Consider the following 72089-nt stretch of genomic DNA (forward strand, 5'->3'; position numbering starts at 1 on the left):
GGCTGGCAAGGTGGTAGTGGGAGGAGTCCCTGCCTGAAGCTCTCAGAGTAACATTATGTTATGTGATCTCATTAGGACCAAGAAGCAGAGGGACCTCGAGGGATTCGTTTTTGTTTTTGTTTTTTATTTTCAGGCAACTTTTTCAGTCTCACATACTCTGTAGGTCTCACATTGAGATATGTACAGTTGGCTCGTGATATTTACTCCAAATAATAGTTCTACCTTCTGCAATGACTAAGGTTGCCATTGCATGGAATAGATCCACTGAATTTTCTGAGTAATGTTAAGCCTAGACTAAGATGAACAGCCAAATGGAAAAAATCAGACTCTTGAGTGATTTGGGATACCGGTCACACAGCCAAGTACATTTGTTTTATGCCCTCATCTCCGATGCTCATTTCATTTCTTGCCCTTTGATCTAGGTCTTCAGCCATCTGATTCTTGAGGGGATCGACAACGTGTCTTATCAGACTGACTCCTTGTCAGCAGAATGGCCATGTAGTGTCTCTGTGATGTCTTCCTCATTGCCCGGAATGCGTGTTTACTCTCCATTTCTGGCCATGTCGGACAATCACGTTCCTATATGTCTTGGACAGAATGTGAGGTGACCAATGCCCACAGTAAGCCAAGGGTTATCACATTTTGCAAGTCTTTTATTACCCATACTAACTGGAAGAAATGGAGAGGTTATTAGAATAGCTGCTTCATGGTCCCCAACTGAACAAGCTCGTGTACACTGGGAGATTTTTAGGTTCTCTTAGGGCCAGAGGGAGGTTGTCATGGCTTGAATTATGCACCTCCCCAAATGTATGTGTTGAAATCCTAACCCCCAGGACTTTAGAATGTGACCTTATTTTTTTTAAACAATTTTATTTACTTATTAATGAGAGAGAGAGAGAGAGAGAGAGAGAGAGGGAGGCAGAGACATAGGCAGAGGGAGAAGCAGTCTCCATGCAGGGAGCCTGACGTGCGACTTGATCCCGAGGTCTCCAGGATCAGGCCCTGGGCTGAAGGTGGTGCTAAACTGCTTAAGCCACCGGGGCTGCCCAGAATGTAACCTTATTTTCAATATTACACCTACACCTACCTGTAGGTGTAATGAGTTTGGTGAAGATAATGTCATAGTGAACTAGGGTGGGTCCCTAACCCAATATGACTGGTATCTTCATAAGAAGGGTGCATAAAAAGACAGATCATTTGTTAGCACCTTTAGCAAGACCATGGCCCCGCCAACACCTTGATTTCAGGTTTCTGGCCCTCAGAACTGTGAAACAATAAATTTCTGTTGTTCTAAGTTACTCAACTTGTGATATTTCTTAGGACAGTCCTAGGCAACTAATACAGAGGTGTTTTGAGTTTCCCTCCATTTGATTCTGTATTAGGTGAGAGGCATAGTTTGGGGACTGGAAAACCATGAAGAGAAATAAAACATGATTGCTTCCTTCAATAACTTTGCTGGGGAGCATAAATAATAAGACAAATAGAAATAAAGGTTATGTGAAAATAGAAGTAACTTGTGTCAGTGAGCAAAACAAAACATGATATCTCAGGTTTCCAGAACCATTCCCTTCCTTTTCAGTGCACCTCTCTCTTCACCCCATACAGGGTCTTCATGCAGTCATGCTTCTGCCCACCCCCAGCAAAGAATGTCCTACTAGCCCTGAGTTCCAGCCCCGGATTGGACAAAGCAAAGACTAACCCTGGGTCTTGATTTCTTTTATTTGAAGAAAATGAGAATAATGCCCCTTCTCCATTCTGTCTCATAACATCAGAGTGTGGATAAAATTAGGGAGAATAACTGAAGGGATTTTGAAAACCTCTAATCTATCATAAAATATTCATAGTTATTAATGGTCTAATATGTTTACATCCAGGTAAATATGTCCCTCTTACTGGGAGCTATTTGCAGAGCTGCTACCTTCCACTCAAACGGAGAAACTCGAAATCACTGCCTTTGGTTAGCCCCTTCTAGAGATTTATGCAGTTCACCAATCAAATCATCTGACTTAATTTTTATCACAATTTAGTGAGTTATGCATTTTATGCCGATTTTGAAAATGAGCATACTCAACTCAGAGAAATGAAATGGTTTGCCCATAAATAGTTGGAAATATATGAGGCCAACTCCAACATTGCATTTGGCAACTTCTAGTAAGGGGGATATTTTGGATCGCCCATCCTTTTCTGTGCTTTTAAAAATCAACCCTTAATGTAAGCAACTATAATGTCCACCATTACTGATGAAGAAGTGCGATTTTGATTTTGAAAGCCCTCTGGTGATACTTTAAGATTTTATTTGTATTTCCAGACATATCATAAAGAATGAAGTTCTAGCAAGAAAAAAAGATTTGTTAAAGAAATACAGTTTTTAAAAAGCACAGAAAAGGATAGAGTATGGTCAAAACTTAACTTGAGTCTACCATTTGAATGAGCCTATTGTTCTCTGAGTTGAGTGCATCAATTTCCTAGAGAAAAGAAACAATTTGAGGTTACTTCTGGAACAAATATGCTCCGAGATATGAGAGAGAAAACAAAGCCACAATTGAGACACTTTGTCTTGTCCTTGTGAAGAACCTTGAGTCTCAGATAGGATTTTGAGAGAGAAAGAGAAGTATTATCTCATAAATAATTGTGCCTGATTCGTTCTGTCTAGAGTTGTGAAAGCCAGGGACAAGTGGATCACTCTGCCTTGGACTCCTTCTGCAAGGTGCAGAAAGCATGAGTAATGTATTTGTCAATATATTTTGATTACTCACATCCTGCTCTTGGGTTTGAGTTGTGAGTAGGTGGACATGAAACAATGGAAAAGCCAAGCTTTTATCTTAACATCTAGAAAGATACTGAGATTCCCAGAGTACATCACCTTCCCCCACACCGTGTCTTCCTTGGCCCTCGTGTACAGAGCCTGCTTCCCGCCTCTCCCCAGTCCTGTGCCACATCCTCTATGATGGAAATGCTCACTCAGGCTTCACGAAAAATTCCTTCAAATACAACAACATCTGAAAAGTGTAATCTTCCATCTGAGGCCCCGCGTGGCCAGCCTAGTCACCCCATCCTGCCTCCTGCCTGCTCCTGAGCACACTCGATAGTTCATCTGCACCACCTTCTCCCTCCTCCAAACACAGCATGGTGGCCACACCTCCATGATCTGCCACTGATGTGGCCTCTGCCTCTGTGCCTTTCCGCCCCTTATAAGGTGGGCAAACATCCATTCCACTTTCAAAGTATAGTTCAGTGTCTTCTCTCTGTCACTGACTTCCCTTCTGACGAGAATTAATTTCATGAGGAGGGTAATGTCATTCTGTTTGCACATCATCCATGATCATGCAGTCTGCCATCGATTATTTGAAGGATTCCTAATCTATATCAGGCCTGGGGTGTATGGTGGAGAGCAAATGATATGCCTCCTAGGACTTACAGCTTAGTGGGGAAAATGAGTTAATATTAGAGTCACCAACAAACATCTATGCCTAACTGCCAGTGGTGATAAACCATATGTAAAAAGTGAAACTGTGCAGTGGTGACTCATGCCAGGAATGACTGTGAATGTCTGTTGATATGTAGAATTTGCTGCCCACATGAGAGGTTCTATGTACATGAAGTTCTTTCCTTCTTTTTTTCTTTTTGCTCTGATGATGTTCTTTCTATAGCTATTTCTATTTCTATTTGTCTTCCCTTCTAAACCTCGCTCTTCTCAAGAGCAGAGACTATGCCTCATTCATTTCTGTATCACCATAGTACAGCAAAAGGCTGGCATATAGCTCAATAAATGTTAAATGAAGTAATGAATGGGCAAGTATTGTAACTTCTGAAAAAAAAGTTTTAGTATGCTAGACGTAAGCTTAGCCGATTGGCATTTCTACATATTAAATAAATCTCACTTATTCTGTGTGCATATTCACTAACATTTAGGTAGTGCTAAAATACTAAAATTGATTACCAAGCTCTTTCCACCTTAGAGTCTTGGCACACACCATTTTACCTTTTTGAAACATTTTTATCATGCTCTGTCAGCCTAACCCATACTCACCTGCGAGGGCTCACATTTTTTTTTTTTTTAATTGGTGTTCAATTTACTAACATACAGAATAACACCCAGTGCCCGTCACCCATTCACTCCCACCCCCCGCCCTCCTCCCCTTCCACCACCCCTAGTTCGTTTCCCAGAGTTAGCAGTCTTTACGTTCTGTCTCCCTTTCTGATATTTCCCACACATTTCTTCCCCCTTCCCCTATATTCCCTTTCACTATTATTTATATTCCCCAAATGAATGAGAACATATAATGTTTGTCCTTCTCCGACTGACTTACTTCACTCAGCATAATACCCTCCAGTTCCATCCACGTTGAAGCAAATGGTGGGTATTTGTCATTTCTAATAGCTGAGTAATATTCCATTGTATACATAAACCACATCTTCTTTATCCACATTTTATGTAAAACCCCTGAGGAAATTTTCTTCCGCCCATAGAAATGGTCAAGTCCCCCATTTGAACTTTTCAAAGTACGGGTACATCTCTTTCATGGCATCTGTCAACAACCATAAGTGATTTTTCTGTTCATTTCTTTATCATCAGTCACCTCCATGTATTAAGAGCTCCAATGAAGGCAGGATCCATTTAGCTATTTTCCCCACCATACTTCTAGTACCTGACACATTGCATGTTCTTCATTTTTTTAATATTTATTTACTTATTTGACAGAGAAAGAGGGTGAGCACAAGCAGGGGGAGCAACAGGCAGAAGGAGAGGGAGAAACAGGCTCCCCACTGAGCAGGGAGCCCGACTCTGTGCTGGATTCCAGGACCCTGAGACCATGACCCGAACAGGAGGCAGATGTTTAACTGACTGAGCCACTCAGGTGCCCCCATGTAATACATTCTCAATATATAGGTACTTGACAAACTGCTTAACTTACTGAATGAAAGAGTGGTTCTTCATTACCTCAAAAGCTCTGCTGTGAATCCCAAGAGGTAGGTTAACATTACCCTTCTGCTACTGACTAGCCGGGGAGAATTTGACCAGTCACTTCATGTTTCTCACTGAGCCTCCTCATCTATAAAATTAAAGGGTTTCGAGCATGTGTTTTCTTCCTTCCCAGTGCCAGGAATATAATATGTCCCATTAAACCGATAAAAGTTGAGTGACCTGTTTTTAGAACGTAGACTTGTGTTTTTCACACAAGCATGTCGACTCTCTGCAGGACATTTACTGAAAAATGGGTTTTGGGTTCCCACAAAATTCCCAAATCCAAAGTTTTGTAAGGATATGTAAGGTGTTCCTTAAAAGAATCAGAAAGAAAGCAGCGCCACAGAAAGAAGCCCCTCCCCGCCCCGGATGAAGTGAACCTCCAACAACCGTCAAGATTTTAAAAATGTTAATAGGAATGTAGGCAGAAAGTCAAAATTTAGGGGCACCTGGGTGGCTGGGTCAGTTGGGTGCCTTCCTTTGGCTAGAGTCATGATCCCAGGGTCCTGGGATCCAGCACAAGGTTGGGCTCCCTGCTCAGTAGGGGAAGCTGCTTCTTCCTCCCCCCCTTGTCCCCCCACCCCCACTTCTCATGCTCACTCTTTCTGCTCTCTCTCTCTCAAATAAACAAAATCAAAAAATAAAAAAGAAAGTAAAAATTCAGTCTTACATTTAACGGAATTCTGAGAACAACTTTACTTCTTCAAGTGGACTTGAGGAACTCAGCTATTTGTCAGTAGGAATAAAGACAAAAAACTTCAGGGCTTCAGAGTCAGGAGGATCTTTAGAAACCATCAAGACTAACAAGTTCCTTTATTTTCCAGACTGGGAAGCTGCAGCCCACAAAACTGAGAGGACTTGCCTCGGATTATGTAAAGAGGCAGTAGTAGATTTAGGGATTCAACCCACATAATTCTGATTTTTCTACGATCTCATTGCAACTGGAATGGAGGATTAATATGCCTTTAGAGTAATGGTGATATACTAATTTCCACCCTGCATTCAAGGAGATAGGTATCTTCCTCAAACCCCTTTTTTAATCTTTGAGAAGCAGTCCAAGAAACTGATGAGATCTGTCAGGAAGAAGGCTTTTCATCTGTGACATTTATTCTCATGCACACTTTTGTTGGCTTTGTGCCCAAGAACTTCATTTGGATTCATAAACCTGTTCATAAATGTGTATAATTCTACCTTTATCTTGGCTTTATAAAATAAAAACATTTCTCCCAAAGCTGTTGCATTAAATGCTACGGCTTTTAAAAACTGTCAAATGCTCTGGAAGATCATGACAATATCTTCATTGGCAGCCCAAAGATAAAAAAAAAAAAAAAAAAAAAAAGCAACCCTGAAGAAAAATAAAAGACTTGTATTCTCTAGGGAAAATATCTTACCTGGTTTGTTTGTTTTATATTTCACAATACAGAAAATTGTTTGAAAAATTAATAAAAGGCCATATATAAATCCCAGAATAAATAGATATTGGTATTTTATCATATTTGCTTCAGATCATGTTTCGAATTTAAAAATGACAAGTTTGAAGTTTCTTTTATGCTTTTCCCAAATCTATTCTCTTTCTTCCTTTCCAACTACAACTCCTACAAATACTTTTGTGTGTTTTCTTCCCATCCATGTCTTTACCCTCTTCCTACACAATATACCATCTAATAAATATATATTTAACACAAATAGCATCTTACGGTGCCAGTTATTCTGCATTTGTTTTCTGTCACATAAAGTTGATAAGCTATACATAGAAAAATAATTTAGATAATCACTGTGATTTAATTCACTTTTAATTTTAGTAAAAATAAACTTATCTGCCGATAGTTTTCCAAATGACCTGCTGTGATGAATCTGACATGGAGTTCGTACTTGAAGAGTCAATACCTTGTATTTCTATAGCATGATGGACAACAGTGCAAGCAAAATGACCCTTGCTAAACACTAATGTGCAAGTTTCTGTGCTGCTAAGCACTTTATCTGCTATTTTATTTATTCACAATCCCAGCTACAAATTAAGAATTAGAGTACCACATTACTGGTAAAAAAAACCTGAGCTTCAGAGAAATTAAATTCCTTCCCAAAGTGACACAGCTATTTAGAGGCAGTGAACTGTAGGGATGATGAGTACAGGATCTAGAGCCGGATGGCTTGCACTCACATTCAAACTTTACTCCATAAATTGTAGGATCTTCAGCAAGTTACTTACTTCTCTGTGCCTACTTCCCGTGACTTACAAAATGGAGTTAACAATAGTATCTATACCAAGGGTAATTTTGAAGATTTTTTTAAAAGATTTTATTTATTTATTTATTTATTTATTTATTTATTTATTTATTTATTTATTAGAGAGAGAGAGAACTCACACATGAGCAGGGGAAGGGGCAGAGAGAGAGGGAGAGAGAGAGAATCTCAAGCAGACTCCATGCTACACGGGCCTTGACCTCAGGATAATGAGCTGAAATCAAGAATTGGTCACTCAACCGACTGAGCCACTCAGTTGCCCCACAAGGGTTATTTTGAAGGTTAAATGAGTTACAGATTTATATGCGAAACCTGGAGAACCCTTGAATTTCATATTTCTATTAGCATCATTATCATTATCAGATCCCTCACTCATGTCCTCCTTTAAAATAAAATCAAAGGTAGTAACACCTAAACAAACAAACAGTGAGAACCGGAAACTAAATGAAAATGAGGGAGATAAAAACAGCAAAGGAACCAAACAGCGCGTCTCTAAGCTTCTCAAGGAGACAAAGAAGGAGACCTGAAAACCCCACGTCTTGTCATTTCTAATTGCCGATGGTGCACTAATGAATCAGGAAAAGCATTCCTCAAACTCTCAGAAATGCAGGGATCTGTATCTAATGCATATTAAGCAAAGTAATAAAACACGTCCTTAAATGCGATTTAACAAAACTGAAGAGGTTTCTTCAGTTGGTTTGCTCTTGCTGAAATCTGACGGTATCAATCAATAAAAGCTGCTGAATTTGGGCAAAGCACAGGGTAACAGATCCGGATCCTGGAGCTTTTAGGTGCCTGGCTGCATTCGTGAGAAAGCTCAGAGAAGCCTGAGCATTTTAAGGGACTGTGTAGCACAAAGCAACCTTCACAAATGAAGGGTTTCTGACAACAGCTGAATAAAAAATAAATAAATAAATAAAAATCAGGTTTGAGGTCTTGTATGAAGATGGAGAAAAAAGAATTAGAAAAAAAAAAAAAAACTCTGCTCATTATATCACCCTGCTAAGAATTAAATCTCAATAGCCACTACATGTTGTTAAGACTGACAAGGCAGTGTGTACAAGAAGGAAAAAAAAAAAAAAGGAAAGATAAAATGTACAGTTCATTCGAAACCCAGGGGAGGAACAGAAACAGAAAGAACTGTGAAGACCTGGGAACTGAGCTGAGAGGTTCAGCTCATCCGTCTCCCCTCCTGTGGACACTCAGGCCCTGGGGGGAGCAGACGCTGATCCTGCTGCCACCTGGCCTCCCTGCAGCGTGGGGATCTCTAAGGCTGAGAAAAGTTTCTTACCTAAAACTTAAAAAAAAAAAAAATTGACATGGGGAGCACCTTGAAGGCAGACCACGTTTGGGAGTTTGGAGGATTAAGACAAACCTTTGCTCGAGGAGGGGCTGGTGTTAACGCCTCTTCCCTTCAGTCATCTCTGAGTGGCCTGTCCGGGCAGCTGGGGGTTCTGCAAACACCTCTGGGAGGAGATCGACTTCAGGATTTAAAAGAGCAGGGGCTGTTTTCTCACCACACTATCGACGATGACTTGCACAGAGTCGGAGCTTAATAAACATTTATTGAGTGAATATGTAAATTAGCAAATGAACCCCAGAAAAGCCCATTGCCAGCAGCACTCTTGGTAGACAAACACAGGAATGAGAAGCTAGGGACAGGAACTTAAATATCCATCATGATTATAGAAATTAAAAGTGCGTATATGTGACTTTGCATTTCCCAAAATCAGCCACGAAAGCAGAAAGTTAAAGGGGAAAAGGTGCAAAGATAGAATTTTCGTAATCAAGGTACTGGATACATAGATTAAATACAGCTCATGCAATAGAGTGTTAGACTCTGGAACTCTATTGTTCAAATAGAAAAATACACATGCTGTATTGTTAAACAACAAAAAAAATAGTTTGCAACAGTAGATGAGGTATGACTTCAAATTTGGAAATTGCTAAATATTTTCTGTGTATTTTTCTTATGAAAGATGCCAGAAATGTTAAACAGTGCTTATCTCTGGATAGTGAGATTATCATTGCCCTCATATTTGGTTTTTTTTTAAGATTTTATTTATTTATTCATGAGAGACACAGAGAGTGAGAGGGAGGCAGAGACACAGGCAGAGGGAGAAGCAGGCTCCACGCAGGGAGCCCGACGTGGGATGGATCCTGGGACCCCCAGGGTCACACCCTGGACTGAAGGTGGCGCAAAACTGCTGAGCCACCCGGGCTGCCCCTATTCATTGTTCTTAATACTGTCTTTAGCTAATGAAGCTCCCCTCCCTCGAACTACCTTTATAATCGGGAGAGTAATACAGTGATTTAAAGATAAAAATAAATCACTCTTGCTGCAGCCAAATGGTCTGTATCTTATTCTAATCCTGCCTAGGGAACCTTTAGGAAGTTAATTACACTCTCTCACCCCCACTTCCCTTCCTTGGAAAATACAGCTACTAATATTGATATGTGGCCTTTCAATTTTATAAGGCAGCTGCGTGGATGCAGTGGGGGTAATGCATTAGAGAGCATTTTGCAAATTGCAGACTACCTCAAACATAAAACATGGCAGATGGGGCTAGGCATCGGGATGAGGAGGGAAAAGGGTGAGTGTGCAGAGAAAGGGAAAGGGTGCCTGGGCGGCTCAGTCAGCTCAGCTTTGGACTCCTGATTCCAGCTCAGATCAGGATCTTAAGGTCTCAAGATCGAGTCCCATCTAGGGCTGTGTGCTGAGTGCAGAGCCTGCCTGAGAGTCTCTCTCTCTCCCTCTTCCCCTCTCCCTGCTCCTGCACTTTCTCCCAAAGAAAGAAGAAGAAAGAAGAAAAAAGAAGAAGGAGAAGGAGAAGGAGAAGAAGAAGAAGAAGAAAGAAGAAGAAGAAGAAGAAGAAGAAGAAGAAGAAGAAGAAGAAGAAGAAGAAGAAGAAGAAGAAGAAGAAGAAGAAGAAGAAGAAGAAGGAGGAGGAGGAGGAGGAGGAGGAGGAGAGGAAGGAGAGGAAGGAGAGGAAGGAGAGGAAGAAGAAGAAAGGAAGATGGAACAAAAGAGAACAGCTAGTGGTAATATCCGGAGACATTATTAGAAGATTCCTTAACAGGAACTGTAAATTTTTGCATTATCGAATTGGGGACATTATAAAGTATTAGTTCCAAGATGCTTTCATTCCTGCCAAAGTTATGCACGAATGGCATGTGGGGCCCCAAAAGAATTAGGCTGAGTCTCTGGCTGTTGTTGCTTTGTGCAGAGAATTGCAGGGAGAGAAAATACATTCCCTCACCTCCCACCCCCCTCCGCACACACTCTGAGCTTATGTGACTTGTGGATATGGGGTAGTGATTGAACTGATAAATAATCTTCAGTTAACTTCTCAAATTAAGCCCTGACTAAAAAAAGAAAACAGAAATAAAAGCAAAGTCCAGCTTATCCTAACAACTTCTTCCCAAATCCGTAACGTGCTCTGTGTCCTCTGGATCCAGTTAGTTTCTCCTGTTGCGGCTCGGTGTCCTCGTTAGTTATGTAGGGAGTGTCAGCTAAATCATCCCAAATGCTTTTTTGAGCAGCGAAATCTGGAATCTCAGATTCCAGTGCTATATAATTATGGTCTTCCCTTTCTGCACATCTGTAAAGTCGGGAATCAGAGGGAAATGATCACTTTTCCAGTGACACAGACATTCCATTGGCTGCTACGTTGATAAATCCTGCTCCCTGCTTGCTGGTTTGGCCGACACATTATAATATGATGATGTTACTCTATTTGACCTTGGGAAAGTTATTTAACCTTTATGAGCTTCAGTTTCTTCCTTTGCAATCTGGGAATAAAGGGAATACCTACTTAGGGTCGTTGTGGAGTCATATGAGACGCTCTACATAGAATGGTTAGGGCAGCGTCCCCCACAACCTACACAGAGTCTCAATTAGATGGTGTCCTTGACCTGATAACTTTTTAATTTTTTCCTATTTCTTTAAACTGAGCACACAAATCATGAGAAGACTCCCATCGAAAGATAGAGTTTGACTCAGAGACCTATTTCTTGATGTAAAACTCTGTCCATGGACCCATACAATCTAAAGGGTGCCAATGTTCTTCCGGTAAATCTCAAGTAGCTAAAAAGGTTATTATCCTTGAACCTAGATTTGGCTTCACAGGAGCACACAAAAGCTACATTTACATTCAAGCTGCAAACTAAATAAAATAAACCCAAGTTAAGGTATTATATTTTTACAAAAGGATAAATAGAGCATTTTATTAACACTTTTTCTTTTTGCAGCAACAAAATGGTAGTCCACATCTTCTCATTCAACACAACAAAAGCTATGATCACATTATATCACTCTGAGACGCAAAGCAAAGGATGTTTTTATTTTCTTAAGGTCAGGGATGGTTTGCATCTTTAAAACAAATGTCATGTTTTCTATTTGCAGTAGCAGGGCTTCCAGTCACTAGCACAATACAATGAACAGATCAAATATCCAGAATAGACAAATACACCAATGATATTTTGCATTGAATTGGGAAATGCATTATTATCATTTAGAACATTATAAAGAGGTCTGATGTTAACTTTTCAAAAGAAAAAAAAATCATTCCAACCACCCAGACAGCTACCACAAGCAAAATGAAGATAATATACAGACAGGAAATTGTATGCATTGCACTTATTGCTTGGAACACAAATGTTGCAATTCCTGTTGAGATATATTAAGAAATGACAAGCAAAATGCCTCTGCCCCATCTAAAATTCTAGACTCTATGAAAGTAGAAATTGCAGTCCCCTAACCCAACATTAGGTGTATGCTATTTTTGGTTTTTTTGTGAAGATTGTTTATTATGTTTTTGTGTATGGATATGTATAAGATATACAGATATATATAGATATAATTTTAATATAATTTATTGTCCTATATATTTAAGACAAATATCTTTTAAATGGGACTTTAAATAATAAAATTGTCTACTTACAATATCTCTATTAAGTTTATCTTTTCATATTATATATAGCTCTGTGGCACAAGTTCCATATAGTATTTAGGAAGAAGAATATCTAAACCATATTCTATTTCTTTTGTTGTTAATATTGCATTTTAAGGGCTATATCTCCATAGTAAATTTATTAGATTCTTTATGGTGTATGCATCTTTTTTTTTCTAATGCAAGTTACAACCAGTACAAAGTTGTAATAAAAAATACATTAAAGTCTATTTACTTTTTAAATATTTTTTTGCAAAAAAGTTATATGATATGCTACATGAAAAGTCAGGTTTTTGTTGAAATGTGAAGTGTTTTATACTGTTAGGTAAATGAATGGAAGAACATGAAGCATACCCCTCACTTTACAAGTTCTCTTTCACAGATATAAGTATATGTGCACGAGCATTTCATATAAAACACTGCAAGATATTTCTTTTCAGAACCAACAAAATATTCCACATTATGTAATAACAATAATTATTTAGTACGCCTTGCTAGTTGCTAGCCCACAATAGTCTTCTCTAATTGAGAGATATATCAACTCTGTTATTTAAATTCAATAAATGTTGCACACACCTGATGCAGCCAACATGACATCTTCAGGTTTCTTAACAGGATTTCTGCATGATATCTTGCAATACAGTGTAACAAATATATAAGTGCATTTTGCATGATCAAGTAGCTTTGGCTTCCTAACCTTTGTAGGATGGGATGTGCCAACTGTTTTAGTTGTGCTTTATTAAATGGTGATGAGTTTTAGCTCATATGAATCCAATGAGTAACTACTCGCTTCTACAATTTTGACCAGTCAACCTTTAAATCACAAACGCAAAAATGGATGACCTGAATGGAAATGGTGGCATTTCACAACTTCTACAGATTGCACTTGATGGTAACTTCATGAGTTTGTTTTGATTCATTTTTACAGCAAGACTTGCCTGGTTGATATGTTTATGTGTTTACACCACTTTTTTTTTTTTAATTTTTGTGCAATCACAATTAATTTAATCACAAACACTAAAAATAAATCCAGCAATTAGCTTTGTTATGAATAATCATTTCGGTCCTTATAGGTGTATGAGTCTTGTACTTCTTCTTGTACAAATTCCTCTTTCTTTTCCCAACCATTGGGCCAACCTCCATTGGCCTGTGTTGTGGCCCCGTAAGACTTGGTAGTACCATAATTTATATAATTCTGAGTAATGTCTCCTGTTTCTTCATCAAGCTCATCTTCATGGATAAATCCACACTTTTCTTCACTTGTTTCCTCAGGGTCTGCCCAGGGTTGCTTCTCTCCTGAGGCAAATATTGCATAAAATATAACTCCGCCGTAGTGGACCAAAGCAGCGATCAGGAAAACATACTGCCACTCTTCACGTGACTGCAGTGACAAAAAGTGGCACTGTGAAAACCAACTCCCCTTGTTTGACAAGCATAACCTCTTCTTTGAATGCTCCACCATCACACTTTTCATACAATGTTATCTTTAGGGGAAAACCCTGTTCTGAGTATATAAAGCAAATACTGTCCTAAAAACCTTCCATAATCCTACAACTTTCATTAATTAAATTTCTTTAAATCTCAGGTTCTGAAATAAAACCCCAAGTAAAACTCTGTGGTCGGCTCATTTTTAAAATGCCCATAATCTCTCTTTTAATTTCCATTGATTGATATATATTTTTTCCTCCTACTTCTTTTGTTTATTTACTTTAGGTGAACACAAATTGTGAAGCTCTACCTATAAGGACAAATAGCTAATAATACTATCCTTCCATTGATAACTGCAGAGTCTGAATTAACATTTCCAAATTAGCTCCAAACACTTCTACTTGGGTGTTCTAATAAGCTAAGAGAAAAAAGTCTTGCTGTTACTGTTTTACCACACACCAGAACTACAAGAAATATTAAAAGGTGTTGAAAAGTGCAGTGCTTATTGGTTGGGAAAGAAGACTTCCTTGGAGTTCTTAGAGATTTTCTTGTGAGTCTCAATTATCTTCCTTACTCAGAGATTTGGTGGCTGGAACTCAGAGATGGCCCAAACAGAACAGAGTAACTCTTCTCTACCATGAGACAGTTCAGAAAACTGAGCATTTCTTTTGCTTCATCTTACCTTATTCTTTGTCATTGCACCAACAATTATAGGACAAACCATTCCTGACAACGTGCCAACACCATTTGAAATGCCCATTAAGATACTGGCATATCTCGGAGCAATATCCAAGTGGTTAACATTGAAACCTGAAATAGACACAACAGCTTTAAGTCAGAGAATCCTAAACCCCTTACAAGTGGGTGACTGTGGAATATTCTCTACCACATTCACCACTCTCCTCAGAAGGTACCAGATATGCAGCATGTGCTCGGTAAGTATTTTTTGATAATTTAGCTCAGGGACACGATTAGAGCAGAATGCAGTATTGTTTCTTATCCAGTACCTAATATGCGATGCTCAAATCACAGAGAAATGTTTTCTTAAAAAAAAATAAAGAAGAAGAGTAAGCAGGAGGAAAATGAGTAGCAATAAATCCAAATATCCAGTAAAAATAAGGACATTGCATGTATAAATTTTAAAACACGTATCTTACCAGAAATAGCAAATCCACTGAATCCCACTGCAAGTACCAAGAACGAGATAGCTACCCCTCTGGTATGAGAATAGCCAACCACCAGAAGCAGTGTTGCTTCCATGCCAAAACCTTCAGGAACAAACACATGGAAACACTTAGAAATTTGTGGGCATTTTTCCAGTGAGCCAAAACTGCTGAGACTGCTTATGCTCATCTGACCTAGCAAACCTCTTCCAGGAGTATATCTTAAAAGCAATAATAACAGGGGCATCTGGGGGGCTCAGTCGGTTAAGCTTCCAACTCTTGATTTCAGCTCAGGTCATGATCTCTAGGTGGTGAGATCAAGCCCTGCATGGCCTTGCACTCTATGCTCAGCAGGAAGTCTGCTTGAGGTTCTCTCTCCCCCTTTCCCTTTGCCTCTCCCATCCTTCTAAAATAAATAAATAAGATCTTTAAATACTAATAATAACAATCATAATCTACACATAGAGATTACCAAATCCTTCCATTTTAATAAAATCATTGAAAACAACCTTAAGTTTCCATGGTGAGCAGGGACGAGTTAGTTATAAAGTTATTTAACACCAGGAGTTATGAAAATTGGAAGATAGAGAAATGATTCTAAATGAACAATGAAGACACAAGTTTAGCTGCATCTCTGGCATGCACAGTAGAAGTTACTCACTCACATAGGTCAGCACTTTGTGAGCCAAAATCATGTCCTTCACGTCATGTACTTACCACCACAATTCATGATCTTTCTCACTGTAGTAGTTGAAAGAATTTGCTTGCTTCTTAGAAAATCTGCAATCTGCCCTCCAATGGGCACAATAATTGTCATTACTAAGTGTGGCACAGCAGATAGCATGCCAACCTGAATAAAAAGAAAAAGAAGAAAAAGAAAAAAAAAAAGGTCTTGGTTTTTTGAATCCATCCTAAATTCTTTATGGAAAAAGAGAGAAAAAAGTACTATCTCCAAATGACCACTTACTCACTTACTTATTCCTAGAATAAGCAACAATATCCACAGAAATAAATGAGAAAAGTTAAGTATGTTTACTTTTTATTTCAGAAGAGAATATTTTTTCTGTGTAATAAGTCAGTAAATTTTGAGTTTATGAATAAACTGTTCTGAATCTTAACACAGAATGATTCACATTTATCCCATTTTATATTCTTAAATATGTTTGCAAAAATTCATCATTAGTGAGTGAGAGACAGAGACTGAGTCAGAGGGACAAGAAATCTATTTGACAAGCCTTGAAGAGGCTGTAATTTTTCTTTTTATTTTTTTTAATTTTTAAGCAGGCTAAAAACCTTAACTGGATCTTAAATATGTATCTCTTATAAGTTTTATATTTAGTTTCTAAGTTAAAGTAACCCAGAAAATGCAGATCAGTTCTTCAATTTTAGGTATTTTCTCTGTCAAATATCAGTATTTGGTTACATTGTTACACAGTGGTATAAAGTCTCTGTATTAATTTCATACGAAAAAGCTCAACTTAACATCTAACTTACCAGCATCAATTCAACACACACTTTTTGGGCAATAATTATGTGTAAGACACTCCTCTAGGCATCATGAAGGTAGGAAATATGAATAAAATGCATTTTTAACTGTGTAAATAGACTTAGATTTTGAACATAGACATCTAAGGAAGTTTTTATTCCTAAGCGTAATTAGAAGTACACTTCCTGGCAAATTAGAAGTACTGGGAAAACGTATTATTTGTATATAAAAATGTCTTCCAAGTGAGATTATTGAAGGGTTGAGACAGATTGCTTGATTTTACAGTGGCATACAGCATGGTGCCATGCCCCTGGAGCTGAGCTTTTACCACAATTAATTAAGTAAGTGAATGACTCCTAAGTAGTTTACACGTCTGAGTTATGTAATTCTCTCCCTTTTATCCTGATGAAGGTTTATTATATTATTACTCTCTTGTATTGATGAATAAAGTCTAATTTAAAAATGATTTCCAGGACCAAATATTGAGCCATTTTTACCTGAGTCCAAAAACAGGGCTTTTGACCACTATGCTTAGCTCTACCACCATGTGAGAAAGAAAAATCAAATAAAACCAGATAATGCATGTGAATGTTCTTGATTTAGTTCAAAACCTGGTATTTAGTATAGGCTCACCAAATGTGAGCTAAGTAAAAGTATGAGGTAAACTGACATTATTGCTTTTCAGAATAGCGTCTTGAAAGAGCAGAGTGGTTCTTCATTCTTAACTATAGAAGATCTCTTTAAAGCAATCAATCTGTAGAAAGAAACCATCAGACAAGAAAATATCCTGAAATATACCGTGTTAGGATTTGTGTAGAATTGCATATCGTGCATTTGATAGTTAGAGGCAAAGAAAGCCTGAGAATGACCTGCATTTCCTAAGTCCACATAACTGGCCTGCATCTTGACTCAGTGTTTGAGATATCTGAAAAGTTCGTAAATCAAACATACTTTGCTATTTACTGTCTACTCACATAGACATTTTAATTCCTTTGGGTAAATAAAGAATAAAACTATGATTATTAGTTATCACTTCCAACGAAACACAATGGGAACTGCAAGGAGCTAACAATCTGGAAGTTAAAGAGACAGACGTTGGGAATATTCTAGCCCACTGACTTAATACTTGCAGGTACTGAATCTCCCAGGTCCCTAGGCAATATGTGGACATATTCGAATGTGATCTCATCAGGGTCAAGTTGCAGAACTTTATGAAAGTTATTCAACTATCTTCTTAGCTTTTGGTGACTTACCATATTCACTTGGGATCACATGTGATCAGAATGCTCAAGACTTTTGGGGAGAATCATCATCTATGATAATCACACAGTACTTTGCTCATTATCTTAAGGTTTTACAAGAGTTAGGCTAAGTGTGTGGAGTCTATAACTGATGGACTCTTCATAGAAACTCTAGGTCATTAGATTTTGTGCACCCTCCTCTTTGCTTCTCTGGGTCACACTCTGCATTTCCTCTTTCCCCACCCGTGTCACATTCTGTTTAGAAATTGGCAGGCTGTTATGCAACAAAGAGAAGCCTCTCAATATTTCTCTTCTGCCCCTAAATGTAAAGCTCAGAAGAATTGAATGCCTTCTCTCATTTGGTTGTCTCTTGTAACCTCTCAAAGTGCCAGTTTATCCAAGGTCATTTGATAGGTCATTTTTAAAAACCTAAAAATGTTTCTTTATAAGCATTATACATATAGATATTATATTAATATATTTATTATAATTTATATAATTTTTAAGTTATACAAAATATTAAAATATAATTTCTATGCTATATATAGAGATAGATAGACACACACATCCCTCTGTTATATTTCTGCTTTAACTGGGTCTGTCTACCTGAAATGAAGATTGTGGTTTAGTCTGCAGGATACTCAATTTAAGGTTGGAGAGAACCATCCCCCATTTAAATATTTTAGTTTGCTTACACTTTGCCGCAGTTCTGAAAGAGGGCATTAATACCATTATTTATAGAAAAGAAAATCAAAGCTGGCAATCATTCAATACTACATAGCCCCAGGCTACATATCAATAGTCTATTATAGAGCTTGGATTCGGAGCCATGCCAGCCTGGATCCAAAGCCCCTGCTCTATTTCCTTTACTACTTCCTTTACACGTTTTTCAAGTAAGTCAGTGATTTTTTTTTTTAACCAGTATAATCAAAATCTTCAAGCCAATCTGCGTGTGCAGAATGTATCTACAATTTTAGTTAAAAATATAACAAGTGAATCAAAACAACCCATCTGGTTATTATATTTGGTTTTTGTGAAATATCATTGCTTTTACTCAAGCATTTTCAATTAAGTGGAGCTACAGGGTCAGAATGGCCACACAGTTTCATTAACATCGGTTGGCTCCTTCACTTCCCCCCCATGAGACCTGACTTTATTAATAGCCTCTCAGTGTCATATTTGTCCTAGATTATGAAAATGGACTCACACCTCCAGCAGCCTTTGTTGAGAAGTATAACACCTCTCAGAGCTCCCAAAGGCTACCCCGCAATGTTTGATCAGCTCTAGAGAGAAGAGCCCTATGGAAAGCAGCCATTCTTCTCAGGAATGGAGGAAACAGTTTCCTTAGAAACAGGGACTACAAAAGAGCTCTTAGAATAGCTTCTCCTAAACTCAGGTTTTCTTCAATTCCAGGCCTCAGATAGTCTTTCAAGTAGAGACATAATATGAATAGGGAGCCCAGCTGGATGTATGTAATGACATGAAGAGAAATGGCAAGTCCATCGCTAGCACAGACAAGTGTATTCAGTACTCAGCAAAGGGCTTGGCAGAGATGGTATTCAACAAATACTTGCTAAGTGCTTAAATGAATATAGGATCTACCTGAATTTGAATAACATAGTAAAGGGAATTGAATCATAAATTAAAGAATCGGGGCTTAACCTGCTTCTGGCATATATTACCAGCTTGGCCCTTAGGCAATTTAAATACCTTCCCTAGCCTGTTTCTCCATCAACGGAAATGATGAGAGTTATCCAGCTGGTCAACCAAACAAGGTTGTTCATGCATATGAAAGGACCCTGTGAATTTCAAACTGTTCTATAAATATAAAATAGTATTTTTATGTTCATCTTATCCTTATAGAAAACCTCAAAATGATTACATCTTCACAACTATGAACAAATGTCTATAGCGTTTTGCATACTGTGCTGTAACTGGCAACTAATTGCTTTCGTCTATGCCACCAGGCTGTGAACTCCTGAAGACAGGAACCACATTTTTATTTCTGAATCCAACACAAAGCTTCATATATCCTATTCAATAAATGCTTGTTAAGTGAATAAATTGAATAAATTAAACCCAAGAATGTTTTCAATTTTTTTTGCTTTCTCAAATCTTTTAGCAAAGACCATTTTTTTAGATTTATAGAAAATAATTTTTTTTACTTTATTATAGTTAGTATACAATGTTACACTAATTTCAGGTGCAGGACAGAGTGACTTGACAAGTTCATATGCTAAACGGTTGCTCAGGACATGTATAGCTACCATCTGTCACCATGCAACACTATTACAATATCATTAACTATATTCCCTATACTGTGCCTTTTAGTCCCATGACTTCTTATTGCATAACTGGAACCCTGCATCTCCCGTTCCCTTTCACGCATCTTGCCCACTCCTCATTTCCCACCCTTCTGGTAACCACCAATTTGTTCCCTGCATTGACAGATCTGATTCTGCTTTTCATGTGTTTATTCATTTGGGTTTCTTTTCTTTTTTTTTTTTTTTACATTCCACCTATGAGTGAAATCACATGGTATTTGTCTTTCTCAAAGTCTGACTTATTTAATCTAATAGAATATTCTCTAGGTCCATTTATGTTGTTGCAAATGACACAATCTTATCCTTTTTATGGCTGAGTAATGTTCCAGCATGTGTACGTGTGTGTATGTGTGTGTCTGTGTGCCCTTGTGTATTACATCTTCCTTATCCATTTGTCTATCAGTCAGGACTACATCAAAATATAAAGCTTTCACACAGACAAGATAGCCAGACGGATTTTTGAAAGCATTGAAGAAGAGATTGGTAATTAGATAAACACAATTCCATTTCAATAAAATATTTTTTTGTTCACCGTTGCATTGTCTCTGACCTGACACTTAAAGGAAGCTATGTTTCTTTACAGGAAAAAGACTACAGTCCTGTCCACCCTAATTGAGATATAAACTCCATGAGGGCAGAAGCGAGGTTGATTTTGTCTGTATTTCCATCAAAAACATGCAGTTTCTAGCATTGCTAGAAATGCAATGCAATTCAGGCAGCTGAATGCAGTAGACACTCAAACACCTTACTTAGTCTCTGTTTCCCAGAAGTTATTTGTTAAGTGGCTAAACAAATAAATGAGTAGCAAAAAATTTAGAGCATAAAATATTGGCAAAGGAACTTAATATGCCATTGAACACAAAAATAATGCACTAGTTAAACAAGGATAATTTTTACATACCTTGCTGATTTCAAATCCAAAGACTTCCTCAAAATATGCTGGCTGGCTAATAAGCAGTAAGTAGAAAGTCCAGCTTCTGCAGAAGTTTGCAACAATTATTGCATAGACAGGCATAGATGTAAAAAATTTCCTCCATGGAGTCTTGAATTTCTGAAATCCCCAAAAAAAGAGCCATTCTGACCATTTTAAACATTTTCTAACTTAAATAGAAATAATAGGTTCTTTGCATTTTCAGGATGCACATGTTGAGGCATGAGTAGGAGGTAATGAATAGTTAATTGCAACAGTCTGGTTAACCTTAGTTGCATAAATTATTCTTGGAAGAAAAAAAAAAGATATTAGTATCTTTTTCTGATTAAATTGGTCCCAATTTAAGATATAAGATATAAGATCCTATGTTAATAGAATCAATTCCAAAAGCACAGATCCTAGTTTCTAAGAATTTTTTTTTGGGGGGGGCAGTGACAGATGATGCCTCAGCTAATGATCATTGCCGTATCAGTGACCTTGTTGGTATCCAAAATATTTTATCTAAAAATATTGAAAATTCAATATAGTCAGGAGGAGAAAAATAAGAAAAATTAAGAGTGCAATACTCTAGACCCTATCTAAAGTTAATAATACCACTGTCTATAAATTCTCTTGATAGACAATGGATAGCAATATAAATTCTGTGATGCTGAATTGCCAGGTTCTGTAAAACTTACATGGTATATGGCTGGGTTGAAGTATTTAGCTATTCAACACACCATGGGCACATCATAATTAGTTATTTACGATAGTCACCACCTTCTGAATCAACCACTTAAATGTGATTGGCTTATGGTATCCATTTAAGAAATATATCTAGTGTCCTTAGAGATCCTGCATACGCCTAAATATAAAGCAAGTATCTTTCTCCAAGACTAAGATTTTTAGACCTGAAAATGTCTCTTATACTCTCTCTCTTTTTTTTAAAGAAAAAAGATTTTATTTATTTATTTGAGAGAGCAAGAGCAAGAGAGAGCACTAGAGGTGCAAGCGGAGAGAGAGGTAGCTGGAGAGGGAGAAGCAGACTCCTCACCGAGCAGGGATCCCGACGCGGGGCTCAGTCCTTGGACCCCTGGATCATGACCTGGATCATGAGCCGAAGGCAGGTGCTTAACCAACTGAGCCACCCAGGGGCCTGTCTCTCACATTCTCATTTTCTTAAGGACTTTGTTTTGAATGGCAAAATACTGTTTGGTGAATACTGTTTGGTGAAGAAACAATAGCTTGGAATAATTGTTTAATGCTAGCTTGTGATCCCTAACCTAACTAAATTAGTAAAAGGGGAAGCAAACATTTTTCAGAGATTTGGTAATTATTCCTGGATGGAGAGCCTCATAATTACTAGTATTGATTGTGACTCTAATTAAGCCTTCCAAGAACACTTTAAAAGTAATGTAGCAGGGATCCCTGGATGGCTCAGCGGTTGAGTGTCTGCCTTTGGCCCAAGGCCTGGTCCTGGAGACCCAGGATCGAGTCCCACATCCGGTCTCCCTGCAGGAAGCCTGCTTCTCTCTCCGCCTGTGTCTCTGCCTCTCTCTTTGTGTCTCTCATGAATAAATAAATAAAATCTTTTAAAAAAAATAAAAAAAAATAAAAGTAATGTAGTAAGAAGTTATACCATTGGGATCAAAAATATGTATAAGACAAAAGGAAAAACAAAAAAGCATGTCCGAGTAACATGTAATAAGTACTGTGGTTAAAAATAATAATAATAAGTACTGTGGCTTTGAATGGCTTTGAATAAAAATATCCAGTGACAACATCACAGATGGATTCAAAAAGTGCATTTTTAAAATCCTAAATACTCTGGGAAAATAATGTCAGATAAATATGCTGATTTCATAGATAATAAAAATTGTTGAATACCGGGATGTCAGCATTGTAGTATTATGTTTGTATAAGAAATAGCTTCAGAATATTATTGAAAGTAAATATCTTTGTCCTGCTGGGAAAATATTTCCATTTTTCATGAGGGGATCATCTCTACTAAGAACTTTATTCTTCTGGTTGTAAAATACTTCCTCAAATGTAAGATGTTAATGTTTAATTTTATATCTTAAAAAATTGTTCGGGGTCCTGGGAGGGCTTATAGTCCATCTATTCACTGACCTGGTTGTTCGCTTCACAGGTGTGAACAAAAATTAGGCAAGTTGTTCACTTATGATTTGTGCATTTTTCTGTATATTAAATTTTTTTCAGAAAAAAAGATTTAAAAGGCATCACAGTCAGCTGCAATGTGTGATCCTTAACTGGATACAGACTCCAAAGAAATAGCTACAAAGGACATAATGAATATAGACTAGGTATTCAAATTAGGACTGGGCACTAGGAGTCTGAATATGATCTAGATATTGGATAATGTCAAGGAATTATTCTTAATTGTTTTAGATATAATAACAGTACTTAGTTTGTGAAAGAGTATTTTTATTTTTCTAGAGAGGCATATGAAGTATTTGTGGGTAGAGTGTTAGGGTATCTCCTCTACTTTGAAATCATTCAGCAATAAGAAAAGTGAAGTAAATAAGGCAAAGGGTTGACAACTGCTGCATCTATGCAGTGGACACATGGATGTTCCCGTTACTATGCTTTCTGCTTTGTTGTATATTAAATTTGTTCATAGTAAAAATTGAAAATAACATATAAGCATTATAACTAAAATATGATATCATTTTAATTTGGTTTCAAATTACAGGCAAGTATAAAACATCAGTAAGAAGTAAAATATTATGTTTAGAAAAGTGGTAAGGTAAGGAAATGGGGAGTTTGAGATTATCTATGCTCTTTAATAAGCCACCAGCTATTCTTCCCAAGGTCATTTCCAGAAACTGGTTTTCACTTAAACTAAGTTTCTGATTGTTTAAAAAATTCATGCTTGATTTAGACACACAACCTTTCAAGAACTCGTAAATAAAAGAAATATATTTAACTAATGAAAGTATAGTTTGATTGGATTCCTTTGGGTTAGAAATTGAGGCTAAATGCTGAACATAGATCAGCCTATATTTAGTTTCTGCTCACAGTAACCACGGCTGGTGGGAACCAGAGCACGCTGCCAACACCCGCCCCATCCCCACATAACCACTTATTTCCTCAGTAGCCACTGTTGGAAAGAAACTATCAGTCCATGAACAGAAGGAAACAAGAAGGGGGACGTTCTAATCCCAGGCCATAGTGTAAGAATTTTTTTTTTTAAGTAATGAAGTTTCACTTCTGAATGATATCTAATGTGAGATTTTTCTTATTCATTAATGGCCTCAACAACAGCAGGTGATAGACATTTTTACCTAGGATGAGATGTCAAAGACAGACCTTTTCTAACAAACGAAGTAGAGAATCAGAGCTGGAATGAGATATAATTAGAAAGAAGGGAGGAACCTTCAAAAGAAAGAGAAGCATAATATATAAGAGACACTGGTTCTTCAGCCGTGCATGGTACCTTCCAGCTCTCAGCACAAGGAAACTGAGTTACTATTAGGTGCTGAATTGCTGAACCTGCCTTAGTATATTAGTTTTGCTTCCCATTTTTAATGGTATCAAATGGCTATTTGTTAATTAATATGTATGATATGTTAATGTCACACAGACTAAAATATTTGCATTGACACAGTTTCTCTGTGTCAAATATTGCAGTTTCTCTTTCTATAGAGCCCGTGCAAGAAATCAAATTAGAATCAGAAAAGGGGTCCATGTTATATTTTTATGATACTTTATCTTCATAATAAGAATCCTGAAAATGATAAGATTTTATCAGTAACAAGATTATATTATATTAAGAATATTTTTATGTCAGCTATCTATTACTAACATTCTAATGATTTCATATTTCTTTAACCACATCTAGCATAAATACACATGTATAACACGTATATTTAGACAATTCAATACACAAAAAAGAGTCTTTTTCATGATTGTATTAGGTGATCTGGCATTTCCTATAGTCTGAAATTAACAACAAATATTCATTGAATTTGTTTAATTATGGACCATATTGAGCTGTTTATAAAAGCTTATTTAGTTTTATAGTCATAGCTATAGTCCGCAGCAAGTTTGAAGATTATTAGGAAAAGATAAAGAAAAAAAAAAGAAACTATAGATGGGGGAAGTAGCAATCATTCCTAAGTTAGAAAGTATGAATGGAGGAAAGAAAACAATCATGATTGACACCAAATTGGTTTTGTCGAATAAGGACTCAGATAGTAGTTTGATTGGTCAAAGAGAGGTGAGATGAGGAATAAGAACAGGAATATACACCATAATAAAGTTCTTACTTCCATTGCACCTAAAAGATTTGCACTCTCTCCAATGCTTTCTTCAATGTACCTACGTTCTTCATCTGTAATAGTAGGATGCTTTGCAGGACTCTCATAAGACACCAAAAGCCAAAACATGTACCAAATCATTCCAAAGCTCCCTGCAAGGAAGAGTTCAAAAGGAGAAAGTCAAAAATCTATAAGTGCCCCCATTTAACTGTCATTTGCTGGAATAAAAATTACAGGAATCTTATGACAAACACATTCTACAGAATGCAAATTGCAGTTTATGCTTCTCCATGGACTTCAGCCTGTTGTTGTGCTATGCTACTAAACTTCAAGCTTCAATAAATAAATAAATAAATAAATAAATAAATAAATAAATAAACTTCAAGCTTCCTGAAGGCTAGTCCTGGAGTTTTATCTCTTTGTCTCCAATAACGCGGACACACAGCCCTGGATAATTATTGAATGGTATGGTTTGAAACATGTTCATACGACCGACAAACATTTGCTGAGCATTTACTATTCCAGCCACTCTGCTAAGTGAGAGAAATATGGTGAACAAGACAAAACTCCTGTCTTCAAGGAATTTTACAAAGGGTGAGTCATTTTCTTATTTGCCTTCCTTGAATATATGAGAGTGGCCTATACTTCCACAAAAAGAAATACTCTCTTTCCTGTTAGCGCTTCCAGATTTAAAAGTAAACAGACTATTAAATAAAATCTAGATTATTTTAACCTGGGTGGTTATCATTCCTTAAAAAATGGGGAGGGGGCTTCAGTAATTCATGTAGTAAGATCTAACACTTTATGTGACTATATGTCATTATTATTTTCAGTATATAATATTATCTATTGATCGTTCTTTGGGCAAGTGAAAGCTATAAATTCTAACACAATAGACCATTTGCAAGTTCTTTTGCATTCCTTTTTTATTTAGCACTCTCGCTATTTAAACATGCCCTTATTGGATAATGTAAATCTAAAGTATTAATAAAAAAAAGAATTTCAAGTGATTTATTCTTGTTTCCCATTTTTGGCCTCTACTCTTCTTTATCCCTGGGGTAACAGTCTAAATGCTTTTGATCTCTATAATACTTTTTTCTTGCTTGTTCGATCTCTAAGAATTATTTCTTAATACCACAGATTTTGATGTGTCATCCTCCTTTTCACTACCAAACAGGAGAGCAAACATAAATAGGGGTTAGATAGTACGTGAAAATTTGGGATAGTGTAGTGGTTATGGAGTACAGCTCTCCCAGATTAAATTCCTGGCTGTGTCACTCATTAGCTACATGCTCCAATCGGTGACTGAATCTCTGAATCTTCACTATAAAATGAGACAATTTCTTTTTTATAAGATTGTGGCAAAGAAGAGTTTAAGGAGATAATGCATGAAGCAACTAGCATGGTGAATGGCGCAAAATAAGCACTCGATAAATGAAAGCTCTTGCAATTCAGTAGTAATTATCATTACCGCTAACTAAAAGCATCTGAAGTGCCAGACATTCGGCTAATTGCTATATATGCATTATCTTTTTTTTTAACATAAGACACCATACAGTCCTTCTCTTATTAATTTAAAAAATATTAGCGTTGAATGTGTAACTCAAAGATCTAATTTTTTGTTATATGCAGTAAGTAAGCAAGTACTATAGGGATGTGATTTTTTTCAGATTATCTAATGTTTAAACTTTGTATCATTCAATGGTAAATATTAAATGAGATACAACTTGACATAATGAGATCGATTTTCATGAGTGCTTTATGGAAGTTAATACTTTAAAAAAAAAGATCTATTTATTTATTTTGGGAGAGAAAGAGCATGTGCGTGCACATCACACACATGAGCAGGAGGAGGGGCAGAGGAAGAGGGAAAGCAGACTTGCCTCTGAGCAGGGAGCCTGACTCCGCTAAATCTCAGGATCATGACCTGAGATCATGATCTGAGCCAAAACCATGAGTAGATGCTTAACTGACTGAGCTACCCAGGCACCCATGAAAATTAATATTCTTACTTTAAAGTCACATTAATTTTCAATTAATTAATGGATTCAATTAGGGCACAAATCAGGGGATTTAATTGCCCAGCATCCCAACGTGTACTGTACACTCTATACCCATTTGCTTTAAACTTCTTTGAATTATGGACTCTTGAAAATCTAGTGAAAGACATGGATTAAAATCTAATAAAAAATATCTCCCCGGGAAAAAATGTACAAATGCATGTATGGCTTATAATTTTGGACATTCATTAATCTAAAACCCACCCATGGCTTTTGAACCAGAATAAAAGCTCCTGCTATAAAGTATATTTAATAATATTCTGCAAACATAAGAATTTGCTCTGATGAGAACATTTTGAAATGGGAATGGATCATGTCAAATTCAGAAGCAGCCAAATACTGTTCGGTCCTACCTCATGACTTCATTAATATTTCACATTCTCCTGCCCACATCCAAAGACGTTATTAATCAGTGACATCAGTTGGAATCCAGCTCTCTTATATTTCTCTTTTTCTCATGGCTAAAAAAAAGGTCTCCTAGAGAGAGATTTTAGGGGTACTCTCAAGTGGTAAGCTTTCTGGTTCTGGTTAAAAAGTGATCAGAAAGAGACTTCGGACTTAGGGTTTCTTGGCCTTTTTAATTTCTGCTGGAGGGTTTCATCTCATTGAATCCTGGAGTCATGAGGACTCAACTGTGCTGTTGCTGCAGGTGACTATTAGTATTTTGTCCCAAAAGTGAACTGTTGCACTTGCACTACTATTGCCTTCCAGCTTCCCATCTCTATCCAGTCTTGACAAAGTTGGGGAAATAACTGAGGAGGTAGTAGCAAAGAGGTGCTGCGTAGCTCTTTCCTCTTAATTGGCTTTGAAGCAAGAGCTAATTTATTTTTTTCTTCATAATTGAGGACAATATATGAAATATATCACAATGTTTCCACCAGCAATATAGTTCCTTTTTGAAATAAATAACAAAGTAGGGAGAATCATAGAAATAGAACATTTTTCTTGATCTTCTCAAAATATAAGGAAAGGATTCTTTAAGGAAAAAAATGTGAGTAAAATGCAGAAGTACATCCAGTGATCTATGTCACTGTTTTAGTTTATACCCATTTCTTTTAACTTTACTGTACAGATATACCACATACCATAGACATAGAATACTGAAGACCAACCAGTATACTGCACAAGAATGCCAGCTAAAGGCATTGCAATTACAGCTCCAGCATATGAGCCTAAAGTAAAAGGGAGAGTGGGAAGTAGGTAAGTGAAATAAACAGAAATTCTTGACTTCATTTCACGTTTCTTGGCAGGCTCTCACAAACACACACTTGCACACTCAGGTGCATGCACACTCATGCCTCTATATCTCCAAATACATATATATGTCTACATACATTACCAGTGATACAGGACTACACTAGTGGATATGACCTACTTACCCAAGACACAAAGAGATCTAAAAATAACAAGACTAAAAAAAAAAAAATAACAAGACTATAATAAAAAAATAAATTTCAAGGACTCTTATAAAAATTATTCACAAATATCTGAAAACTTAGAGTGGATGAATGCCTTGAAAAATACAAAACATGGAAGAAAGAAATAGAGGATTTATGGAGACCAATGAGAATTAAATAAATTGAAATGGTAGTCAAATGCCTTTCCACACACGCGTACACACACACACACACACACACACACACACAAGCACACACACCAAATAGTTTTACAGGTAAGCTTTATCAACTTTCAGTTCTTATCTAAAATATTCCTAAACGTTCATCCAGCATAACTATAACTGCATGCAGTACTCACCACAAAAGGAAGTGGTTGCCAATCTACTCCTCTCTAGAGGAGGAGCCCATTTACTCCAAATCCCATGACATGCTGGGTAGGTGACGCCCTGTGATGGGGAAGACGCACATCACCATTTAGGATACAGGGTCACGGAAAAATAAGTGCATTCCCTTCTACGATGCTGTCTACTTAGAATAGGTACAAGGTATTAGGGAAACCTGCTACTCATAGATCTTTGCTAATTCCCTGAAATTCCACTTGAAAGCCTTTCAGCCCAGATCAGGTTAGACATGGTTTCTTTTCAGTGACCTGTCCAAATTCTCCCCACCCTTCAAGTCTTCCTTCCACCTCAGTTTTCTTCTGATGAAGATAAAAGAAAAGGCCCTCTAGTACTTCATTCATCCAGAACTCTGAACAGTTTGAGAAATGTGGGAGGTCTTTTTGTGAGGCTTTAAACACAGTGATTCCTAAATATAAGGAATCGATACAAAGGAAGATAAAGCTTAGGTCCTTGAAGCTCACACTTCCTGAAAGTAGCATCCAGAACTTAAGACCTATAAAATAATTATCTATTTTATGTATTTCTATCCTATCACTTTTTAAATTTCTTTTTGGAGAAAAAAGAGAGTGTTCTCAGTGCCTTAATATCGGATTTATCTTCTCCCACTATACTTCCAGAGAAGGGCAAAAGTAGGCGAATCCGAAGTTTTTAAATGATATTTTTTCAAAGGCTATAGGGTGATGAAGCAAAAGTCATTCATTAGAGTTTTATTCCCAAAGAACATAGTCAATGAAATATTTTGATGAAAACTCAAATCATGATTCAAGTCCAACAGGGATTTGGTATAAAACTCCCAAAAGGTATTAATTCAGGGTTATCATCAGCAAAGGACGGACTCAGAAATTCTCATCACAGCACATTAATCAAACTGTGTGTCCTTTTTTTTTTTAAAGTCAAGCAGTCATTAAGTGTTTTTTTTAATACTATTCAATTCTAAAGAAGGGGAGGCAAGCAGTCACAATCGTACTTTAGCATTATTTAAACACAAAAGATCTAATTGCCTAGATTTTCCAATTTTTTAAGCAAACTATGTAGACACAACCTTATAAAATGTTTATTTGTAGATCAAGTCAAAGATAATCTGCTGGTTCTAATCAACATGCCAACCTTAAGATGACGCCATCCTGCAGTTTCATACCTCAACAAGGCCTTGTAATATCCTGACAAAGATGACACACCCATAATGCACTCTGGCTGCTGATGGGATTAGCATATTCAGAGTAGAGGTAAGAAGTATGGCAGCTCCAAAAACCCTGAAAAAGAAAAGGAGTTAAGGGATCTAATTTTCTCAGGTCAAGTTATTATGCAATTTTAAGATCGATTTTTTTTTTCTAAAAGAATAAAATATGTTTTGGACTTGCTTGGTTGGCCACTACAAATAGATACTTCAACTATCTTGAAATGTTACATTATTGAAACGTGAGAAATAAAAGAAAAATTTAACAAATCCTGTTATATGCACTTGTATTTATTTTCTTCTTAGATCTAATTACAAAATGCAAATGTTTAACGAATCATCATCCACCGCTTGGGTTTATAGCTCAGTCTGCAATGTAAGCTGCTTTGGGGCAAGAGTCTGTTGTTCAGGGAGGGACACTGTTGCATCCCTAATACAGCACGGAGCCTGACACATAGCAGAGATTCGCTGAAAAGTTGTCAGAAAAAGAATAAATACCTGAGTGGAGCTATGTCTCACATTATACGACTACTTGCATCTTCCCTAGAAGCTGCATATACATAAATATTTTATGAATGGAATTATACTTTAAATGCCCCAAGAAATCTCATGATCAGATCCCACAGCACAAGGATTTGTAGTGAAAATCACTATTATATATATATTTCTTTCTTTCTTTCTTTCTTTCTTTCTTTCTTTCTTTCTTTCTTTCTTGTGGATGTGGGTGGGGGTACTGTCTGAGGCACACCCCTGGCTGTGCACCGTACACAGGGTGATTCAGAAAATAATTACTGAAAATATGGTTCTTGCACCTTCCTCCACCTGCAAGCAAAAATTCCACTCTGTTTTTTTTTTTTTAATCTTCCATAATGTTCATACTAAGTAAGAAAAATAGTCCCTTAACTGGTTAAATTTAGAAATATCCTCTTGCAGAGGAATTTGGTGACACATTATCTCGAATGAGCTAAAGCTGTGTGTCCTGGGCAAGTTTTCTCCAGTTGAACACTGAGCCTCGAATTCAGGGAAGATGGTTGCCTCATAGAAGGTCTGATCCTTCCATGGGGCACATTTAAGTGTAAGAGTTAAATGACTGGAGTTTCCAAAAGGGTCCCTGGTCATTATTGATCAGCTACTGAAATTTGAGAAATGATTTTATGAAGGGCTGAAGTGGAACAGCTGTTTTTCACCGAATCATAGACCAGGTCAAATACTTTTGTTTACCTGATGTAACCTAATACCGCCTGTCCTCAGTGGTTTCTCTCCACTGAGATGGGTCACACAGGACATAAATATCCTGTCCTGTACTTCCCCTGTGCCGTTTGCAAAATAGGTATTGTTAGGTTTGAGTCAAAAAATAACGTATCTCCTAAAAGTCTATTGCAAAATAGAATCTTTCTATTTCTAAAAATGATTACTCCCATTACAATGCCACACCTCCAGTGACATTAAACCTCTGCTGAATATGAATTTATTTTTCCAGAAAAGACATGCAAAATCATATAATGTGTCTTTGTAAAATAAGAACCCAAAATTGTTATAAAAACTGACTTAAAATGTGTTTTTATTGATCATTACTTTCACATTGAAAGAATTTTCACCTCTCTTAAAAATGTAATCCAAATGTTCTTGTGTGCAAAGCCCAGGATACTTTGGAGGTTTCCTTTAAGGCTGAAAGGAAATAGGAGAAAGTGCATGGAGCATGTTTCCTGGACCTAGTGGTGAACAGTGCAAGTTCCCAAACGCTGCGAGATGAACATGTTTACGCTGTTCTGGGAGTAGGAGTGTTTTACCCATGTCACAGGGAGGATGAAGGCAGGTAGGACAGATGACACTGGGGTCTTGGTCATATTGAGAGGCTGCCTGGATACTGCCAAACTCGTGCTGACTGTATTTTCTGTAGATGGATCCCACGTTGCTTATGATCCTCAATAATAAAAGAGACTGACCGTGCTTCAGCCTTTAAGGATAATGAGAACCAGAGCTACATGATGCTACAGAATTTTTGAAAGTGTTTATAGGAGTTAGGCATCCACTTCATTTAGCCCTTTGGAAGAATCCCTTCAAACTGTTGTCCATGAACCAGCTGCAGGAGAATTCCCTGGAGTGCTTATTAAAAATGCAGATTTTTCACACCAGAGTTTCTAAATCAGACTATGCTGGGAGTGAAGCCTGAAAATCTGTGTTTTATTAAGAAATCCAGGTGATGGGATGCCTGGGTGGCTCAGTGGTCGAGCGTCTGCCTTCGGCTTGGGGTGTGATCCTGGGTCCTGGGATCGAGTCCCACATGGGGCTCCCTGCAGGGAGCCTGCTTCTCCCTCTGCCTGTGTCTCTACCTCTCTCTCTGTGTCTCTCATAAATAAATAAATAAATAAATAAATAAATAAACAAATAAATAAATAAACAAAATCTTTAAAAAAAGAAAAAAATCCAAATGGTATTTTTTTTTGTATGCTAAGGCTTGCAAAAAAGCCCACAAAATGTTCATATCCAAGTTTATCTAACATGTGTGTCTTCTTTTCCAATAATTTCTTGAAAGTATGATGCAGGAAGTTTATTTTCTATGAATTTAACTTTCAACCCTCACTCTCTCCATTTGAAGAGTTTTAAAATACTGCATTTCTAGATAGGCCATTGAGACATGAATTTTACCCATTTCTCAGCCTCTACTCTACTGATATTTCGGGATGGATAATTTTTGTTGTGAGACGCTCTCCTGTGCATTATGTGTCTAGTGGCACCTATCACCTTTCTGCAGTAGAAGCCAGTAGTGTTTGCCCCCAAGTTGTAACAACTAAAAATGTCTACAAAAATTGCAACATTTTCCTTGGGGAACAAAATCATCCACCAGCAGAACCGAATCAGTCATGAATTATTTGTTGAGCACTTACTAGAGTTAGACCTAAACCTAGTAAGTGCTTCTTCAACTTGCCAGACACCATGCAAACACTTCACATGCCATAAAATCCACTTCACAACCAAATGAGATGGATATTTTTCATACATCCATTTGATAGACGAAGAAACTAAGCCCAAGACAAGTGAAATCACTTGCACGCGTTGTTCATCAGTTCCAAGTAGAAGAGCCTTGGCTCAAATCTATTCTCTCTGACTCCAAAGCCAGTGGGTTTTACCACTAGGGTCTTCATCTGATTATGCACAAGTGCAGTTAGTAATGTGTTTCGGAATTCTAACTGTAAATCTAAATAATAATAATGTAATTTAAATAATAATCTTCACAAAGCTACCCGAACTCATCCTACTATTCCTAAAATAAAACACCAACAGGTCACTCTTAAAGTTTATTTTCCACCCTTGCCCTGAGTAGTGTTTCTAATTATACAATCTTGTGACATGTCTAAATGCTTCCTACTTTTACCTAAATTCTTTTACCTATCCCTTTTTCATTGTTAGTTGCTATTGGATCATAGAAATGCATTGACTTTTCTTCTATTTAAGAATAAATCCATCGTAGGGCACCTGGATGGATCAGTCCATTAAGCATCTGCCTTTGGCTTAGGTCATGATCTCCGGTTCCTGGGATTGAGCCCCACATCTAGCTCCCTGCTCAGTGGGGAGTCTGCTTCCCCCTCTGCCTCTACTCCTCCCTCTGCTCATGCTCCCCCTCTGTCTTTCTCTCAAATGAATAAATAAAATCCTTTTTTTTAAAAAAAGAATGAAATCCATGGGATTTTTCAGAACCTCATCTTTTTAAAATTTCATATCATTGTTATCCAAGTCAATATCCAAGTAATTAAAATTCTGATTATCAAAATTCTTGCTCAGTACAGGAAGCCTTCAAGCTTTCTCTTGCTGTGCTACACACAGCCAAAATTAAAGCAGCCACTTCATTCAACATTCATTTATGCATTCACACTCCAATTCTTTGTGAGACTATATTTAGAGTAGGGTACTGTGCTGAGGAGGAAAAGGGAGCTAAAGCTTACAAAGCTCTTACTATACTCACTCCACCTACCTTAATTCATTTAATCCTCACAACTACTCTCTGAGCCGCACATTCTTCTCATTTTACAAATAAGAAACCGGAGACAATGATTGTGCAAGACACAAGCAAGCATTAAGTGGAGACTGGAATCCAGGGCTCTCTGACATGAAAATCTGTGCTCTGTCATTGGTACGATGCTATTAGGCACTTAGTAGAAAAGATAGGATGGCCCTTGGTGTGGTAGGGGAAAGGAAGGGAAAGACAAGTAGCAAGAAATAACTTAAGCCAAAGGTCATAAGAGAAGTAAAAGTGAAAAGCAAGGGAGGAAAAGACCCAATCCAGCTGGAGTGACCAAGTAGTGAGCCCTTCACAGGAAATATTTTCACACCGGGCCTTGGAAGATGAATGTTAAAAGGAAGAAGTAAGAACTTCCAAAAAGAGGAAATGGATCAGCAAAGGTTCAAACAGTGCAAGAGATTTCATTCTATGTCAGAAACTAGGTCAGTATTTAAAATGGCTGGACATGGTGGCCCCTGTACCCTGAGTAGGAGAAGTAAGACCACCAAGAGTGAGATTATGAACAAGGAAGGTGTGAGGAAGACTTGAGGAAATACAGATTGTACGAGGGGAAGAGCAGAGTCTGGAAGTCCATGGCACCCAGGAGATGATGCAATTTAGAGTGACTGTAGAAGATAATGATTAAGCCTTCTGAGGGAAGTAAGCAGAAAGCTTACTAGAATTAAGGGGAGAGGGATCTGTGAGGCCAGTGCGAAAGAAAGTGATCAAGAGCCATGTAAATTTAGGCAAGATGATGGGTTACAGAGGAGCAAGGCGCCAAAGTCACCAACGGTGGTAGAGGGGGAGAAAGTAACATAATTATGGTACAGAAATTTTTATAGGACCCAAGCTCTGTTCCTTAATAACTATGTGACTTGAAAATTAGTGAACTTCTCTAGGCTTCTGATTCCTTGCCTATAAGACGGCAGAGTCACATAATGGTCAAGAGCATGGTTTCTAAGACGAGACTGCCTGGCTTCAAAGTTCATTTCTGTCATCTATTACTCGAATGATCTCGAGTAGTTTGTTTAACTAACTACACTTCATTCCTTGCCAACAAAATGAGGATTTTTTTATAAATTTATTTTTTATTGGGGTTCAATTTGCCAACATATAGCATAACACCCAGTGCTCATCCCGTCAAGTGCCCACCTCAGTGCCCGTCACCCATTCACCCCCACCCCCCGCCCACCTCCCCTTCCACCACCCCTAGTTCGTTCAAAATGAGGATATTAACAGAACCTACATGTTATTACAAGTAAAGCACCCAGAAGAACACCTGACATACACTTAAGGGGCGTTAGGATCTGTACAATGTTGATAAATTCATGTATTACATGTCATAGGGTTGCTGTGAGGCTAAAAATAATACACTTGAAAGGTGACCTACATGTAAAAATAAATCCATAAATGTGAGCCAGTCAGGTAGAAATAATACTAAATCACCAATGGTTACTGGAAGTGTTAGTGTGTGTCAGTCACTGTTCTAGATTCTCATTTTAAAGTAACAATAGGATCAGTTTGCTGTAGGATTGCAGCTACTGCTGTAATTATTTCATAGAACAAGTACAAGTGAGTTTAAATAGCTTGCTACAGTCACATAAATATAAGTGGAGAAGTATGGTTTGCATTTACTCAGGCTGGTTGTAGATCCTAGACACATTCCCGCTAAGCTCTCCTCTACTGTCACAGCAGCAGAACTAGTACTCACACGGTGCCAGCAGCAGCAGGTAAAATGGCAACAATTTGGGAAGACAAAAACAACTTGGATAATGGATGATAGCAGTGAGGAGTGAAAGAGGATTCTACTCCTGCCCTATGTTTCAAAGTAGTCAACCTGAGAAGCTTATTTAGGGAAGGTTTGGTCTCCTTATGAGCCAAGTCTAGGTTTCAAAAGAGAAATGGAAGAAATAGAACTAAGTATGGAGTAGGAGTCCCAGAATACAAAATAGTTCAGCATGGTGATTTTTCAGATTTCATCCTTCATGATCACCGCCTTCAAGGGTTTGTCCAAACACTGCTGGGTGCCAAAGCTTCTGGTTCAGTAGGTTTGGGTCAGGACCTGAGAATCTGCAGTTCTAACTAGGTCCCAGGTGACGCTGATGTTACTTTTCCTGACTTGAGAATCATGGGCTTAGCAGTATTATGCTAGATTTTCCCCCCAAGACAGCATAAAAAGAGCAGATCTGGGGCAGGGCTGGGGACAAACCTAAAATGGACAGAGGTAGACACCACTGCAAAAGGGAGTTTACCCTTATTTATAGAGGGGAGGGGCAAGAATGGAACGGAAACACCTGCTAACAGGGGCGATTTCCTTTACAAAACAAATTGCCATTTGATGGTTGAAACAAGACCCAAAGTGAAGTTCTCTGGCCTCTTTTGGACTGCCCTCACTGACCGAATCAACTGAGCAGCTGCTGTATTTCTCCTGGGGACATAGAAACAGCACAACATAATATTAAGAATAAAAGCTGTGGTTACGGTGTGTGAATTCAAATTCCAACTCTGATTTCCTTCTAGGTATAGTGTTGGGCAAGCTGTTATTAAGTTCACTAAGCCTCACTTTTTCCATTTGTAAAATAGAAGTAGTAAGTTTTCATACTTCAAAGGACTATCAGGAAGATTAAACGAATTAGTTATGAAAGGGGACAGTGTCTGGTTCAGAGTAAATGGTTTATAAATATCAGCTATCACTATACAGGAATTTCCCAACATTCCTTAGAGTTTTCAGAGAATTCTTCTTCTTTGCCCTTTTTTTTTTTTTTTTTCCCAGAGTGCTTTTGTCCTGGTTAAATAGTATTGTTTCTGCAACAATGGATTCAGAGTTGTTTCATGTCATCTTGAAATCCTATCAGCTTAAAGTGCATGAAGACATAGAGAAAAAATTCTATCGCCCAGTCCGAAGGCCTACAGAGTGGATTGCACTGCATCGGGCTCCTGATCTGTGCCTCAATAGACAATCTAAAATATCTGGCGGGAAACAAAATTTTTTTTTTTTTTTTTACATGGACAGGCATCATCCAAATGAATTATATGTGTCTTGGTAATAGCTTTGCCTCCACCCTTATCCCTAATACCTACCCCCCGCCACACACACACATGTACACCTCTTTTTTCAGCTAATCACGTCTCTCAGAGACTCCTCAAGCACTGTAGATTGCTTTTATAAGATTTAATTCAAGACATCACATATTCCCCTAACCCTGCATTGTTTGTGCCCCTTGGGGAACACAGTCTGGGTCTTTATTTCATGTTTTCAAACCCCATGTTGCTATCAGAATGCTTTATACATGACATGCTCTTAGGAAATGGCTACCCAGTTACTTTTGTTCGAAGACTTTAAAACAGAAGGCGATAATAACTTCCCTTTCTGAGGTATATGTGGGTGATAACAGATCTTTCTTCTTTGAACCTTTGTTATCCCAATATCTATTTCAATCAACTGATCATTTCTTTGTTCTTGAGCTTTTAGTAGAGATGAACTGCTGTTCTGGGTATCCTAAAAATCCTAGGAAGCTGAGTTACTCTCATAGAATAACTGTAGGATGGAGGCTATGGACTAGAATTTAGAGTATTCTTGCGGATATTTATCAAATCCTCACTTGAGAGAGTTGCTGAGTTCAAGTACGTGGCCCAGTCTGGCCTCATCCTTGTCTTCCCAACAACACTGTAGAATCTTCTGAAACCGACTGCCATTTACATTCTCTGTTTATCACAGCATCCTCATCAGCCTTTGAAACCACTGTCGCTAAAGCTCTGCTTTCAAAATTAAATTAGGCGGTAATGCTTCAGAGATGACATATTGTCCTCTTAAAGAATCCCACCATTTATCAATATTTAATGTCATCATCTATATTGTATTATGCTTGACAGTCGTTCGTTTCGTTTGGCCTGATGTCAACCAAAACAAACAAATAAACAAACATAAGCATTGAATATATTTTTGATATCGCAACAGAAGGAAATAGATTATATACCAAGAAATATTTAATATTCATGTGAATTTCATTATCTCTAGCACTGGTTTCAACACTGACACACAATTGCATTTCACAGCGCTGCTGCCCTGAAAGCAATCTCTACCATAATAGGTTTCCAAGTTTATTCTGATTAGAAGGCTTGTCTAAAAACCAGAATCGTGAAAAAATGTTTTAAATTATTCCACAGCCATGTTCTTCCCTATGAGCCTAGCCTAGCACTAAATAATACAGTGAATTTTTTTAAGAAACTGTAAAACAAATGTTTTAAAGAACACACGCTAAAGTTTTTTTTTTTAATAGGAGAAATGTGTTTTTTTTTTAAAAAGGGAGAAATGTGTTTAATAAAAAAGCACATCCTTTGAAATCAGATATACTGGGGTTGATACTCCAGCTTTTCCTATTATCAGCTAGTGATCTTTGGGGAAATAACTGCTATTTTGCCTTCAGTTCTCTCATCAATAAAACGAGTGTTAAGAATGTCTGCCTTACAGAGTATTTATGAAGAAGATGACGTATGTAAAAAGTTTAGTGATAAAGTATATTTAGTCTTGTAAATGAATCTGTCTAATTTCATCTGTCTCCTGAAATGAGGAACTAAGGCAATTACAAAAACAATTTACAACTCATATCCTCTCTCTTCCCACCCCAATACAAATGTACTCTTTAGGGAGAGGTAGAAATGTTATCCCTGAATGATCTACTTCACATTGATTGAAAAGCTTTCTGATGCTCACTCACCCCTCTCCACTGTGCCTGGTTAGAGTAGCTCTTCTATGTTTCCATTCAGTTGAGCTGGCTTTGTTTTTCCCCATTTTGATCTAAAAGCTAGATTTCTAAATTCTTTTTAACTACAGAGAAGGAGAAGGCTGTCTTTTACTCCATCATATAAATTAAGTAATCATGTCACTGCTTGACTTCAGTAGAACTAAGAAAAGCATCAATGCTGCTTTTTAGGTTCGTTTTTACAATCTTAATTGTCTTTTGAAATTTCGCTGTGGATTTCCTCAGGTACATTTTCAATGTTTCTCAATAGGCCGAATGCTAAATTTAATGGCAGACAAATAATAATGTAGTTTATTTGAGAGTGTTTTCATGAATGCTGATTTTGAATAGAAATTTAAGACTCTATTCAATATATATAAGTAACCAATTGCACATTTGTAAAATTAAGCTGACTTCTGGTTTATATTCTGGGTTTTGTGTTGTTGTTTGTTTTATAATTCATGTCAGTTAAGAAGCTTACTTATGGTCTGATCCACCACTTATTTCAAGTAAAGGTGAATAATGTATAGGTAAATTGAGAAATATTATACTCTACATTTAAAAAAAATTTTTCTAGAAACAAATCTCCCCAAGTAAATATTTGCCTATTTTTAATATATATATATATATATTATATATATATATATATACTTTCTAAATTTCTATATATATATATACTTTCTAAATTATAAATCTGAGTTCTCTAAAATATAAGGCAGTGTTTATATCAGCATGTATAACATCAGGCAATATATTCATATCAGCACCACATATAAAAATAAACCATCAATGAAAATTCTAGCTGAATTACACAAAATTTTTTCAGCAATAAAATAAACTAAACCATTTCTTTCACTGAATAATCAAGCCATGTAGTTATTAATTAAATAAATTTTGCCAAACTTGAAGTCCCCCAGAGTAAGTTGCATCTCTACTAGCAATGATATTTCTTTTCGCCTAATGTCCTTCTCCTTATAATTGGCAGCTAGAGTTCCACCTGAAAAACCCACATGTATAAATATAAGTCAGAGATGAGTGTCAGTAATTGCACCAAGGGAAAAAAAAGGCAAAGAAAAAAAAACATGCAAACTAAATGTGAAAAATCTTAACATTTCAAATGCCTTAGGAAGAGGATGAGAAACTGATGGGTGTTCTCCATTTCTCAGGGAACATCATAATCTCTGTGAAATAGAATAAGGGTCATTTGCTTATTAAGATTGCTTTTCAAAATGATAAACCACTTGAAAGCTACTTAAAATTGTTGTTTTCCTCATGATTTCTCCTGCAGCAAATGAAATACTAAAATGAATTCAATTTGCTTATTTTCAAGTTAAAACCTAATTTCAACTTGTTTTTCCTCTACTTGTTACTCTCTCTCTCTCTCTCTCTCCCTCTCTCTGTTCTTGTCTTCCAGTGTGAAATTACTATATTCTCTTACGTAGAGTGACTTCAAGAACAGGGGTGTGTGTATGTGTGTGTAGGTGTGGTAGGAGGCTCTATATTACTAAGCAGATTCTCAAAAGGGAGAAGCATATAGTGTCCCTGCTACAGAAATGTTTGGAAAAGCAGATGTAATTGCTGAAAACCTGCATCACACCCTGACTGATGATTAACATTTGGTGTGTCCAGGGTGAGTTAGCTGTGAAATTCTCAGTCATATTATTTCTCTATGACCCAGAACCACGAACACCCTCAGCTACCAAGCCCACCCCAAAAGGCTTTGCCTGCTAGAGGTGACAGGCACACTGGTGACCTGTCACTTCTGCAGATGATATTCATTTTCCCCAAATCAATCAAACCATTTCCATTTGGACGATGACTTGTCACTTAACAGGGAACTAGTGTTCCTCACCCCAGGTGTGGCACTAATCCTGTCCTAGAGGGTCTGTAGGAATAGACTGATGCAGGCTGTTTAATCTATTTAATCTAATCAAATCAGGGCTCAGGCGCCTCCCTTTGTCACATCTGATGCCCCATTCCCATATTTTAAAAGGAATACACAGGCACAAGCCAGCCCTCTGGGTCCCTTGGTACATCATTAAGTTGTAAAAATGACTTCATCACTCATGACAGAGAAATTAGACAGCCCCAACAGTGGCATATGGCAGCGGGAGAATCATTGTACCAGCTGCCCACCTGACTCTCTCCTCCCTCAGAATCACGTCCCCCCCTCCCCAGGCTGCCTCTGCACTGCAGTAGTTGGATGTGGCGGCCGCAGGGGAAGCCAGAGCTAGTAAAGGGTGAGAGGAGAGGAGGATGGAAGGAAAGAGAAGCTCCTGTCAGCAAACCACGTGCAAGCCCTTGGGGACCCCTCCCCCTCTCAATCCATTTATTCATCTTGTGGAAAGGGTATTTTCTTTTGTTGGAAAAAAGGAAGGTCTCTTCCGCACAGTCCCAGACACCTAAGACATAGAACCCACAATGAGGAGGCGGTGAGATATCCGATAGGCTGCCAGATGAGTGAAACAGTCACCTCTGGTCCTACAGGACTGGATGGTGAGAAACCATTTCCACCGCAGCAGGACGGTGGTCTCTTGCCGCAGCTTTCTGTTCCCAGTCTGAATTATTTTCTCAGACAAAAGGAATTTGCAAATGTTTCTCACTGGAAGGGTTAAGGAACCTCTGCTTGCGATAGATGCTGCAATGGATAAGTAAATGAGCGATAGATAATAGATGATAGATAGATAGATAGATAGATAGATAGATAGATGATAGATAGAGATAATGTTTGCATTTGTGTTTAGTAATGTCACTTAAGAATTCATTTCCAAAGCTTATTCCAATAAATAAAGCGCATCTTCATTGTTTTATTTCTGTGAAGGGAAGAGAATAACACCAGGAAAAATGTTCCTTTCTGGGCTTAAAGTATGAAGATGTTATGTTTAAAATATCTTCATCCCTCTCTTTCTGAAAAATCCCTCTGACAGGAGAATTTTTCAGAATCAGGAAGGCCAGAGTATACTCTTACCTAAAGTATACTCCATTTCATTTTTATAAATGCAAAGTCACATTACTTGTTTTAAAATCCATGCATTTGAATTCATTGCTTTTTTTTTTTTAAGTCTAAACTACTCTCTCTCTCTTTCTCTCTCTCTCTCTCATGATGGTGGTATGAATTGAGTTGTATCTATCAAAATCCCAAGGAAGAATTTCTTCTTTTTTGCAGATAAAAGGTCTAAACTACCCCAACTACCTACCCACCCACACCCCTGCCCAGTGATACTCAAATCTCTGAAATCTTGCAGGAGACCACGTTAGTAGGTTGGGAGAAAAAGTTCTAAATGCCACATTTTCTCCTGTAGAAAAATCACACTATATGTTTAAGTCATTATCATGTTTGGGTTTTTGTGTCTTGTAGAGAAGGGAACAGAATCATTCCTGAAGCCACACCATTTGGGAGTCCCTGCTTACACACACAAAAAAAATACAGTATGTTTCTCCTGCCACCAAAACCGAAGGATCCCTTGGGCCAGCTAAAGGCTTCTCTTTCTAATTCTTGGATTTTTGTCCTGGATTTGGGGCATGATGGATTGTAGGCACTCATTGAGAGAGCAGATGGTTCAGCTCGCTGCTGAAAGTGAACTTCGCCGTGAAGCACGTAGTTTCAGGCAGAGATATTAAATTTCAGTGTAGAGATAACCTGAGGTCATGCATTACTGGATATCTGAGTTTTGGTGCCAATCTCTTTGTGATCTTGGGCAAGTCACCACCTCCCTGACTCTCTAGTTCCTTTCCTGGTCCCTAAGGGAGAAGATTGGATTAGATGAACCTTATCTTTCTCTAATAGGGATTTTTTTTTTCCTGTTAGCTGAAGTTCACCACTTGCTACAGACACATAGGATCTTCAATCTCTTATGCAAATAAAGAATTATTTCTTTTTGTTTTACTTTAGCAAAAATCAAGTTAGAAACCCAAGAAATACCCGAAAAGACAAAATGCGGTACCAGCAATTAAACACTTTTTAAATTAACGAGAGGAGTAGAGGGAAATAAACTATGACTTTCAACAGAGAAGTCTAATCTCAAACTTAAAATGGATTTCTCTAAGTGTTTTTCTGGTGCCTGACTAGAATTCAAAGACTGAAAGCACTGAATCACTAGCACTCTCTTTACCCTTGGCTAAAAAGCTTTGCTAAGACAGTCCTTCAAATGAGACTTAAGGCATTTGTTATTATTTTGAACAATAATGTGTAAATAATGTGTATGGGAAAATAATGTTCAAGCTAGAAATCCAACGGGTGAAAGATTTGCATTTTTATCACAGTAGAAATAATCCTTTTGTATTACTAATACCAAAGACCAACTTAAACATAAGGAATATTGAATGGCCTCAAGACGTTATTCATTCTTTCATTTTTTTTTTCTGAATTTAGGACCTTATTAATAATAAATGATAACAGCCAATAACTAATGAGGGCCAGGCACTTGTAAGAACTTCACATGTATTCTCTTATTTAGCTGCCATGATACTCATATCAAGTAGGTAGTTTGATTAGTCCCCTCTTCCAGAAACATAAATTGAAGTTCAGAGGAGTTAAATAATGTTTTATAGCATTCAGTGATTAAGTACTACATTCAAGAGTCTGAATCCACATGGTTGGTCTTTAGAACCTGTCTCTTAAACACTCTGCTCTAGGCTCTTTTTAAAAAGCCCAAATGCTTTGTTGGGGGTGTTCATTTTATTTATTCAACAAATACCTGTCTTGGGCCAGGCTGTCTATGATGCTAGGGTACAACCATGAAAACAGCGTGGATACAACCACCTGCTCTCAAGGAGCTTACACTTAATTGGACAAAACAAAAATAATTAAATAAATTAATAAATAATTAAAATTCTGATGTGACAGCTGGCAAGAAGTGCCTGTAAAAAAACTAAATCAGCATTGGCAGATCAAGGAAGCATGAGCAGAATGGGGAAAATTTTTAAATAGGGTTTATATAATATTGCCACCTAGACAGAAGGAAGAATAGTCTTGTGAAGACAATAGAGTCCATTAAAAACATAAGGTTGACCAAATATCCTTTGGTAAATCTGACCATCTTTCATTAGGCCTTTTGCAAAAATTCTGTTGTTTCTCCTGTTAAGTACTTGCCTAGGTCCCTCATCAGTCTAAATGCAAGGTAAAAATAACCCTTAGCTATTTCACATGTGTAATTATCTTGATTACTATTATAAGCCTATTGTCTGGTCCTGTTTAAAGACAACATTGATCTCCCCCAACACATTGTTATCACTGGAGTAAATCTGTTCTCATCTAAAAACACTGCAGATTTTGTCAGGAATCTTCCTTGACTCCTCACCCCAAAGCCCTCCAGGGAGGTAACTAAATTCTCCTGCTCACAATATGCAATAGCCCTTTAAGAAAAGACAAAGGAAAAAATGATGCAAAGGTCCTCCTCTGGGACTGAGATTCCTCTCCCCGTGACTCCCCATTTTTTCCCCCTCAATGAGGAGGAAAACAAGAATACTTAAAGTCCGACCAGAAAAGGGACCAAGGATCTGTATTCTGACCAAGGGTTCAGCTGCTTTTGCTGAAAGCATAAAATAGAGAAGCCACATCATTGCCAATGGTTTTTCATTGAGACACGAGCCAGGAGGTGTATCCAGGAGCCCTTCTCTCTAGAGGAGCAGTCTCCACACACCTCAGTTCCTCTACTCCGCTTCCTCCCATACCTGTGATGGCAAACACTTTCCAAAGTGAGCTTTTTTTTACACCTAGAGGGAAAGGAATCTGTCCCCAGTACCCCACCCAAGGGAAATATTGTTCTATGATTAGATGATCTACAGGGAGAAGTTTATTTGAATGGGCGCACAATATTTGCAGGTGGAAAACTGGTCTTGTATGTTGCTTTTAGTTTTTTTGAAAAATGATCGTAATGGGAAATGTATAACTTTCAGACCAATTCTAAAAATCTCTCAGATTTTATGTTAATAAAAAACAAGTTCTAAGATAAAATTCTAGATAGCATACATAGGGCTGTTTGGATATTTACCAACATGTTAACAATAAGGTCTCTGTATAATCTATGATTTTTATTATATTTGATTTTTATATATTTTTCTTAGAATATGATACTTTCATCATGAGAAAAGGGACTATTATATATTTCTCAAACCTGTCTTCACAGGAGGCTTCAACTGTATTTGTAATGTTTTGTTATATTCTTTTAAATGAGGCAAATATATCAACGCGCTAAGATCTGATAAGGAAGTTAGTCTATATTTTCTATACGTTGTCATATTTTATAATAAATTGTAGTTTTCTCAGTCTTAGAGAACACAAGACATTGAAAACATTAAGTTTCCCTCTCTTGAATATCTGTATAAAGGTAAGGTGAATTCAGATCCAAATATGACTTCTAAAGTTCACACTTTTCTCCTTTAAGGAAAATCTACCAAATATATCAGAACCTGAGTTAGCATCAGTCTTTATTAAACATAATACAAATGATAGAGAGGAGCTTGCTTTTTTTTTTTTTTTTTTTTTTTAAGCCAGGAAAACCTGTTTACTGACCTCCTAGTGTTACAAAGAGGGAAAAGCTGGGGCATCCCTGGTGTTTTTTCCTGGCAGGAAAATGTTAGCATTTTAACAATTGGCAAGCTGAGGGTTTTGACTGGGAAAAAAAAAAAAAAAAAAAACACCTTAAAGGCACAGCCATTATCCTTTCATTTCACATTAGATAGTTTCCTATATCATTTTTTCTCTGTGTGTGTGAATTGTTGCTTGTTTTCCCCTGAAGTGAAAATAGTTCGTATACATATATTTGGACTATCTTTCTGTGAAGTTTGTTTTGTTTTAGAAAAAAATTTGGAGAGAAAAAACCCAATTCAAGACCTTATGCCTTGGGGATATGACAGCCAAAAGTGTAACATGTTCATTACCAGGACTATTTAAGGAAATATTTCCCTTTATTTGAGTTATCCCATCCATAGAATTGGCTTCTCTAAAGAGTTTAATGATTTTCATTTTAAGCTAACTCCTTTTTTAAAAGAATAGTTTGTCTCCTGTTGGCTCTGAGTACAAACCATCATGATGTCAGGGGAAAGATGATATTCAAAAGGCACCGTTCCTAATCTTTCACTCTCTTCTTTTGTCATTTTGAAGGACTGTCTAAAAATCCTGGCCCAAGGATTCTGAAGCCTAAAATAAACTTGCAAGAGTTCTTCCCTGGGCTTTGGACAGGAGAGGGCGGAAACATCTTGAGCAGGAAGTCACCGCTGGTGAAAGGGATCCTAGATGACAAAAGCCACTGAAAGAGGCCTCGGAGATTTTACTGAGAAATGAGGAGGGACCGGTTTACAAAAGCAAAGAGGAGAGAGGTGCCCAGGTCAAGATCCCTTCCCCGGAATATCCGGCTTTGGAGGGGGCGAGAGAGGTGAAGTCACAGGTACAAAGTCCAAAGAAAGACCCTAAGTCTTCTGCGGGGGGAGGGGGGGGAGGGGGGTGTCTCTATGAAGCAACACTTGAAGAGGGAGTGCGGGCGTTCTGTCTCAGTTTTATCCTTCAGACTTAAGGAAGATTAATTTAGTTTTATTTATCTTCATATCTACAGAGTGAAGCAAATACAGCTGCCCCTCCTCCTGCAGTGGCCAGGTGTGCTCCTAGAGCTCCGCACCCCCTGCGTCCTCACGCCCCCTACTCCGGGGTGTCTCCGCAGGTGACCCCGGTGGCTTCCCCGGAGCTTTGCTGGGACCTGGGCTGCGGGGCTGGAAGCCTCAGGGCGTCGCGGGGTCGGACCCCACCTCCGCCCCACCTACTGGCTCAGCAGCAGGTGGACTCGCCCCGCCCGCGCCCCCGAGATCCCGCTGCCCCCCTGGAAGCGCGTCCTCGAGACCCCGAGCACCGAGCACCGTGCAGGCGGCTCCAGGGCCCGCGTCGGAGGAGCCGGGGCCCGAGGGATGCTCTGGCCAGAGCCGCAGGTGTCACCGCCCCCCAGCCGCGCACCCCCGCGCCCCTGTGCGCCCAGCCCCGCGGCCCGTCTGGCCCCTCCCCGCGCCCTGGGGGCCGGGTTCTGCGAGGAGGCACCTGCCAGGGCGGGCGCCGCGGGGACTCCCTGCCCGCCCCTCCCGGGGCGCCAGCCCGAGCGCCCTTACCTGTTGGCCGCCAGCCGAGACGCGATGTAGCCGCCCGGGATCTGGGTGATGATGTAGCCCCAAAAGAAGGACCCGTGGATCATCCCCACGGTTTCCGGGTCCCAGTTGAATTTGGCTTTCTGGGGGGGAGGGGAGGGGAGGGAAAGAGCATCGTCAGTGCTCGGGCCGCACACCCCAGGCGGGGCCCCTGGCGCCCCGGGGTGCCCCCCGCGCTCCCCAGGTGGGGGTGGCCGACTTTTCGTTTTCTAACAGAATTGAACGTAGACCTTCTTGTAGAGGGAGACACGCGGCTTTGAACTGCTTGTTGGAAACATCTGGCAGTTAAGGAGGGAGCTGGGCCCTGGCCTTGCCCTCCCCCAGCTCCCCCCTCCCCATCAGGCGGGTGCGATCACCCCGAGGCAGGAGCCTCCCCTCTGAGCTCCAGGTGTGGAGGTTAGTGCCCTCCGGGGAGGCAGTCGCCTGCGGGCTGCGGGCTGCGGGCTGCGGGCGGGGACCCCTGAGCCGGGTCCCTTTAGCTAAGGCCCGCCAGCACTAAGGCAGCAGCTGAGGTCGTTTCCAGAATGAAATCCAAGCAGGGCGATGCTGAGAAAGGGACGTGGGGCCCTTGGGACGGAAGGTGAGGACGTCGGAGGAGCCAGAGCAAAAAGCATCGTCCCTGCAGATTGGGGACGCGCGCAGGCCGCAGAGACCCGGGTCGCCCGGGGACCTGGCGGAGGGTGGGGGCGGCCAGTGGGGACGGGAAGGTCCGGGGGGGCCTTACGGTGTCCGAAGCCCAAGACCTGACACTCCCCCCCCCCCCCGCCCCGCCAGCCCGCGCCGCCCAGAGAGAACCTTCGCTGCCGGCGCCCCAAAGGCCCAGGAGCGCTGAGCTCGCCTGGGCAGCTGAGGAGCGCGTTGCTCCCTTTGATTCCTATTTTGAAACCAAATGCACTTTGCGGGGGGGGGGGTCTCCTCGGTCCCGGTCGTCCCCGAACCACCCCCGTCCCCCCTGCACCCTGGCTCTGCCCTGCTGCAGCTCGCCCGGGCCCGAGCGGGGAGCGAGCCCCACAGGTGTCGGTGGTTCTGAGGCCTGAGTCTCCTGTCCCCAGGGCCCCTCCGCACAGCCATCAGGAGGGGGCGGGCCTGGGACCCCGGTGGCCCGCTCCTCAAAGCCCTTAGGCTCCCCGTTGGTTTGATTTTGGATTTGTTCCTTTTTTTTTTTTTTTTTTTATTATTACTGGGAATGTTTGGCCGGAATTGGAGGACACCAGAGGAACCCCATCATCACTGACACGCAGCCCTCCTGCGAGTGACCGGAAAAGATTCCGATTGACATTCAGCAGACATTAATTAGGCGACTTCTCGTATGAAGTCATTCTTCAGAAAGGAAAAAAAAAAAAAATATATATATATATATATAGGGAGCTCGATGCTGTTTTGCACCTGGCAGGTGCGCAGAGGAAGGCCCGGGGAGCAGAAGCGCAGAGGGAGCGACTCGGCCCCCAGGTGGGTCCCTGTCCTAGGAGGGCGGCGCCGGCGGGGGCGGCGGGGACGCTGGGGCCCAGGCGGGTGCCGCGGCTGCCCACCTCCTTGATGACCTTGCCCCCGCGGTGGATGGTGCTGTTGTTGACCATGTCCACGATGGCCACGCCCAGGTTGCAGCGGATGCCGAAGGAGATGCAGAAGCCCAGGCCGCTCATGATGGCGATGATGTAGCGGCGCGGCAGGCCGAAGCAGGTGCAGTCGCACAGCGGAGCCTTCTTCTCCGGCACCTCGAGGGGCTTCCCATCCTCCGTCAGCTCGATGGTCTCCCCGGTGTCCTGCTTCTTCTCCAGCACCCTGCGCGGCAGAGCGGGGGGCGGGGGTCAAGGATGCGCGGGTTAGGCACCCCCGACGCCCAGGACCTGGCAGGGTCCTCCTTCGGGGCTTGGGGTGCCAGGGCGCCACCCGGCTTCGGGACCTCCCCGGCTCTCCAGCCTCCTGCCAGGCCCCCTCCTTGCACGTCTTCAACTTTAACACCACCTGGCTGGGGGCGCCCCCCCCCCCGCCCCCATCGCCTCGGGATCCGTCCCGCAGCGCCTGCATTCGCCCACACGGGCCTAACTTTCCCGCGGGGTCTGTAGCTTGTAGGGAAACGGGGAGCGGCGCCAGGTGGGCCCCGGGGTGGACGCCCCCCGCCCGCAGGGCCTCGCCCCCCAGCGAAGGCGGCTGGACCCCGGGGCCCTTGGTGCCTGTGCCCCGCAGGCTGCAGCTGTCCGGGTTAGGGACGCGCGCCCCGCCCCGCCCCGCCCCGCAGCTGGGCGCCGACCCCGAGGGACCCTGCGCCTCGCTCCAGGCCCGGGTGCCGCCCGACGTCCGCCCTCCCGTCACCTGCCTTACTTCCCTCTCCCTGTTCCTCGAGTTTGAAACAAAGGCCTCCGCAGCATATGGCCGACACCTAAGCTTCCCGCTGCCAGAACATGAATAATTAATTATTCACAATCTTGCGTCATTACTATCCCGGTTACAAACAGCGAAAAATGTCAGATTTCCAAAGGCGTCAAATGCGACTCCCAGACCCACAAACGTGCCCCCCAAAATCGACTCTGGTAAGGTGTTCCACCAAAAGTAGAGCTCACGTTTATGCTTTGTTTTGTGGTTGTTGTTGGGTTGTTTTTTTTTTTTTTTTAATTTGCATAGTGTTTCACAAGATTTCTGCCGTCTAATTCAGTTCCTTTTAGGGTTTCGTCCTTGAGGGAAGGGGGAGGGGAGGAGGAGAAAGCGGGGTGATGGAATGGTTTGCCTAAAAGCTGAGGGTGCTGCTCTAGTTCACAACATAGCCGTGAAATGTCTACTAAAAAAGAAGAGAATCAATGTGAAGAGGACAATCATCGGGGACTCTTGAGACGGATACTTCCGATATTTAAACAAAGAACCTCCCCGTTTACAATTTGCAGAGGTTTTTCAATCCACCGTGTAGTTTATTTTCCTGTGCGCCCCTTTCAATGATATATTCACACACAATCGTTTCCAAACACATGAGTAAAGCTAATGAAATTTTAAGATCGATTCCAAGAATGCACAGGTCGGGAGCTGACTGCCAAGCAATTTGAGGCTACCAGAAAAACAATGTCAGACTTCCAAATCCTACAAAATATCACCTGGAGGATAGGTCATGGAGGTTTTTGCAACCATGTTAATTCTTATTTTTTAAGTTCAACCTCAATGTCAGAACACATGGCAAATTCTTTATTCTGGGAGAAAAAAATAATGTGATTTTTTTTTTACATTGGCTTATAGCTGATATATGCAAAGTTAGACTAGACACCTGAACTCCCCACCTGATGGCAATTGAGCTGGGAAAGAACAGCTCTTTCCAGGGCAGCTGCGGGACTGCAGGGCCCTTGCGGTATCTACTGCCGCATAGGTGCATGATGGTGCCTCCATGAAGCCCACCAGATCCAAAGAGATTTGGAAAATCGGGAAGTGCATTGCTCATTTTCTTTACATTTTCTATACACTTCTAAAGCCTTCAATATCCCAAATGTGAAAATTAGCGCTCTCTTGGAATCGTTTTATCCTTCTGTCCCTGCCCTCTCTTCTTAATTTTGCTCATATTATTAAGAAAAGTGTACTCATGTAGTATTCTTCAGGTGATTTAAAGTTGTAGAATTTTCAGCATAATTACTACATTGACTACTGGAAGGTTGAGAAAATGAAATCATTTCTAGTACTTTCAAAGTCATTTTGCTGGTTATTATTATGGCTTTTCTTATAAACACTGTGACAGGCAAGAAATAGACTTCTGGGAGAAGTCAAAGAATTAAAATACATGTACATTGTTTTAGGTTCTGAGAGAGGAACCGCTTTAGATATTAATTATTGATATATTTTGATTCTTCTTCCTTCAGCACAGAAGGAAGATTCCACTGGGAGATTCTGTACTTGAGTGGCTTTGAAGCTGAGATCTAAATTTCCTTCTGCCATTACTCTTTGGAATTTCTTGGTTAATTTTTTGAAGGTTCTATTTTTTTAAAAAAAATTCATTTGTCTGCATCAAAGGAATTTAATTTGTTGTCACTATAAACACCAAAACAAAGATTCTTTGAACAGGTGCTGATCATTTCTCGATTGTAAAGAGGATAAATCCTGGGTAAGAAAGGATGAGAACCTGCAGGTACCAAAACAAAAACCCCACACACACATACACACAAAGCAGACAGGTTCATTTAGTGCAACATTCCCGAATTAATAAGCAGGTTTCCAGAGCAGCCCCACTTGAGCAATGAGCAACAACAACAACAACAACAACAACAACAAAGACTTTCCGATCATATTACAATCTCTCAAAGCAACCAGGGTTTACGGAAATAGCCCTGCAGATTTTTTTCATGCTGAGCCCCAGGCAAACATGGGTTTGCTTTCTCTTACCTGTAGATCTGGCCAAGGGATTTTCCAGCAAAATTCTTTAGCCCCTCTTTTCCTGGGGTCAAAATCCTTTGTTTTACCGACTCCATTCTTGAAAAGACTGGTGTTGGCTCTCGCCAGATTTAAATAGTGATCGCTACGAAAGGCGAGAGTTGCGCATATTGTCTTAATCGCTTTAGGTAGTTGTGGGCTTTTTCTCCTCGGCAGAACGGTACTGGTGTGCCTCCAGCAAGAGTGTGAGTGAGAGAGGGGAGGGAGTGAGAAAGAGAATACAACAGAATAGCTGCATGCAACCCACGGGTTTCCTAATAGGAGAGTTGGTAGACACAATCAGAAAGTCTCATTGGAAGGGGAGGATCCGGTGGCAAAGGGCGCACCAGTGCCTTGGTATTTGGGCGGGTGCAGAGGAGTCCTTGTCCTGGAAGTCAGTCCACTGAAAAACAACGCAAATTCCCGGTTTTTGAAAACCTGATTGCTGTCAAATCTTCTGGCTTTTAAACGGAGGAGCAGACATGTCACAGAATCTTTGTGTAAAAGCAGAATCAGAAGAATAGTATTTTCTTTTCTTTTTTTTTTTTTTAATGGTGTCTTTGCTGTAGGGAGCAGAGCGCTTCCAAAACTCCTGGGAGCATCTGAGGTCTCAGGTGAGCAATGCTGCTGTTAGTTTTTCCTTCTTGCCCGGTGATCTCCTCCCATCACGCCGGCGCAACTCTGCTCTGCGGTTGTGTCGAATTAAGATGGAGAAAGCTTGCTGCTCTTTGAGGACGTGAGTAAATAGCGGATACACAGTTCTGGGGCGGGCAGCGGCAGGGATGCTCTCCCGAGCGCGGCGGGCAGCGCGGGCCAGCGCGTCGCGGCCGCACTGTTCAGCACCACGGACAGAGTAAGTTTCCCGGAGACGCAAAGCTGCTGCTGGCTGGCCAGGTGGCCAACTTTCTAGGGGAGCTGGGTGGATCGCCCTGACCAAGGACCCCTGTGGGCATCTCCAGGAATGGATGCTATGGAAACCAAGCCTGTCATCATCGCCAGAGTTTGCAGAGAGGCTGGGTGCATTTGGCTCTTCAAGGGAGGAAGGCTTGATTAAAAATTGACAAGTTACTCCTCAGTCTCCTACATTCTGCTCAGCGCGCTACCGCCAGCCCTGACAGTGTGTGTGATTCAGGGAAGGAAGCTTACAACATATTGCATTTGTGTTTCTGGAATTCTGGGGCACTTGGGCTCCCTTGGATAGAAAACATATGTACACAGAATGCATAATTATATTGTTCATGTATCGTGTCTTAATTTCTGATAAGAAGGAAGGAAGGGGAAGAAAGAGAGGCGGAAGGCAGGAAGGGAGGGGAGAGAAAGAGAAAGAAAAGAGGAGCTGCAACCTCAGTGCCCTTGGTTAAATAAAATACAGGCGGTATTTATAAAATCCTAATATAAATTCCTTAGGATTTTATGATTCTTTGCTTAACTGAGTTACAGCATACTCTGATAATATCAATATACTGGCAAAATTTGTGGCTGTATCTTGCCCATGTTAACAAATGATCACTAAGGATATTTTCAAGATTCATTTGAAGTTGCTTATATTCCTTTAAAATGTGATATTTTTCTTTGTACCATCTTCCCCTAAAGTAGAATTACAGATAGACATTCATGTAAGACTTTCGTTGTCACATACATAGGTATAGCATCAATGAATCTACTTCATTAAGCAAAGCAAGAAAGCCATGCTAGCTCTATATTAATTATTAATGTCTTTAACATGAATCACAGACCTTTTAGATGCCATTCAGCCAAGTGATTACAAAACCGATTGCCCTTGAGCCACATTGTCAAGGTCAAAATCCTTGGATTTTATTTAAGCCAACAGGGGGAGTAGATTTTTCTTAGGGATTCTGAGACCAAATCTCAAAAGTATGGATCTAAATACAGAATCATGGAAGAATGTTCCCTGATTAGGTCAAACAATACAATGGATATGTATGCACTGAATAGATAGCCAAAAAAAGATAATCAAAAGTAGCTAAAACCATCTGCTGTTATTAAATTTGATAGTTGTTACATAACACATCAGTATGAATTATAATAAAGAAAAGAATACCAGAGGCATCTTAGTCTCATTTTAATAAACGTGTATTAAAATATACACCCCTATTGAACAGTGAACCAGGTTTTTCTAAAACTCTGGAATGCTTTAAAATAATATCCCCAAAGATGATCAAGTAGAAAAAGGAAACACACACACACACACACACACACACACACACGTAACTCCTTTCAAATAAAAGGTTCGAGTTAATCAGAACTTTACTCATCTAGGGTGCTTTTCAAAATATTTATATTTTTCAATTCTTTAGTGTCCAAATTCATTAGATCAAGTTCATTTAAGGAGATCTATGATTTTTAAATTCTGGGAAATTATGCCAAAAATAGAAATTAGATAAATATCTGTGATGCTAAGAGAGTGATATAAAACTGATTCTTCTCAGCACTCCTGCTTACATTTCACCTCAAATAATTGAAGATCTAAACCACCAATAAACCTAATTGCTAACTCTGCACTGTAGATTATCTGAGAGTGTACCAAGCAATACAAATCCAACATGAAAACATTGTTTCTATAGTAAAATAGTTGTATTCACCTTTATTGAAATTCATGTCATCTGGCTCCTCCATTCTCTTGATAACAGGGCAAGGGCTTGAATCAGAATTATTGCTAATATTGATTAACTCATTCTAAAATTACTCACTTAGTGCCAAGAATTGCACTAGCTTCTGGGAATATTCCCTGAAAGATCTCAGAAGCTATGGGAAATAGACACATAAATACAATTACAAACAATTAAGGATGCAATTGGACAAGTAAATAACCCAGCCTGGGAGTAAAAGAATACAGAAAAGATCCCAGGAAATGCTGTTTCCTTGTCTGTCTTCATACTTGAATAGAAACTTAGCTCTATGGAGGTGCTGACAGCCCAGTGGAATTGGGTGAGGAGGGGCAGTGATACTGGGAGAGCATCCCAACCAGAGGGGACATCTTGAGCAAAGTCGTAAACAAAGGAAAATATCGTATGTGGAAAATTACAAAAATTGTTACTAGGCCACCTGAGACCAAAAAATGCCACTTAGGCTTTTCTTAAATTAATAGCTCCCAATATAAGACACATATATTCAGGCACTATTTGCACATCCAACAGATTTTGATCTGATCCTCCAATCCAGGCACTGAAAAATGTACTTTTGTCACCTTAAGATCACCAGACTTATCTTTATGCAAAGAAATATCAGTTGTTATACATATAGTATTAATTTAGTGATATGAAAAAGGCTTTTCTTTCTCTGGACACCTCCTTTACCCTCTTACTCCCACCCATACTTGCTTACCTCCCTTAGGCCTTACACCCTCTTCAATCCAATTTTAACAGTGCCTTAAATTGAATTATTAGACAAGTCTTCCTATAGAAGAAATGTCCCCTCTACCTAAGCAATCTTAAAAATAAAAGGAGGTGGGATCCCTGGGTGGCTCAGCGGTTCAGTGCCTGCCTTTGGCCCACGTCGTGATCCTGGAGTCCCAGGATCGAGTCCCGCATCAGGCTCCTGGCATGGAGCCTGCTTCTCCCTCTGCCTGTGTCTCTGCCTCTCTCTCTATCTCACTCTCTCTCTCATGAATAAACAAATAACATCTTTATAAATAAATAAATAAAAGGACCTTACAGAAATTCATTCTATGTCTGTAGCACAGTACAAATCATGAATGACTTTCATTTATAGGATCACATTTATTCCTTATAATTATTTTTTCAAACTAAACTAATTTCATGCCATTGTATTGAGGAGAAAAATTAGATTGAATGAATTGCCTGAAACCATGCAAACAGCAATGAAGAAGGAGTATGAGTTAGAGTAGTTGGTCACCATTTAAGATCTTGTGAAAACACAGATTCTGATTCCATAGGTCTATAATGAAGCCTAAGATTCAGCAGTTTTAACAAGTCTTCAGTACCACTTGCTCAGGGATCACACTTCGAGTATTGACAGCATTACAGTATGAAAATTGAAATTGGCTGACCTGGGTTTGGGTCCTGATTCTGCTGCTTATCAACCTTGTAACTTTTAATTGATCATTTAACTTTAATGAACTTCAGTGCTTTACTTGTGTAAATGAAGTGTTATAGTAAGTGATTACTATATTTCCCCTTCTACTTGTAAAATTTTATTACTTTTTCATTAATTTATTCATTGATGTAAAGCCACAATTACTTTGTTTATTCCACCATGAGATTTTTCTATTGTATTTGAGCTAAATGGTTAATAATGAACAGAGGAAAGTACAAATAATATGAGAGAAATGTGCTTCTTTCCAGAAAATTGAATCTTCTTACATATTCAAGGAAGAACTAATTTATTGCTGGCTTTACTATGAGTAGACATTGAGTTTTATATGCAATCATTTAAATAATTGTCTTTGCAGTATTCTTTGAAATTCACAGAAATTATTACCCAATAACAATGTGATAGGTTCGCATTTGTTTATACTGTCCTGTGAGGAAATACTTTTGAGATATCATTTAAATGACTTGCAAATATTGCCCTCTGCTGGAAGGACATACAATTATTTATTTTAGAAGCAATTGTAGTCCCTAATTATGTAATTAAAAGTACAGTTTCCTTCCTTTCTGTTGGTCTCTTGCTCCCTCTGTCCTTCTCTCCCTCTCTCTCTCCCCTTCATTCACTCTCTCTCTCTTTAGTACTTGTTAAATTAATATCTACAACTAAAAATATGAAGTCCATTTTGTGAACAAACACTTCAATTGCCTGACCAAGTACTAAATGTCTTTAGAAGTAAGTTGATTGTCTAAAACTCAGTTAACCAAGGAGTTATTATAAAAACATTTAACTCTATCTAGATTTATAAATGTTATGGTAATCACATGGGGGAAAATGGGTTGAAGTGTCTAATCTCAATAGAATAAATTGTGAAAATTTTATAAATACTTTGAAATAGTGGTGTAGGTTTGATGCTTCCTTCTCCATTACCAAAATATATATATATTTTAAAAGCATCATACTTAATGCTATTCATAAATCTTTACTAGCGCATGTTTATGGCAAATTTATTTCAAAAAGTTCTTCAAGGTGTCTAATTCCGAGGCTATTTTAAATGCAACATTTTCTATTGTTTTTTTTTCAACAAATATCAGCAGATAATTTACACGTGTAGTGGACTAGGCCCCTTTCTGGAATGTAGTAAACCAGTGAACTCAGGACAATATCATAGCTTGTTATAATAGATGTAGGGAGTGTATATTCCTGAAGAAAAAGATGCTTTGAAAAGCCTTTAAAAAAATCACTTTTTATTATTTGACTTGAATTCCTAAATCAACATTCACTCTAATAATCACACATTTCTTTCAGGTTGAGTCTATACAAATAAGCTCTAGGATTCATCTGTGACTTGTTTCTTATCAAAGCTTTTTAAGTGGACAATTTTAGTTCAGCTTTATTTGACTTTACTTGGCAGTGTTAGCCTCAGAGACATTTCCAAGAAATTATGATTATACAATTTCTTGAGTGCCAGAGATAGAAGAAATAACTTCGTTTGTCTTATCCACATCTGTGTACATAACCCAATATGCTGCACTGCTATATTTAGTGGCCTAGAATAAAATATCTTTTGATTTCTCTGTGACCTGATCTGTCTGATTTAAAAACTGGAAACTGTAAGTTTTCAATAAAGCACAATGTAATCTTAATTATATATTTTAACTACCAAAAATGAATGTATATAATCATGTATGCTACGTGTTCTTCTTTTGGTGTGTATCTTACTCTGTATATTTTACCACTAGAAAGATGTATACATTTTATTCCTGCCCCTTCTTTTCTGTACTCAAGGAAAAAAACCTTTTTCACTACAAACCATTATGCCTTAGGAAAATCCAAGTTTAAAGTAAATGGAGAACAAATACTGTAGTTCCAATGCCAGAAAAGTATTTTTAACTTTGAATCCTACAGTATATGTAGACAGTAATGTGACAAATTACAGAAGGACTTTGAATTCTCTTTAAGCTCTCAAAAATTTTTCTTAATGTGAAAGATGTGATTGTAGAAGGGAATGTTGGGAGAAATTAGGGCAGAAAAGAGATGCAACTTGTAAAAAAAATAAAAGAAATACATACTTCAATAGGAAGGAGACGAAGGCAGAGATCACCATGACTTAAGATATTTTATAGATAAACAGATTGACAAGTAATATATAATATTCTCCAAGTCTGATGAAATCTTACTAATTGAAATCTTTCTCTCTTTCTCTCTTCTGGGTCCTATAAGGATCATATTTAACTTTCATCAGCCTAGGTTACTGTTTTCTTTGAATAGCATATGCTTGTCATTCCAGCTTGTGGAATATTATCTTCCTTGAAGGCAAGCATCTAACATTATAGAAATCTCCCACTTGGCTGCAAACAGCTAACTATTTTATGTTTAAATTGTTCACATTTTCTAAGTTACTTAAGCTATTAGAGACAGAAAGTGGGGGAATTTCACTTCTAGAATACTTACACATTTTCCAAAGTAAAGATATGGGTGCATAGTTTTTTTTAATAGGAAAGGATATTATGATACAGAATATTTCACTGCTGCAAGCACACATCACAATTTTGGAGAAGTAAAAACAACAGCAATAAAAATAGCAAATAAAAAAATAAAAAATAAATAAAAATAGCAAATAGATGTAATGAAACACAGAAGCAGCTATAAATCTTTCCTAACTGCTGCCCTCTAGTGTTGAAAATGAAAAGGATGCCTTTGAGTTAAAAAGGCTAAACCTAACGATTTAAATTATTTTAAAATCAGCGGGTAAACATGTCTCAGATCATATTCGTATTATTTGTATGTTTTCTCTTAGCACAAAGAATAAAGGGACACTGATTAATTAGCACTTAAGAATGTGCCACAAACCAAGTGGGATTTATCCCTAGGATGCAAGGTTGGTTCAACATTCATAAAACGATCAACGTGATAGATCATATTAATAAAAGAAAGACAAGAACCATATGATCCTCTCAATAGATGCAGAGAAAGCATTTGACAAAATAGAGCATCCATTCCTTTCAAAACTCTTCAAAGTGTAGGGATAGAGAGAACATTCTTCAATATCATAAAAGTCATCTATAAAAACCCGTGTGAATATAATTCTCAATGGTGAAAAACTGAGAGACTTTTCCCTAAGGTCAGAAACACAACAGGGATGTCCACTCTCACCACTGCTATTCAACATAGTGCTAGAAGTCCTAGCCTCAACAATCAGGCAACAAAAAGAAATAAAAGGGATTCAAATTGGCAAAGAAGAAGTCAAACTCTCCCTCTTCGCAGATGACATGATACTATACATAGAAAACCCAAAAGACTCCACCTCAAGATTGCTAGAACTCATACAGCAGTTCGGCTGTGTGGCAGGATACAAAATCAATGCCCAGAAATCAGTGGCATTTCTATACACTAACAATGAGACTGAAGAAAGAGAAATTAAGGAGTCAATTTCATTTACAATTGTACCCCAAACCAAAAGATACCTAGGAATAAACCTAACCAAAGAGGTAAAGGATCTATACCCTAAAAACTATAGAACACTTTTGAAAGAAATTGAGGGAAGACACAAAGAGATGGAAAAACATTCCATGCTCATGGATTGGAAGAATTAATATTGTGAGAATGTCTGTGCTACCCACGGCAATTTACACATTCAGTGCAATCCCTATCAAAATACCAAGGACTTTCTTCATATGGTTGGAACAAATCATCCTAAGATTTGTATGGAATCAGAAAAGACCCCAAATAGCCAGAGGAATATTGAAAAAGAAAACCAGAGCCAGGGGCATCACAATGCCAGATTTGAAGTTGTACTACAAAGCTGTGATCATCAAGACAGTGTGGTACTGGCACAAAAACAGACATAGATCAATGGAACAGAATAGAGAACCCAGAAATGGACCCCCAACTCCATGGTCAACTAATATTCGACAAAGCAGGAAAGACTATCCACTGGAAAAAGTACAGTCTCTTCAATAAATGGTGCTGGGAAAATTGGACAGCCACATGCAGAAGAATGAAGCTGGACCTTTCTCTTACACCAGACACAAAAATAAACTCAAAATGGATGAAAGATCTAAATGTGAGACAAGATTCCATCAAAATCCTAGAGGAGAACACAGGCCACACCCTTATTTTTTTTCTTTCTTTCTTTCTTTCTTTCTTTCTTTCTTTCTTTCTTTCTTTCTTTTTTTTTATTGGTGTTCAATTTACCAACATACAGAATAACCCCCAGTGCCCATCACCCAATCACTCCCACCCCCCGCCCTCCTCCCCTTCCACCACCCCTAGTTCGTTTCCCAGAGTTAGCAGTCTTTACGTTATGTCTCCCTTTCTGATATTTCCCACACATTTCTTCTCCCTTCCCTTATATTCCCTTTCATTATTATTTATATTCCCCACATGAATGAGAACATATAATGTTTGTCCTTCTCCGACTGACAACACCCTTTTTGAACTCGGCCACAGTAACTTCTTACAAGATAGATCCATGAAGGCAAGGGAAATACAAGCAAAAATGAATTATTGGGACTTCATCAGGATAAAACGCTTCTGCAGCAAAGGATACAGTCAATAAAACTAAAAGACAACTTACAAATGGGAGAAGGTATTTGCAAATGACATATCAGATAAAGGGCTAGTATCCAAGATCTACAGAGAACTTCTCAAACTCAACAGCAAAGAAACAAACAATCCAGTCATGAAATGGGCAAAAGACATGAAGAGAAATCTCACAGAGGAAGACATAGACATGGCCAACAAGCACATGAGAACATGATCCGCATCCCTGGCCATCAGGGAAATACAAATCAAAACACAATGAGATCCCACCTCACACCAGTGAGAATGGGGAAAATTAACAAGGCAGGAAACCACAAATGTTGGAGAGGATGTGGAGAAAGGGGAACCCTCCTGCACTGTTGGTGAGAATGTGAACTGGTGCAGCCACTCTGGAAAACTGTGTGGAGGTTCCTCAAAGAGTTAAAAATAGACCTGCCCTATGACCCAGCAATTGCCCTGCTGGGGATTTACCCCAAAGATACAGATGCAGTAAAATGCCGGGACACCTGCACCCCAATGTTCATAGCAGCAATGTCCACAATAGCCACACTGTGGAGGGAGCTTCGGTGTCCATTGATAGATGGATAGATAAAGAAGTTGTGGTCCATGTATACAGTGGGATATTCCTCAGCCATCAGAAAGGACGAATATCCACCATTTGCTTTGACATGGATGGAACTGGAGGGTATTATGCTGAGTGAAGTAAGTCAATCAGAGAACAACAATCATCATATGGTTTCACTCATACACAAAATACAAGAAATACTGAAAGGGATTATAAGGGAAAAGAGGGGGAACTGAGTGGGGAAAATTAGAGAGGAAGACAAACCATGAGAGAGACTCCTGACTCTGGGAAACCAACATGGGGTTGCTGAAGGGGAGGTGGGTGGGGGGATGGGGTATCATGGAGGGCACATGATGAGATGAGCACTGGGTGGTATACTATATGCTGACAAGTGGAATTTAAATAAATAATTAAAACATTAAAATAAAAATCTTTTAAAAATGAAAAAAAATGTGCCACAACTTAAATAATGTTTTATATCTGACGATAGAATTATGGCAATGGTAAAAACACCTTTATACTGTAGTGAGAACCAAGGTGAGTAGGTCTTATTGTGTAAGAAAAAAAAAAAAAAAGAGGTATGGTCCTTCCCTGACACTGGATATTGAGCGCCATTCCCTTTGCTCATTCATTGTGGAGAAACAGACTCAGAAATCTGATCAAACCACACCTGAAACCTACTCCCCTAAGTCAATTGACTTCCCCAAATTTGAGAAATTGAGTCCCTTTTAATTAATATTTAAGTCAGTTTGAGTTGGGGTTTTCATTCCTGGTAAGAGAGAATCCTGATTTATCACCTTAAAAGCATTTTATGGATGAATAGAAAAAAAGGATGAATAGATAGATTTGAGATCTAGAACATAAACCAAAAACACTGGAAAGAGAAGGAATATATAAAAGTAATTATAGAACAAAATATTAGAAAGGAAGAATAGGATAAGACAAAAGAATTTCAAGTGATTCAATTACATTTTTATTCAACATTTCTAAGTTATGATTAACCTACGTCTTTCGCTAGATACGAGGGGAACAGAAAAAATAACACAAAGATCTTGCTTTCAGCTCAGATTTCTCTTAAGAAAGTTAGATTTTTTTCCTTTAAATAATCAGGGTAACATTCTTAGAAGTTTAATCATGCAATAATGTGGTAAACTGTGGAGACAAGCTGGAAGCAAGGTTCTCAGCTCAGAAGACAACTATTGCGGTCGTGTATCAGCTGACAAAGTGCTTTAAAAATTCGTCTTCTTTCCTATGTCATGATCCAGTTGTTGCTAAAGATAAGAACAGCTAAAATTAACATTTTCACGAGGCTGTTACTACTTTTAGTTTTCTTTCTGTCCCTGTTTTTCTGTTAATTTCCTCTTTTCCACTTTTGTTTTAGATTCTTTGAGAGTCTTTCCTCAAACACCTCGGGGTCCTCAGCAGTCCACTTGTATTCAAGAGGGAGGCGCTGTGGGGGTGCCTGGGTAGTGCAGTTGGTTAAGGGGCCTGACTCCTGATTCCCCTCAGGGCCTTGTGAGATCTAGCCACCTGTCAGCCTCCAGGCCCTCCATTTCTCTCTGCTCTGCCCCGGGTCTCTCTTTCACTTTCTCTCTCAGAAGTAAATAAATCTTAAAAAAAAAAAAAAAAAAGAAGAAGAAAGAAAAGAAAAGAAAAGAAAAGAAGAAAAGAAAAGAAAAGAAAAGAAAAGAAAAGAAAAGAAAAGAAAAGAAAAAAAAGAGGAACACCTGGGTGGCTCAGCGGTTGAGCATCTGCCTTCGGCTCAGGGTGTGATCCTGGGGCCCTGGGATCGAGTCTCACATGGGGCTCCCCGCGGGGAGCCTGCTTCTCCCTCTGCCTGTGTCTCTGCCTTTCTCTGTGTCTCTCATGAATGAATAAATAAAACCTTAAAAAAAAAAAAAAGTAAGGCACTGTTGGGAGTGGAGTTTACCCACTGAGATTAATCACACAAAAACTCAACCTTTCAGTTGTGAGCCTTGGATAGCAACAACATGTCTTTTATTTTCTTGAGCCCATGAGCTTCTCTACATAGGAACTCTCCAATCTCTTTCCTGAAGATTATGCATATGGCAACTGGGATTCTAGAAGCTGAGTAGAGAAAGGAGCTAGAGAGAGAGTCTTGCTATTCAGTATATAAACTTTCACTTTTCCCCCTGATTTTAGTAAGGCATCTCCTCCCCTCAGACCTCAGCTGTGCCTACCTCCCTTGAGAGCCAGGCCTATATGATTCACCCTGAAGGGATAAATCTCCATATTCTACAAGAGTGAGGTCTGTTGACCTGTCGGAATAGGTTAAGGTAGGTAGAAGTCCTCCTGATACAGAATTGCAGCAAACCATCTTTTTAAGCCCATGATCCTGCTTTCAGATGGATCTGGTCATCTCAACTCCCAAGTTTTTTCCAGGGTTTGCACATGAATCAGATTGCCTCCCATTGGGTTTCCACGGAAAAAGCATTTAAAGTTCATCTCTCCCCACCATGTAGGCCACTTTCCACTTGTCTATCAGCTTCCCATCTCCGAAAATCTTGTTAACATCCTCTAAATATAAGAACCTCCTGTTCCATTCCCTTTATCCTTGGGCATTTATACCTTTAAAAAATGCTTTACTATCATTTTGTCCAGAAAATGGACATAAGAAAGTCTTAGGAGAAAAGTGGACGTAAAAGAAAGTCTTAGGAGAAAAGTGGACGTAAAAGAAAGTCTTAGGAGAAAGTGGACATAAGCTATATGTTCGATCATCCAGATTTAATTGGAAACCAGCGTCTATTTTATAGTTTGAAAAAATTCAATCAAAAACCATACCCACACAAAAACCTACACATGGAATGTTATAGAAGTTTATTTATAATTGCCAAAACTTAGAAGCAATTGAGATGTCCTTTAGTAGGGGAATGGATCACCAAACTGTGGTGCAACCAGACGATGGAAAATTATTGAGCACTAAAAAACAAATGAACTATCAAGCCATGAAATGACATGGAGGCACTTTAACTGCATATTATTAAGTGAAAGGAGCCAGTCTGAAAAAAGCACATGTTGTGTGATTCCAATGGTATGACGTTCTGGAAAAGGCAAAATTGGGGAGAGAGTGAAAAGATCAGTCGTTGCCAGGGGTTGTGGGGGTGGGAAGCTGGGAGGAGAGGGATGAACACGTGGATCACAGAGGATTTCCAGAGCAGTGAAAAGGCACCATACTGGTGGACATAGGTCGTTATACACTAGTCCAAACCCATATGATGTACAACGGCAGGCGTGAACCCTAATACAAATTATAAACCTTGGGTGGTTGGGATGTGTCCATGTAGATCAGTTCTAACAAATAGATCCCTCTAGTTGGAGATGTTGGTGTTGGGTGTCAGCTAGGGAGTATGTGCAAATCTCTGTACCTTCCCCTCAATTTTGCCTTGAACCTTAAAATCCTCTAAAAACTTTAGGTATCATTTTTTTTTTAAAGAATATAGTATAAATCTTGAGGCAGGTCTCGTGTTTCTCTTTTCCAGAGATAGAAAAAAAATAATATGCTTATCACAGAAAAAAAATCTAATGTTTCAGCTTATACCATTCTGATTAAGAGCAGCTGAATGCTTCCTAGAGAAGCCCACCTCTTCACCTTCATCTTATCTAATCTCATTCTTGCTCTTTACCCACCATGAGCACAGGGCAAGTGTGTTTTTGTGTTAGGACCTGTTCACTGGCTTACTAGCATATATCTTTTTTACAAAACCTCTTCATTATGAGGAGCCTGGGTGGCTCACTCAGTTAAATGTCTGACCCTTGATTTTGGCTCAGGTTATGGTGTCAGAGTTGTGAGTGTGAGATCCATTCCTGCATCAGGCTCGGTGTTGGATGGTAGAGCGTCTCTCCCTCTCCCTCTGCTCCTCCCCTCCCCGACTCCCTCTAAATAAATAAATAAATAAATGAATGAATAAATAAATAAATAAATAGTAAAATTCTCATCATTCTAGATCATATCATTACCAAAAACTATCTTGATTAATTTTCTGCTTAATTCTGTTTTAGTTCACTATTGCCATTGTAACAAGTGAACACAAGCTCAGTGGCTTAAAATGGCACACATTGGGACGCCTGGGTGGCTCAGTGGTTGAGCACCTGCCTTTGGCCCAGGGCGTGATCCTGGAGTCCCGGGACTGAGTCTCACATCGGGCCCCTTGCATGGAGACTGCTTCTCCCTCTGCCTGTGTCTCTGCCTCTCTCTTTGTGTCTCTCCTGAATAAATAAAATCTTTTTAAACAATAAAATAAAGTGGCACACATTTATTACCTTAGAGTTATGTCACTAGAAGTCTGACATGAGTTTCACTAAGCTAAACTCAAGGTGTCAGAAGGGTGGCATTCTTCTGCACACTTTAGGAGAGAATGCGTTCATTGTCTTTCCCAGCCTCCAGAAACTTCCTGAGTTCCTTGGCTTGTGGCCCTCAGCCACCAATCAAATCCCTCTGACCTCTATTTCCATCATCATTTCTCCTTCTCCAATTTGACGGTCTTCCTCTTCCATCCATAAGGACCCTAAGGATCACATTAGCCTCACCTGAAAAATCCAGCATAATTGCCACATCTCAACATCCTTAACTCAATCACTTCTGCAAAGTTCCTTTTGCCACATAAGAAAACATATTCACGGATTCTGTGAATTTTGATGAGAACATCTTTGGACTTGCCTGCCACACTATCCATTGGTTCTTTGTCTTGTTGCCCATTGCTAAGTCAGCTAGAGAAAACTCCTGAATGGCAGAAAATGTGCCTATTTTACTTTCAATTCTATCCTGGGCACCCAGAATACTCCTGCTACGAAGAAGGTCCTTAATAGGTTTTTGTTGTTGTTGTTCCTGTTATCTGTCGTTTTTGGAAAACACGTTTATTTTCAGTCAACCATATTTTCATTTTTCTGCATTAGAGCCTATGGAAGAACAGCTTGAGACCACTTGATGGCCATCCCTATCCATTCATGACTTGTTTCAGTCTCAAGGGCAGGCTGAGCGCTCCAGTCCTCACCAGGGAACTACTGGATAAGCACACTGAGCACCTGCAGGCCTTCAGACCTCAGGCGGAGTAGCAGTCTACTCAGGAGCTAGAGAAGTCTACCCCCCTTGAAACCCCTTCTTGGTCACAGCCTTTTCAGAATCAACTTGATCTCCCTTTTCATTCTCTCCAGGATTTCTAGAGAATTAAAGTCAGGCATGACCTCCCATGGGTTCTTACACGGCACCACACATTCTTGAAACTTCTAGGTTGACATTTATCACATCAGAACCCCTGCTGTTGTACAGAATGACATGTCCACCTAGGGCACTCTGTGTTGCATAGAGCCATGGAGACAGGTTGGCATAAGACATGTCTTTGAGAGGCTGGTGTCATCCCTAGGATCAGTAAGCATCAGAATATGTGGCTCCTGGGAAGCCTCCTGGATCTGGTTAGTGAAGGTTCCAGAAGCCAAGCAACCAATAGTAAGAGTGGTTCTGGCAGCAGCAGCAAACATCAGCCCATCTCCATGGCCAGCATTCCTGGAGGATGTGACACTGACATCAGCCACATTTTCAATGGCAACAATGGCGTGAGCCATCAGCAGAAGCTGCTTCCAGGTGCTCTTCAGATTTATGGGGTCGATGCCATCATATCACAAATTTCCTTCTGCAAGTATATGGTTGTTTGCAAATCAGTGTTGGTGCTGCCGATGCAGTTTCCTGCTGCAAGAAATTTGAGGACATCCTTCTTCACTTGCAAGATATCTGGGTTCCAGACACTGTGACCATTTCCCTTTCAGTTAGGACAGAAAACCCGGACATTGTCATAGAGACAAAACACTGTCTGGATAACACAGAAAGGTTCAGCAGATATTTTTTTAAGATGTTATTTATTTATTCATGAGAGGCAGGGACATAGGCAGAGGGAGACACAGTCTCCCCTTGGAGAGTCTGATGCAGGGCTCCATCCCAGGACCCCAGGATCATTACCTGAGCCAAAGGCAGACGCTCAACCACTGAGCCACCCAGGGTCCCCCAGCAGGTATTTTTGAATAAATGAGTAATTGCTGTTTGAATTTAGTGTTGTTTTCTGAAGAAAGTGAATGGATTTTGTCCTCTCTTATGACATTTGGCTCCTAAATGGATTCCTGGTCACCAGTCTCGCCCAGGCTGCAATCCATATTTCACATCCCTGTGGGATTTATCTGCCTGAAGCAACACTCAGATCTTTCCACTTGTTTTTGCAAAATCTTTCAGAACTTCCATCTTTCTCAAGAATCATTTCACAGTTCCTTCTGACATCTGCTCGTTGGTCAATAGCTGGTCTGTATCTGCCATTCCCATTTGATTTCCCACTTTTCCTTTTCAGTGTTCTACATGCTCCAACAAATTGGAGCCTGTATTACCCACAAAAGCCCCACTTCTTGCTCCTCTGGCTCACTCCCACTCACCCATAATGCCATTGCCCTTGCCTCCATTTACCAGTGCCCTGCATGGATCATCATTCCAGACCCCAATCAAATGCATGCTCTTTAATGAGGTTCCTTTCTTTATCCCCTCCCTGGAAAGTGAGATCCAGCTCTGTCATTGGAAGAAATGAACAACCGTGAAGAAGAAAATTAAAACTCATCGAACGTCAGTTTCATTATCTGTTAAATGGAATGAGTTATATCTATCTTTTGCTAATTAAATTAAATAATGCACATTAGCCACCTCTCATAGCACCTGGCATATGAGAGTGATCATTAATATGATGATGATTTATCTAAAACTCTTAGGTGAAATCAAAACCACAACGAGATCCCACCTCACGCCAGTGAGAATGGGGAAAAATAACAAGGCAGGAACCACAGATGTTGGAGAGGATGTGGAGAAAGGGGAACCCTCTGCACTGTTGGTGGGAAGGTGACCTGGTGCAGCCACTCTGGAAAACTGTGTGGAGGTTCCTCAAAGAGTTAAAGATAGACCTGCCCTATGACCCAGCAATCGCACTGCTGGGGATTTACCCCAAAGATACAGATGCAGTGAAATGCCAGGACACCTGCACCCCGATGTTCACAGCAGCAATGTCCACAATAGCCAAACTGTGGAAGGAGCCTCAGTGTCCACCGACAGATGATGGATAAAGAAGCTGTGGGCCACGTATACAGTGGGATATTCCTCAGTCATTAGAAATGACAAATACCCACCATTTGCTTTGACATGGAGGGACCTGGAGGCTATTATGCTGAGGGAAGTAAGTCAATTGGAAAAGGACAAACATTATATGGTTTCATTCATTTGGGGAATATAAAAATTAGTGAAAGGGAATAAAGGGGAAAGGAGAGAAAATGAGTGAAAATATCAATGAGGGTGACAAAATATGAGCAATTCCTAACTCTGGGAAACGAACAAGGGGTAGTGGAAAGGGAGGTGGGCGGGAGGTTGGGGGACTGGGTGATGGGCACTGAGCGGAGCACTTGGTGGGATAAGCACTGGCTGTTATGATATATGTTGGCAAATTGAACTCCAATAAAAAAAAAATAAAACTCTTAGGTGAAATGTCATTTTCAACCCTGTGGTCTTTGAAAATGGGGTTCATATTTGCATTATGTTCATTTTCCATAACTCTTGCCTGCCAGGGAAACAGTAAATAAGATTGAATAGATACATCCTCCTCAACTTTATTACTTGGTTCTGCTTGTGGCAAAGGGTACTGTATTAGTTTCCTCGGGCTATCATGAGTGACCACATACCGGGGGTGGTTTAAAATAACAGAAATTTATTCTCTCACAGCTCAGGAAGCTAGAAGTCTAAATTCAGGATGTCAGTAGGGTTGGTTCCTTCCAGGAGGGAGAAATCATCTCATGTCTGTCTCCTAACTTGGAGTGTTTGGTGGCAATCCTCGTCCTCTCTTAGCCTGTAGATGATGGGTCATTTCAATCTCTGCCTCTGTCTTTAAGAATTGCTTTCTTCTCTGTGTCTCCGTGTCCCCTCTTCTTCGGACTCTGGTCATTGGACTTAGGACCCACTCTAAATTCAGAATGTTTTATCTCGAGGCCCAACTAAGATCACATCCTGAGGTTCAGGTAGACATGAATTTGGAGGAGACACTATTCAATCCACTACAAGTAAGTCCAAGAGCTCCTTCTTTCTTATAACAAATTGCAATTAAGAATTTAAATTTTAAAACTACGCTGTGCTGGCCCAGGCCTTGCCCCTTTACAGGGAGTGTGGCTTCGGTTTTATTACTTAACTATACCCAGTTTCCGTTTCTGCATCAGGGAAATGAGGATAGTAATAATATCTACCTTAAAGAGTTTCTGTATGAATTAAAAGAAGTAATCCTTACAAAGGGCTTAATGTTGGCTTCTTCTTTTATTTATTTTTTTTCAGTTTTACAGAGCACGTCTCTCAGCCTGGAAAGCTCACCCCCCACTTTTTAACTGATTAACCTCTAAACATTCGTGTCTCAGCTGAAGGTTTACTTCCACGGGGAGGCATTCTCCGATATCCTCAGTGAGCTCTGATCGTCCTCCATAGTCCTTCTTTCAGTCCTTATCCTAATCATACAATGATGAACTATTATTACAAACAATAATTGAATGCACTTTAGGGAATTAACATTTGATACCTGGCTCCCCCCCCGGAAGTAGACACTCCACAGGGACAAGAACTCTGTCCACTTTGATAGGGACTCAGATGGCCTGGGACGAGATCCTGGCCCCTTCACCCTTCCTCCTTGCCCAAGTTCCTCCATCTGTGCAAGTCTGTTTCCTTACGGGAAGTGGCTTTAACATCATGACTTAGCCCAAGCAGTTGTGCGGATTAAATGAGATCCTGTGCATAAAACCCATAGCTCACAGTGTCTCTCACATGCTAAGTGCTTAAAAATTACTAATTGGAGTTTTGTTTTCAGTTCCTGGCATTTTAGTTGGTTAAATGAAAAAAAAAAAAAAAAAAAAAGAGCCATGAGCCAGGTTATGGGTCAAATCTAGGAATACATTCTGTGCCACAGAGCAGTGTGGCAATTCAATAGTTTCCAGTGACCTTGTCCTCATTAGAGATTTTCTCTAAGGAAAGGAGCTAGAAAGCCCAAGGGAAGAGCTGCTGAACACCACTGACCCTGGATAATTTTCTTTCCTATAGCCGTTACAATCCCATTTAGAACCAGAATTTAAAAAAAAAAAAAAAGAAGAAGAAGAAAAAAAAAAAAGGTTCAGAGAATCCAATTTCTTTCTAGCCCGAGGGTGGTCTTTGGGAGGTGGAGAAAGACCTCTGGAAGGGCAGTGAAAAAGATCAGACTAAGCAAGTCTAGTTCTTTATTGTAACGCGAGGCTGGACGCAATAACACTTCAGTGGAAGGAGGCACAGAAACTCACCCAGACTCTGCAGCTTTTAATGTGCTTCTCTACAGTGGAGGGAAACAACAACAACAACGCTGTGTGGACACAAAACGGCAGCTTTCAAATTTTGATTATTCACTACCCTAAGAATAAATTGGTCTTCCGGAATCCAGATGCCCACCGAAGAGCATGCAGTATTATTTCTGCCCTTGTCTTTACAGCAATAGAAGCAATTTAGTGGTACAGTTTTGCCATCGGACTGACCCGGTTTAAAATTCAGATGGAAATGTCACTTTTTTTTTTTTTAAAGGAGTCATGAATCACAGAGGTTTTAAATCTACTCTTTAGGGCTGACAGTTTGATGGCTGAAGTCACTTATATGTCCTTAAATAGAGGGAGCTGAAACAATGATAATTTTTTTTTTTTTTTGGTGAGACACATAATTTTAGAACTTGAAGATTATTTAGTCACTTTCCAACTATTCAGTAAAATTGATTTTTGTGTATTGACCTTCTATTCTATAACCTTGCAACATTCAACTATTGATTCTACTATCCTTTTTGCATATTCGTTAAAAAGTTCTACATACACAGTCATGCCATCCACAAATAAATACAGCTTTATTATTTCCTTTCCAATCTCTATGCCCTTCATTTATTTTTTTTATTGCCTTATTGCCCTGATTAGGACCTTCAGCATGTTGAATAGAAGTGGATTAAAGCAAAAACCCTGGTTTTGTTCCCCCAAATTTCCCCGGGTCTGATGTTAATGTAGTTTTTTGTTAATTCCCTTTATCAAATTGTAAAAATTCTCTCTCATTACCAGTTTGCTGAGAGTTTTTGTCATGAATGGGTGTTGAATTGTTTTTTTTTTCCCCTCCAAAAATTTAAGCAATGAGATTGCATGATTTTTCTCCCTTATTCTTTAAATGTGGCTAATTATTTCAATGAACTTTTAAATATGAAACCAACTTTGCTTTGCCACTTTGGGATAAACCCCATTTGGTCATGATGTATTGTAATATTTGTATGTTGCTGATTTGGTTTGCTAGCATCAATTTAAAGATTTTTGTTTCTATTTTTGTAAGGAATATAAGCCTGTGCTTTTGCTTTCTTTTAACATTTCCTTTTGATTTTGCAGAGTAATGCTGGCCTCAAAAAATGAGTTGGAAGCAACCTCTCCTTTAAGTCCTTGGATAGACAGATAGATACTAGATATGGAGATATTAGCCAATTTAAAGTCAATGGCCAATAATTTAAAAAAAAAAATAAAGTCAATGGCCAATAATTTAATCATCTCTGTCCCTTCTGCATCTGTTTGTGCTGAGTATTGACTTCTTGTTATGGATCATAGTTTCCCACTTCACTACGTGTCTAATAATTTTTTTATTATATGCTGAGCTTTGTAAATGTCACACCGTTGCATGTCTGGATTTTTCTTTCTTCCTTTGAAAACTGTTTTTGAAATGCAGTGATATTATTATGAACCCATCTGATTCTTTCATGACTTCTTTTTAAGCATTGTTAAGGTGCCTTAAGAGTAGCCTGTACTCTAGGGCTAGTTTAAATCTCTCTCACATGAGACAACTCTAAGGTGTCATACTGAGCTGTGGCCTTTCTAGGATCTCTACGGATCATCACAGGTGTTCACATGTTGTTTTTTCCACTATACGTGGTCAGAACTCTGCCTTTCCCCAAACCAACAGGAGCTTCGAGAACTGTTCAGCTGATAGCATCTAGAAGTCATTCGCTTGGCCTCACACAGAGTTTAGCAGTTGGCAAGAGAATCAAGGGAATTCCCATGCACATTTCTGGAGCTCCTGCTCTACATAGGTCCTTCCTTTCCAATAGTCTGTCCTGCAAACACCTGGCTCCTAAGTTCCCTGAGCTCCAGGATCTGTCCCCTCCAGTCAACAAGCCCGTCCCTGCTTGGGCCTCCTTTCCCTACTATTCAGCCTTGAAAGTGCCTCCAGGCAAAGAGCCAAGTGATAGGAGAGTTCTCCTCATTCCTTTCCCTTCTCTCTAGAAGCCCAAGCCAATGAGGTCCAGTTATCTACTCTTCGGGGGCAAGTCCAGGACCAGTTACTCTGATTCGCCAGAAGCAGAAGTGCACTTCACAGGGTCTTAATAATGCATGAGTATTACATTGGAATTTAATTCTCACTTATGCGAGTCCTCTAGCATGAAGTCCTGACTAGTGGTGCTGATAATTACTCCTCTCCCTCACCTGCCCATCCTTCAGTTCACAGTAGCAATAAATTGACGTTTAGGGAATTATTTCATTATCATGTATCTGCAAATAGACCAAAATCCACTGAATTGTAC

At 39.3% G+C, this 72089-nt stretch overlaps 1 protein-coding gene across 1 annotated transcript; it reads right to left on the reverse strand.

Annotated features, from left to right (window-relative positions):
• Positions 1-11516: 11516 nt before the first annotated feature.
• Positions 11517-52274, reverse strand: SLC17A6 (solute carrier family 17 member 6). Its single transcript, XM_077866198.1, has 12 exons — positions 51255-52274; positions 48431-48683; positions 46866-46984; positions 29991-30105; positions 28810-28897; positions 28140-28226; positions 25004-25146; positions 20706-20855; positions 15471-15603; positions 14748-14858; positions 14273-14400; positions 11517-13543 (listed from the first exon to the last, which is right to left on the reverse strand). Exons 1-12 carry the CDS (start codon positions 51338-51340, stop codon positions 13208-13210), a joined length of 1749 nt encoding a protein of 582 aa, XP_077722324.1. The 5' UTR covers positions 51341-52274; the 3' UTR covers positions 11517-13207.
• Between the last annotated feature and the right edge of the window lie 19815 nt (positions 52275-72089).

This window comes from Canis aureus, chromosome 23, assembly GCF_053574225.1.
Source record: "Canis aureus isolate CA01 chromosome 23, VMU_Caureus_v.1.0, whole genome shotgun sequence".
Lineage (NCBI taxonomy): Eukaryota > Metazoa > Chordata > Mammalia > Carnivora > Canidae > Canis > Canis aureus.

Bases quoted from the DNA above. Each gene is read 5' to 3' on its own strand.
- SLC17A6 (XM_077866198.1), bottom strand. From the start codon at position 51,340: ATGGAGTCGGTAAAACAAAGGATTTTGACCCCAGGAAAAGAGGGGCTA. The intron at 46,985-48,430 runs GTGGGCAGCCGC...CCTCCCCCCCAG, and splicing joins GGGGCAAGGTCATCAAGGAG to AAAGCCAAATTCAACTGGGA. The intron at 20,856-25,003 runs GTAAGAACTTTA...TGGGGATTTCAG, and splicing joins ATCTTTTAGGTGCAATGGAA to AAATTCAAGACTCCATGGAG.